Source organism: Nipponia nippon, unplaced genomic scaffold (genome assembly GCF_047370975.1).
Source record: "Nipponia nippon isolate SJK-2023a ecotype South Korea unplaced genomic scaffold, ASM4737097v1 scaffold_8, whole genome shotgun sequence".
NCBI lineage: Eukaryota > Metazoa > Chordata > Aves > Pelecaniformes > Threskiornithidae > Nipponia > Nipponia nippon.
The window spans coordinates 36,983,659-37,041,411 of NW_028262402.1; the positions used below are offsets into that span (position 1 = coordinate 36,983,659).

The 57,753-nt window shown below is 39.5% G+C and overlaps 2 protein-coding genes across 4 annotated transcripts; one reads left to right on the top strand and one right to left on the bottom strand.

Annotated features, from left to right (window-relative positions):
* Positions 1 to 12,044: 12,044 nt before the first annotated feature.
* On the bottom strand, positions 12,045 to 36,313 carry ABHD17B (abhydrolase domain containing 17B, depalmitoylase). Of its 3 annotated transcripts, XM_087742304.1 has the most exons (5): positions 36,029 to 36,313; positions 29,475 to 29,708; positions 29,234 to 29,387; positions 20,515 to 20,694; positions 12,046 to 19,638 (listed from the first exon to the last, which is right to left on the bottom strand). In XM_087742304.1, the coding sequence occupies exons 2-5, from the start codon at positions 29,698 to 29,700 to the stop codon at positions 19,419 to 19,421; spliced, it is 780 nt and encodes a 259-aa protein (XP_087598430.1). In that variant the 5' UTR covers positions 29,701 to 29,708; positions 36,029 to 36,313; the 3' UTR covers positions 12,046 to 19,418. The 3 variants fall into 3 exon arrangements, with proteins under 3 accessions (XP_087598429.1, XP_087598430.1, XP_087598428.1); XM_087742303.1 differs by lacking the exon at positions 36,029 to 36,313 and adding an exon at positions 32,087 to 32,709 and having other exon boundaries at positions 12,045 to 19,638; positions 29,234 to 29,708; XM_087742302.1 differs by having other exon boundaries at positions 29,234 to 29,708.
* A 219-nt stretch (positions 36,314 to 36,532) lies between these two features.
* CUNH9orf85 (chromosome unknown C9orf85 homolog) lies at positions 36,533 to 54,703 on the top strand. The gene is made up of 4 exons (XM_087741489.1): positions 36,533 to 36,679; positions 45,472 to 45,578; positions 48,689 to 48,802; positions 49,578 to 54,703. The coding sequence occupies exons 1-4, from the start codon at positions 36,578 to 36,580 to the stop codon at positions 49,753 to 49,755; spliced, it is 501 nt and encodes a 166-aa protein (XP_087597615.1). The 5' UTR covers positions 36,533 to 36,577; the 3' UTR covers positions 49,756 to 54,703.
* Positions 54,704 to 57,753: the final 3,050 nt, after the last annotated feature.

Genomic DNA, 57,753 nt, shown 5'->3' on the forward strand with positions numbered 1-57,753 from the left:
GTTGTAGTGAGCAATAAGGTCTCCCCTCAGCCTCCTCTTCTCCAGGCTAAACAACCCCAGCTCCCTCAGGCGCTCCTCATAAGACTTGTGCTCTAGACCCTTCACCAGCTTCATTGCCCTTCTTTGGACATGCTCCAGCACCTCAATGTCCTTCTTGTAGTGAGGGGCCCAAAACTGTACTTGAGGTGCGGCCTCACCAATGTGAGTACAGGGGGACAATCGCTTCCCTAGTCCTGGTGGCTGCACTATTTCTGATACAAGCCAGGACGCTTTTGGCTTTCTTGGCCAGCTGGGCACACTGCTGGCTCATATTCAGCTGGCCGTTAAACAGCAACGCCAGGTCCTTTTCCACCAGGCAGCTTTCCAGACACTTCCCCAAGTGTGTAGCATGACATGGGGTTGTTGTGAGCCAAGTGCAGGACCTGGCACTGAGCCTTGTTGAACCTCATAGAGTTGGCCTCAGCCCATTGATCCAGCCTGTCCAGGTCCCTCTGTAGAGCCTTCCTACCCTCCAGCAGATCAACACTCCCACCCAACAGGTGTCACCTGCAAACTTACTGAGGGTGCACTCAATCCCCTCATCCAGATCACTGATAAAGACATTAAACAGGACTGGCCCCAATACTGAGCCCTGGAGAACACCACTTGTGACCGGCCGCCAACTGGATTTAACTCCATTCACAACTTTTTGGGACCGGCCATCCAGCCCATTTTCTACCCAGTGAAGAGTACACCGTCCAAGCCATGAGCAGCCAGTTTCTCCAGGAGAATGCTGTGGGAAACGGTTTCAAAGGCTTTACTAAAGTTCAAGTGGACAACATCTACAACAACATCTAGCCTTTCCCTGATCCACTAATTGGGTCACCTTGTCATAGAAGGGGATCAGGTTAGTCAAGCAGGACCTGCCTTGCATAAACCCATGCTGACTGGGTCCAATCCCCTCGTTGTCCTGTGTGTGCCACGTGATGGCACTCAGGATGATCTGTTCTATAACCTTCCCTGGAACCAAGGTCAGACTGACAGGTCTGTAGCTCCCCGGATCCTCCTTCTGGCCCTTCTTGTAGATGGGCATCACATTTACTAACCTTCAGTCAACTGGGACCTCCCTGGTTAGCCAGGACTGCTGATAAATGATGGGAAGTGGTTTGCTGAACATTTCTGCCAGGTCCCTCAGAACCCTTGGGTGGGTCCCATCCAGCCCCATAGACCTGTCTACGTGGTGTAGCAGGTTGCTAGCCATCTCCCCTTGGATTATGAGGGCTTCATTGTGCTCCCCGTCCCTGTCTTCCAGCTCAGGGGGCTGGACAGCCTGAGAACAACTGGTCTGACTATTAAAGACTGAGGCAAAGAAGGCATTAAGTACCCCAGCCTTTTCCTTGTCCTTTGTCACTATGTTTCCCCCCGCAGCCAATAAAGGATGGAGATTCTCCTTAGCCCTCCTTTTGTTGCTAATATATTTATAGAAACATTTTTAATTGTCTTTTATGGCAGTAGCCAGATCAAGTTCCAGTTGGGCTTTGGCCCTTCTAATGTTCTCCCTGCATAACCTCACGACATCCTTGTAGTCCTCCAGAGCTGCCTGCCCCTTCTTCCAAAGGTCATAAACTCTCCTTTTGTTCCTGAGTTCCAGCCAAAGCTCTCTGTTCAGACAGGCCGGTCTTCTCCCCTGCCAGCTCTTCTTTCGGCCGATGGGGATGGCCCACTCCTGAGCCTTTAAGATTTCCTTCTTGAAGAATGTCCAGCCTTCCTGGACTCCTTTGCCCTTCAGGACTGCCTCCCAAGGGACTCTGTCGATCAGGCTCCTAAACAGGCCAAAGTCTGCACTCTGAAAATCCAAGGTAGCAGTTCTGCTGAGCCCCCACCTTACTTCTCCAAGAATCGAAAACTCTATCATTTCATGATCACTAGGCCCAAGACGGCCTCCAACCATCACATCACCCACCAGTCCTTCTCTGTTCATAGACAACAGGTCCAGCAGGGCGCCTTCCCTAGTTGGCTCCCTCACCAGCTGTGTCAGGCAGTTATCTTCCACACACTCCAGGAACCTCCTAGGCTGTTTCCTCTCTGCTGTATTGTATTTCCAGCAGACATCTGGTAAGTTGAAGTCCCTCACGAGAACAAGGACTAGAGATCGTGAGACTTCTCCCAGCTACTTACAGAATACTTCATCTGCCTCTTCATCCTGATTGGGTGGTCTGTAACATATAGACAGCTATCCCACCATGATATCTGCCTTGTTGGCCTTCCCCCTGAGTCTTACCCATAAACACTCAGATCTGTTGTCACCATCATTAAGCTCTAGACAATCAAAACATTCCCTAATGTACAGGGCTACCCCACTGTCTCTCCTTTCCTGCCTGTCCCTTCTGAAGAGCTTGTAGCCGTCCATTGCAGCACTCCAGTTGTGTGAGTGATCCCACCATGTTTCCATGATGGCAGCTATGTCATAGTTTTCCTGCTGCACAAATGCAGTAGGCTCCAGAATACGGGCACCTTGGATTAAAAAAATCTGCTTTCTTTTTATTCTTTTCTTTCCCCAAATCATCTCTAAAGTCTCTTTGCTTTGCTGGCCACCACTGAATATTAAGCTAATGTTTGCTTAGTAGTATTCATTGTATGCCAAGACCTTATTTCTGAACAGTAACTGCTTAGAGCCCATAATTGTGTACATAAACTTTATTTAAGATTTCCCAACAGCTTGTAAGTAAGTACCATATGCTATCACAATCAGATCAGTAAGGTTTTAAGAAGGAACTGCCCTTCAGATTAATTGCGTGTTCCTATTCTGTGTCAGTTACAAAATAAGAACAATGCAAAAATGATAACCTTTGCAACACACCAGCTCTTTTAAGAAAATAGAACATCACTTCCCTGTTGTCTCCTCAAACACTGCCATTTAATTTTAGATAAACAATGAGGGGAAAAAAACACCAGGAAAATTACCTAATGAAGCATATAACATGCTCAAGGTAAGACAGTGTTCTTAGTGCAAGCTTGCCATTCTTTATACACTTAAGGCCACTAGATCCAGAAAGTTCTTTTCTGCTGACCCCTTAATTTTCCTTCAAGTTCTTTTGCTACCAACCTATTGTTTCTCTTGCTTTTTGGTTCCACTCCCTTCCCCTATTGCCTATTTTATTGCAGTAGAAGCACATTTACTAAGCAAGCCAGATGTACATGTTGGACTGACACCAACATTTTATAGTTAAGTCCTACCTCCACAAAATTCCATGGAGCAAGCGGACAAAAGAAAAAAAAAAAAGACTACAGCTGGAAACATACTTCATGTTTGTACGTAGTGCGTCCAAAACTCAGAGAGCAAAGATTTCTTAGACAATGATTTCCCAGCTGAAACTTGAAGCTGAGCATACAGATAGCATAATATCTGTCAAAGCAATTTTCTCCATGTCTGAATTCAACAGAGCAGACTTCATGAAGATGAAAAACTTAGCTGTAATTTAAGCCAAGCCCTGGGAAAAACAATGCTACAGTTGGGGGTCTACAAAAAACCCCACACAATCAAGCCTTTAGAGAATCAAAAGTAATGACTGCACAGGAACAGACATTGAACAGCAAAAGTCCTGCTGGCTTTACATATCACACAGCTCATCTACAAGACTCATTTGGCCAACATTTTCCACTAAGCATGGTGTTTCCTACCATACATTTACATTGTTTACAAGCATAAGGAATCACCAATGGTGCTGAGCTAATACAATGTTTAGACCTTTCCGTGGGTTCAGACTAAAACTCAGGCAAGGCCTAAGCAACGCAGCAGCTTATCATTGGCCACTGCTGCTGGGATGAACTTCACACAGGCTTTGGATTAAACCTTTGCCTGTACATGAATGAGATTCATGCTCTAATCCTAAGGGATTAAGAACAAAGGAGTAAAGAGCTGAACTTGGTAAACAAATACTTAAATGCGTATGATGAGAGCTACTTATACTTTCAGAAAAGGAGCAGCAGGACTGGTCAGAACAAGAAGCTGTCTGAGACTGTGAAAATTTGTGTCCTTTCCTTGAAGTAGTCAGCAATTGGAACATAAGCAGTCAGCAACTGGAACATAAACCCTTAGACAGTCACAGTCCTGCTCACCAAAAAGACAAAGAGTGGGATACTGTTGTTTCCCAAAGCTATGGATGTTTTTAGGTCAAATCTCTTGCTATGCACAAAGGATCATTTATTACACAGTTATAGATTACCAGGATGTTTGTTATTTTACTTCATTTCAGTTATTTAATATCTAACAATTTTAACTCTTTCCACTCATATACCTTTCAGGAGATAAGAACCAAATCCTACCTGTAAATTATTGTATTGGGTTTGCATGGCAAGGTTTTGGTAGGGGGGGGGGCTAACAGAGTGGCTTCTGTGAGAATATTCCAGAAGCTTCCCCCATATCCAACAGAGCCAGTGCCAGCCGGCTCCAAGAGAGATGCGCCGCTGGCCAAGGCCGAGCCCATCAGTGATGGTGGCAGCGCCTCTATGACAGCATATTACAGAGGGGAAAAAACCTGCTGCACAACAGCAGCCAAAAGAGACGAGTGAGAATACGTGAGAAAAACAGCCCTGCAGACATCAAGGTCAGGGAGGAAGAGGTGCTCCAGGTGCCGGAGCAGAGATTCCCCTGCAGCCTGTGGTGAGGACCATGGTGAGGCAGGCTGTCCCCCGCAGCCCATGGAGGTCCACAGTGGAACAGATACCCACCTGCAGCCCGTGGAGGACCCCATGCTGGAGCAGGTGGATGCCCGAAGGAGGCTGTGACCCTGTGGAGAGCCCGTGCTGGAGCAGGCTCCTGGCAGGACCTGTAGACCTATGGAGAGAGGAGCCCACACTGGAGCAGGTTTGCTGGCAGGGCTTGTGACCCCATGGGGGACCCACACTGGAGCAGTCTGTTCCTGAAGGACTGCACCCCATGGAAGGGACCCACGCTGTGGCAGTTCATGAAGAACTGCAGCCCATGGGAAGAACCCACACTGGAGAAGTTCCTGGAGAACTGTCTCCCATAGGAGGGACCCCATGCTGGAGCAGGGGAAGAGTGTTAGGAGGAAGGAGTGGCAGAGACAACATGTGATCAACTCACTGCAACCCCCATTCCCCATCCCCTTGCACTGCTCGGGAGGAGATAGAGAAGCCAGGAGTGAAGTTGAGCCTGGGAAGAAGGGAGGGGTGAGGGGAAGGTTGTTTAAGATTTGGTTTTATTTCTCATTATCCTACTCTGATTTGATTGGTAATAAATCAAATTAATTTCCCCAAGTTGAGTCTATTTTGCCCATGACAGTATGTGATGAGTGATCTGCCTGTCCTTATCTCAACCCACGACACTTTCTTTATATTTTCTCCCCCTGTCCTGTTAAAGGGGGGGAGCGAGAGAATGGCTGGGTGGGCACCTGGTGTCCAGCCAACGTCAACCCACCACAATTATATAGTAGCTTCATCTTTGTGGCGTGTCATTTTAATTTAAAGAATTTTTAAAAGGTTTTTCCCTGTTTATTTCGCATTTTTGATAACAGCTTACCTCTAGCCAGCTCCACAATTTGTATTGTCTGTCACAAGTAGCCAGGGAAAGAAAACTCTTCTTCAGAATCAGAGAAATGTGACAATAAATCATAAATTGTCTGAAAGCCAAACAGTACAGAAATCACTTTCACTTTTGAAACATCCTCCTCAATGCAAAACATTGATTTGATGTAGAGATAATGAATTAAAATGAGATTATGGACACAAATGTCTTTGCATACTGTTATTTCAGATCTCATCTCATAGAATATCATTACATTTGAAGCAGTACTACCTGATCCATCTATCCTGTAGAGCATATACTCAGTGACATGTTGCTAGATACAAGTCTAAAGGCTTATTCACTAGTAATCACCTCTTTTTTTGAAATGTATGGCTTTATTTGGTCTCCAAAGTTTAAGCTTTGGTTTACCACTCATCTCTCATCCCCCAAAAAAGGGATCCTATTTTATTTGATGTATTTACAATTCAGTGTCTTTAAGTTTCTTGTGAGATACTATACAAATATATTCAGGCAGTCTTAATATCTGCCTTGGAAAGCCTGCAGCTCTACAATTAAGTTTCAAAATACGGACTGCATATCAGCTTAATGACAGAGATTGCTGACTGGTACAACAAAAGGCATGAGATGTGAATGGCTCCTGTATGTCTCATGGGTGCTAATCATGAAGCTCAGTAATTACATTTTAAAGGAAAATATTAGTAATTACTGTACTCGTGATTGGAAAAAAAAAAGTTAGTATGGCTGATAACTCCCCATCACTGTTGGTTAGTGCCATATGCCAACCAAACCCAGGGTAGAACAGTTACTTGCTATCTGGAATTGCTTGCCTGGAGAATGAGGTTTCTTCCTCCCTTTAAAAGAATTTCACTTCCACCCGGTATACACAATGTCCCTTTCACTAGCCAAATTTTTGAATGTTTCCTCAATGAGGCAGGCAGACAGCTACAAGCTTTCTCTTTCTTAGTCAATAACATGCTGACTTTTTCATGTACAGTCGACAACACCTGAAACTTCACAGGAGGCCTGTTCCTTTCTTTAGACTACTCCTGAGCTAGAACTTAAGTTAGAGAAGTATTTAATATCTGAACAGAACTGTCAGGTGAAGGTCATTTTTATTTTCCTTGGACTTGAACACGGCCAAGGAATAAGAGAGTCCTGGAAAAAAAAGATGATGATTCCTAGACTTTGCACAGGAACTGGAAGGAACTGAAGCTTAGGATAAAGTTCCTCATGGCTTAAGGCTCTTCTAAACATTCAGATAATGCTAGCAATGGAAAAGCTGCATCTTACTATGGACCAGGCTAATCTAAAGCATGAAACCACTGCATTCGCTGTCTGGCTGACACTTAGCAACATATTTAATCTTCCAGTTGCAGCACTCAAATCTCTGGATTACAAATGGCCTAAACTTGGAGAAGTCGTGGAATTACAGAGGCCAAAGCTGTGATACCCCCGTGACATACCCCAAGGTACCCATTGGTTATGACCTCAGGCATCTGTCCTTGACTTCTCAAGCCCCAGCATGCAGAATCTCAGAATTGGTCCTGCAAGTGGCAGCACATAAGGAAAAGAGCAAACTCAAGCATATGTGGTGTTGTCAGCTCCCATGCCTCTTTCATTAGCTTGAAGTTTAATTAAATGTTTGCCTTAGAGTCTCTAGACTCTCTATTCTCTCGAGAATGCTATGGTTGCATCAGAATCTAAGCTTTCTTTTAAAAATGAAGTATTTTTAGCTTCTGTTTTGAAGCTGGAGCTTGGCAATATAACTTGTGTGTCTGTTGCAGGTTCAAAACACAGGAGGTAAATCAAAAGGACCAGGCTTGGGTTAGTTTGTCTTGAGGGAGAGGGATAAACTCAGGACTTTTTGTAGTCCAACATATGTTTTTAATATAACGGATTGGGCTGGGCTTGAGTTCACTAGTTCTTCCTTGTTGAAAAGACTCATAAACATCCTCAGGGAAACAGATCTCTTATAAAACTTTACAGAAAGCATTCTATTTGGAACTAAATTCCAGATGCACTATCTACATGCAGCTCTATAGGAAACTTTTTTTTTTTATTATCTCATTGATAATACCATTTCTATTTCACAATGCAGTATTGTCTTCTTATCATTCCGCCAGAATTGTCTCACAAACAGTACAGTCATTAAATATTCCTTAAAGGGTAGTAGACAGCTAACAGGATACAGACCCTTTTATCTTTGAGTCAACTTGAACCAGTACTCCAGCAGATGAAAAGAATGATGGATTTGTGTTTATAAAGTGAGTTAAAAACAAAGCGCAGAGGAATTGCCTGATGCCACTGTAGGGAAGCATACTGAAGACAAACAATCTTGTCAGTTCAATTCTATGCAAACCAATGTCTGTTTTGTAACAATTACTGTCTTATTTGATATCCTCAGCAGAAAGGTCAAGCCCAGGAAGATTAAACACATCTTTTTGGGATCTACCCATTCAAGTCCTTAAGTCATTAACAAGGACAGTCAATATCATTGATGGACTCTTTCAAGAAAACATGTAAAATGACAAGGAAGTCAGAAAGAAACACTAAACTGCAAGTACATATTTAAAACTTAAGTATAAATTCATCTACAGAGGATAACATCATTTGCCAATCTTCGTGCTGGCATAAATTCCTACATTCCTACAGCACTCAGAGCCAGAGCCTTTCAACTCAACTGAAGACTGTATCAGGTAATCTGCCTGTAACAAAGAGTCTTCAGCCTAGCATGTTACATGTATTAATGTCTGGTAATTCAGGTATGTGTCAGCAGAGGGCATAGAGAAATTTAGAAAGCTTTCAGTTGTAATCTAATCTAAAAATACCTTTAAATAATCCATTGCTTTAGCATATTTTTGTTTCACTATCAACGTTTGCCTTTTGTTACTGCTTTAAATTGCTGCTTCTAGGCATAAGAAAATGAATTTTATAAACATTAAATGTAAATACTGTTAAACAGAAATAAAGAAATATTCTTTAAATAGAAGTCTATGCTTAGCTTCTTACAGCTGTTACCTTCCCATAACCTTTGTTATATGAACTTCCACAGGAAAGCACATGGGAAGATGACAAAATGAAGGCAGGTGTTTGCAGACTTCACCCTTCTCAAGAAAGCCCAGTATGATTTATTACAGAAGTTTTGAATGTCACATTAATGTGTTACATTAAATACACTAAAAAATTAAGAGTCAACACATATAAATAAAGTTATCCCTGAAGCAGTTAGTCTAATCTTACCTGCGCAACTGCAAGCATGAATGCAGGTCTAATTGAAAGGACTTAGAGAACTCACTTTAATTTACTGATCCTGCTTTGTGAAGAATCTTAGAAAAATATAAAAGACCTTAAATAGAATAAAATTCTCAATGTCTTTAGCAAACACTTTTAGGAATAATTTGGTTGTAGAAGGACTAGAAACTTCTAATGTCATGGCCACTGCCTCCAGTAAAACATGCATATTTTTTGAAAACTGTAATTTTCATCCTTGTAGCTGGTAAAAATGACAACAAGAACCTAGAAAATTCAGGTGTGGTCAGACTGAATGATCATATATTTGATTTTGACTGTCTTAGCTAGCTATATCAGGATCTGCTCCTGTGCAGTACTGGAAACACATCAATTCCACTGCCACGAAGAGCCGAGACAGCTCTGCACCTTGTGATATCACCAAGGCCATCAGAAATGTCAGCAATAGCTTTGGAGAGAGCTCATCACAAAACTTTAGACATTGCGTTAGGGTCTAGTCCAGTGGTCTCCAAAATGTGTGTGTGGCGGGAGGGAATACACGGCAGGGCGTGCGCAAGACAATCTACTGGGGTGCAGGAATACATGTTTTTTACTGTTAATAAATAAAATATATTTAAAATAGTGTTTGTTTCATCTTTATCTCATCCTTTTTTTAAAATTTCTATTTTTGTGTATGTTTTATAATGCATGTAATATATTAGTGCAATAGAACTTGTATATAATTTATAAATAAATATACATCTATTAGGGGTGCATGCTCAAAAATGTTTTACCGATAAAGGTGCATGATCAAAAATGTTTGGACACCAGTGGTCTAGCCCTACTACAGTAATGGTATCAATGAATTAGAGTTCTTTTATCAGAATAAACTGATTCCCCAAGGACATGCAACAAAACACAGGAACTGGAAAAAAGAAGTGAATTTGTAGGGTGTTTCCTCCCCTCCTCTCCTTCCCGCTTCCTTTTATTTTTCCATTTTCTTTCTTCTCCTCTGTTTTTCATTATATTTGGCACTTCTCCATCCATTAATTTCTCCACTGCCATTTGGATTAGTTTTATTTTATAGAGCTAACAGCTCTTAGCTCCTTTTGTCTTTTTCTTCTCATTTTTTGTTTTTCTCATTTTGCCTAGATCTGTCATAATCTCTCCATACTCCCAGCATCTCTCCTTTTTCTGTCTCATTCTACTTTTTTTGCCCTCCTCTACCTGACCACAAGTCCCTTTTATCTGATTTGCAGACCCATCCTTGGGGCTTCCCATTGCCTATTTCCTCCCATCGCCTCCCCCCCACCCCGCCCAGTCTTAACCTTTTTTCTTTTCCCCAGTGAGACATTCTATTTTCCACATCCTCTCTTTCCTGTTATTTTCTTTTCCCATAACAAGATGGAAGAGAAATACTTGGGAGTAGAGACATGCCTTTGTAGTGTTCTGTTTCCTCTAGCCTTCCGGCTACCCCCTCCCTTGGCAACACATCTCCCCTTATGAAAGCAGGAATAGCTAGCTGACCATTTGCTGCAACAAGTCCCTTCCTGCCCGAGGTCCTCTGCGCCACTAAAGTGCAGAATACGGCATGCAGCCAGTGGAGCCTCATCCACTTCTGGCAGCGGGCTGGAAGATCTCTGGGAGGATGTACTGGCTTGTGAAGCACTGAGGCTAGCCTAGGGACAGCTAGGCAGAGAGGAAGGGTGAAAAAAGGGAGCAGGTAAGAATCTGCAGCGAGAAATGGGCATCTGTGCATCTGAGAGCTGTAGCTAAAGATCAAGACAATCTAAACTCAAGGGAAGACTTCCAGTATGTGCAGGTGGCAATTACATGCCAGAGCACATAAATGCAAGTATTGTTACAGCAGCAATCAATGCAATAAGCAGTCTGGCAACGTGCAACTTTGTAGTCAAAAGCCTTCAAAGTCGGAGGTTATTTATTCAGTTGTTTCCCTGCTGTTGCAATTTTGAAGAAGTCATTACCCTAGGTGTTTCAACGTACACAATGGCGTAAGAAATTATCAGTTACAGCGAAATGTAAGCCAAAAAATATCAATGTAGATACTAAGGCACTTAATATTTTTTTTTCCTTAAAAAATATGGTCAAAAATATCACATCAAAGTATTATAGTACATATCAGATAACTTTACTAACAAGTTAAACATGAACATTTAAAGTAGTCCTCAAATTATATGCTGATAGATGGTTTTACTGCTTTAACTGTGTTAAAAAGATCTAAGTGCTTTGGAGAGAACGTTTTCCTTTTTTGACATACTTCCTTCTAACAATGTTTTTTCTGAATTATTCCATTGCAGAAACAGTATCAGCACCCACATTCCATAAATGTCATCTCCTTTTCTATGCTAATGGTCTCAAAAGTCAATAAAAACATGTCTATAGAAGTATTGATCCATAATGTATAACAAGTGCTAAATTCTATATTTATACACTTTGGGTCTTCTCTCTTTATCAGATTATTTGAAAGCGTGTGCACGTATTTTCAGTAATGCAGTTTCTTTGTGCATTCCAATTACTGTTTCTCAAACAGGACATAGCAGAGGACAACTAAAATGATTAAGGAGAAGGGTAAGATGATGGCAGAACTGTTCACCAAATCCTGCAAACACAAAAAGGAGGACAGTTATTTAGGAGTGAAATTTTTAGGAGATGGATTTAAAACAGGGAAAAGACAGTACTTCTTTTAGAGTGAGTAATGAAATTCTTGGATTTGTAGCCATGGAACAACAGTACCAAGAAGTTCAGAAAGGGGATAAACAAACTCGCATACAAAGATAAACAGATATTAAAGGGCATAGGTTTGGATGTACCCTTTAACATTTCTAGTTCTGTAATTTAGGATGCCAGTGGAGTATGAGAAGATCTGACAACAGAGAGTACCCAGGTCTGCAAGCTCTTCCTAAATAGCATCTCCGGCTATCACTGTTGCAGACCAAATAGTGGGACAGATGGACAACTTATCTGACACACCAGGGCACTTTTGAAGAGAATTTACTGCGAGGAAAGCATTTACTGTGCATTAGTTGCTAATCTGTTTGCATGTTCTGACCCATGTGTAAGTGTGATACAATTAAAGGAAAGAAGCATAAGTAATCCTGCATTTATTGTGGGTAAGGTCACAGGGTTATTGCAGAAAAACTGACATATAAGAAATTCATACGATTGCTTAAGTAAAAACTTTATTGTGCACCCATATCCTGTTGCTCTACATGCAGCTTACATAGTGCAGAAAGATGCAATAATATAAAATTTAGATGTGGAAACAGATGTCTGTATGTTTCATGGAAGCCTAACAGAGTGGATCAGCTATCATCATAACAAAATTGCTTCTTTAGTTAGACCTATGTAGCCGGAAAAAAACCCTATGCACCATAAAAGGGAAGAACAGAAAAGCACTGCAGCCAGTTGAATCATTTGCTATGAATAAGAATCAAATCCTTGGCTATTATAAAATATCACACGATTGACTCCAACGAAACTATACAACAGCTATATATCTAACAGAGTCTTCTGTGCACTGACAGTGATATATGGAAATGTGTATATTTTAAAATATTAATCAAATACTTAAACACACACACCTATATCTTAGTGATTCCTGGTTACTTATAAAATCCAATTGTTCACCAAAGACATACGGTACTAATTACAATTCAGAAAAAGTGATGAAGTTTAAATAAAAGAACAATATTACTATTAAAACACATACATTTTCATGGGTGGCTAAGTCCTCATATACCCCACACAGAAAAAGAGACAACATGGCCCAGAAGAGCTGTTGACCACTGACGAAGCAACAATCAGAAATGAGTCGTAATACTTTGTTCACACATGAACAGTCTTGTTCATATATGATGGTTTTTTAGAGTAGCTATTCCCCAAACATCCATGTAAACAAACCTGTTTATGCAAATTTCTGTAGAAAGCAAGCGTAAGTGTCACAGATCAGAGAGTCATGGGCAAATACAATGTGATTTTGTTACTCATGAACAATGACTTACGTAAAATGCATCTCCTTACCATTACTAAAAAATCTAGCATGACAGTAATGCATTGTAACAGCACGGTCTGAAATGATCATGGCTTAGACGTAACATTTACCTTATCTGCATTATTCTGGAGGTGCCTCTGGGACTGCATATTCAGATTTGCCAGTCCTCATGGTTTTACTACGCCTTATGATATCTCATGTCTCTGAAGACCTCTAGCTACTGACAAGTGAATCTCAACTTTTCCTTAAAACAGAACCCTCTAGCCTTTGTGACTACAGAGAAACACATAAAATACAGCCTGTGTATCATCCTAACTTTTAGAATGACTCCTTTTTGTTTAGGAATCATAAATGACAGAATGACAGGTTATCTATTACACACCTCCTATGATGGGCAGACTGAGAGGGCGCTGGGTTCTATGACTACAGAACGGGAACTCAAACACTTTTTCGAGACTGTATTCTTGTCTACCCTCCTGTTCTGGCTCCAAGCACACGGTCTGTTATACCACTTGAGTGGCCATAAAACCTCTGTCAGGTAGTGGCTTTTATTCAAGCTTGTTGCTAACTATAAATGATATTACAACATGAACAGAATTCTAGTAAGTAAACCATGCAATACTGTCCCTTCTCTGTACAGCATGCTACAAAAGAGCTGGCCAAATACTAAATAAAGAAGTAAACTATATGTTAGCACCATCACATGCCATGTTGGGCAGCAGAAAGGTCTGAAAACCACAATGCCTCTTGTCAGCACTTAGGTTTTATTACCCAAATCTTTTGTGAATGTGCTTCTAATGAATTAAAACATCGCCATTAACATAACAAAATAGCACCATCCTGGGAGGCCATTTCAAACCAGCGACCAGCACAGTTCTGTTCCTGTTCTGAACAGTATGCAGCATCTACCAAATGGACCTAGCAAACTTATTTTAATCGAGCTTTGGGGAAAAAAATCACAATGCATCGTATGTGCCTTCAAATCACTAATGCTCTGACAGAGCTGCTGGTGATTTTCAGTCCACATTCTCCTTGTTCTCCTTAGGATGGCTTACAACCCTGTTACATTTAAAGTGTACTTAGTCTGTATGATCTTTAAAAGCAGATGACCTGCTCAACCAAGGAGCTTTGCAATGCTTTGGATGTTTGAGAAAGACTTGCACTGCTGTTATAGGTCTTTGAGGTAATAGATGAGTTACTAATCAAATGACTTAAAATGCTGTTCTAGCGTAAGATTCATTTGGATCTTTGGTATAATTCTGTCTTAGAACAATATAGTAAATCCACTATTTACCTGACTCCAGAAGAAAACTTTGGGCAAAAACATTTGTGGCTTTGTGGTTTTGGAAGAAAAACATGTTCCAGTGTGACAGCCTGATTCCATTCATATGGATATACCCTATGCTCGAGGAGGTGACAGGGCACAGCTACCTACTTAGAGATGTGCATAGCTTCTAGCATAATAGGAAGGTAAATTGACTATCTCATCTTCAATAATCTCTCTTCCATGCCTTCTCTTCAGTGCTGAGGGTTAGAAAACTATTTGCCCTCTGTAAGCAAAAAAAATTTGAAAATTAAACATTAAAATTACAACCATTTGTATGATGCCTCATTTACCAACCACAAAACCTCTTCTAGGCAACAAAACCCCTTTGAGGTTTTCAGATTATTTTTAAATAGACTATTAGACTAAGATACCTTACTAACACCTCTAGGGAAAAGTTGATGCTGACTTTTTTTTTTTTAAGGTTGGCCCCTTCCTCGCTGGCAGAATAATCAGTTTTTAAGAACATTTCTTTTACACTATCCTCTTTCTTAAAGCATTTTCCTTGCCATTTTACCAGAAATATGCTAGAATTTTACTTCCTTTCACAGAAAGAAAGAGCAAGATGTCTTACTTAAGAAATAAAAAAAAAATTAAGAAAAAAAGGAAGAAGGTGGTATAGCGTAGAATTTATTATCATCATACAACAGAATTTCTTCACAAGGAAACATTTGTTTGTTTTTATGGTTATTTTACAATTAATATTCTCTTAATGCAAATTGGTTAAGAAGTTCCATATGCTAAGAGTTCTAAGGCTATTTCATGCTGAAATTTCAACCTGGTGCTATGCAAGCTCAATGGGTTTTCACACTAACTTTTAACGAGCAGAAAGAATCAAATGTTACCTGAACTGTTTAAGCAAGGGGAGCAAGCCTGATAACACAGTTAGTAGCTCATGAAAAACTTTTTCCCAATGAGAATATAAACAACTTTTTGGTTTTGTTTTACAAACACTATTCAAGTGAAGTAAAACAAGCTTTATTAATTAATTATTAATAATAAAATTATTTTATTAAAACAACCCCAAAACAACCATCTCTCTGTTCACTCTCCTCTGCTGCTTGCCAAGCACATAGGATAATAGTAGCTGTGAATGCAACATTTCCACCTTTGAGAATGTTTTAAGACATCTTTCAAGCACTTTTTCTCTTTCAGGATAGCACGCCTATACTTTACATCTAGCTTTTCAATCTTCCTTTTGCATTAGGGTAGCAATGTGATCTCTGATGACACTGTTATATACATTTTGGTATTAGAGTCAGTCTCAGTAACAGCACATCAAACGGTGATGGTCTCAGGACTAAGACATAAAGGGCTTTTTCCATAACAGTCTTTTTGTTGCTTTGTGTTGCTGACAAATAAATCATCAAAAGCAGGGAGCGCCAAATGAAGATAATTCTTTTATCTCAACAGTCTCCACTTCTGAGCTGGTGATGGCACATAAATATTTGTAGTGCCAACCATCCGAAGGATTGGCATGCCATGCTTCACAAAACCACAGAACAGCTGCAGTTGAAAGGGACCCCTTGAGAGCATCTAGTCCACCTTGTGCTCAGAGCAGGGTCGGTTACAGCAGGTTCCCCAGGGCGGTGCTCAGTTGGGTTCTGAATAGCTGTAAAGATGGGACCTTCACAGTCGGTTCCAGTGTTCGACCACCCTCCCAGAAAAAAGTTCTTTTCTGGTATTCAAATCAGGTTTCCCATCTTTCAGTGCGTGCTCATTGCCTCTTGTTGTCTCAGTGGGCAGTACTGGGGAAAGTCTAGCTCTCTCCACTCCCTCCCTCCCGGAGATATTCACACACACAGTTAAGATCCTGTCAAACCTTTTCTTCTCCAGGCTGAACAGGTCCAGTGCTCTCACCCTCTCTTCCTATGACAGATGCTCCAGTCCTTCAGCCATAGCTGTCGCCCTGCACTGGACTTACTCCAGTACATCCATATCTTCCTTACACTGGAGAGCCCAGAACTGGGCCCAGCGCTCCAGAGGCGTCTGTGCTCACAGTGCTGAGTGGAGAGGAAGGATCACCTCCCTTGGCCTGCTGGTGAGTCTCTGCCTAATGCAGTCCAGGATGCTGCTGGTCTTCTTTGCTGTAAGGGTGCATTGCTGGCTCACGGTCAGCTTGTCCACCAGGGTCCCCAACTCCTTTTCTGCACAGCTGCTTTCAAGTGATCGGCTTGCCTTTTCCCAGGATGCTTTTTCCTCTGGCTCTCAAACACTATTTTCCTTATTTTTATCTTTAAGATATTAACAATGCCTACTGTATAGTGAGAAAAATTTGTACTGGTAGGACCTGGAATATTCCATGGCAAGAGGTACCAAGTAGCTAGCCCTGCTGCACAATGTCATCCAATTAAAAGAGTAAACATGCAATTTTTTTTTTCACCTAAAAAATGCTTCAAAAGGAAAGCAAGTTTGAAATCAGTCAATAAGAGTAGCTAACTAAACATACACTAGAATTCTTTGCTGCCACAAGCAGACAGTAAAGAGAGGGGAGGTTTTTTATTTTTTTTAATGTGTAGCTGGGAATGTGAGACAGCAAAGCATGTCCCAAAGGACCCCACATTTAGAAAGTAATCTCATATTTTACATAAATGAAGTTGTTTTTAAAATTGATTTGCCAAGGTTTCTAGACCTGAACAAGATAGTTTACTGTCAAATATTTGTCTCAAAAAAAAAAAAAAAGGAATGAGACCACGTGGTTCACAAAATGCTCTTTTCTTTTTCCCTAAAATACAGCCATTGTCTTGCTAATGAATGCTGAATCAACTCTTATTTATCATGAGACAATTGCATTTAAAACAAAACAACAGCCCATTGTCAATTTCATCAAAACGATGGTTTAAGGACAAGACAACTACCATGTCAAATGTTTTCCTCCTAGCTGCAATAGCTCAGAGTTACTTTATGTCGGTAACAAGTTTGTTGCCGTGACACGATTCTCAATACGAGCTCGGCTGTGCCTAAAACCAATTTTACTTCTTTCAGTAAACAACTCGTCTGAAAAATCTAGGTGTAAAATACAAATCAGAACAAACTGGCAATAATTAACCATGCGTAAGTGGTCTCAAAGAGACCAGAACCTTTACTTACCAGTGTAATCAGAACAGCTGCATCTACTGAAGACAAAACACTGTTAGTCAAGCCTTTTGTTCTGCTTCAACAAAACACAGAAACAAAAGCAGCAAAACTGCTATGCCACCTTTTCTGTCTTTTCAGTTACAGGGTGCCATAATATTCCCTAGCACAATCAGATAGCTCTTGTGATGACACTTGATCATTTCCCTGCAATTTGCAGTACTATCAGCCACTCTGTATCACTTATCACTGCAGTTCTACATTCTTTATTTGTGGATTTCTGAAGAGGACTCTCAAAACAGACTTCATTCATCACAAAGAAAGCACTTAAATGCTTAATAGTAACGATTTCCATCTAAATCAGAGACAGTGGTTGGAAAGTAGTAAGAAAATGAAATCAAACTGTGAATATAGTATGATGTAATAAAGCTGAGTTACATATCTATTTAAGCACACTTCCAATCGCAAATCTTGGATTAGGATGAAAATCTTTAAGTCTAATATTATTGTGGCTGAATACTAATCTGAAGTTCAGAACACATTGAAGCATAATTGATCAAAAAGACAAACAAGAACCCAGTTGCTTGAGAACAACTTAAAATTTCCTTCTATTCAATTAACAAACTAAAGAGCACAAAACAAGAAGTCACTGATGATTTCAAAGAAAGCTAAATTTGAATTCATTACAGAAGAATGTTTGTAAGTAGTTCTTGAGCAGAAAATCTGCATGCTGAACAGCAGAAAGAAGATAGATGAGGCATGGGGGTGGGAGGCTGATCAGAAGAGTAGTTGCTGATAAAAATATGCGCTGACAATTTGTAACAATGGGTTTCTGCTTTAGTTCTCTGATTTCCTAGAGTAAATGGGGAGTTGCTTATTATTTTGATATCACAAGCAACTGTTGCTATTTCTTTAAAAAAAAAAGGAAAGGAAGAACAGCAAGTGTGTAGAATATTGTTTACTGTTAACACATCTTAATCAAAGTTTTCACAATACTTGAAGATACATTTAAGTATACAATAGTCTCAATCACAAAAAACAAGCAGAACAATTAAACTACATAAGGCCTTAAAATTAGAAGCACAGTGTGTATTGTTGGAATATTACTTTGTTTACAAATAGGCTACATATAATTAAGTTTATTTTTCATATTTTTTTTCCAAGCAAAATGCATTCAAGGGAAAGGCAACTTACGAAGTTTATTTTACTATGAGTTAATAGAAGAATGTCAACATTCTCTTCCTGCCCCTCCCCCCACCCCCTCCAGGCACAATTAGTAAAATTTCCATACAATACTCAAAACCCAATAAGCTTTTACACTAAACATCCAAAAGTAAGCCTGATCAGACAACTGCAAACTTGCAAATTGTTTATTACAAAGTTGGATAAACTTCCAGGTTCTTTTTAATGAAATATTGCATTTCTACGCAATCAATGTTTAAAACTATGTTGTCCACAAAGCCTTCTAGGTTCTAAGTGTCTTACTGGTTTCAATGAAGTACTTAATGGCCTCAGTAGCAATTATGTGAATGTTATTTATGTTACAACAATGATAACTTGTGGCATTATTTTGGCAAGACTAGGACTGCTGAGAAGATGACTGGGTAAATTTCTTTAACATGAAAGGTAAGGGAGAACACAGGAACAAAACAACTGAAGTAAAACTAGAGCACAGAAGATATGAAAAATATGGAAAGAGAGATCTATTTTGACCCCCTCCCCCTATAACAGGGAATGGGTCATTTCCAGTGACTGTCTATTCTTATTACATACATTAGTATTTGCTCAAGTTTCATGGCTATTACATTTTTACAGAACAACTGCTTAGAAGTCTGGTTTTTAATTTACACCTGTGCAATAGAGTAAGTCACAGTACATTTTGAGATGTTTAAAAAATATTTATAAACTTGTTTTTTATATGCTAAAGCATTTGGCAACACTTTTACAGCATTTGATTTTACATAATTAAGGTTTCATACAGTACTCCTTGGGAATTTTTTTGTTGTACATCTAAGAAGAAAACCTCACACAAAGTAGTATGAACTGCCAAGCTTGACCGCGTGATCATGTAATTCCAGTTTATAATACTGGCATTAAAACCTTCATTAATTATGTTGACAAATCATTACCTGTACATTTAACGAAGGCAACCAAGATGATTTGAAAACACAACCTTCAGGTTTTATGTTACGTTATATCAAGGTGTGCAGTTCTGCAGTGATATGAAAAAGCATGTAAATATACAGAGAAAATTACAAGTTCACCAGTTCCTGTGACACAAACTGTTTTAATCTTTCAAGATACTGTCCATAGAGCTCCACATCATTATGGCCTGCTCCTTCTACCCACAGTGGTTCTACAGGTCTCTGGCAACGCTCAAATAATGCTAGGCCATGTGAAAAGTCAATTACTTCATCTTCAGTCCCATGGATTATTAACACAGGAGAGGTTATTTTAGAAATTTTGTCAATGCTGTAAGAAAAAGATTATATCTATGAACACAGTAAGCTTTTTGAAGGACCAGACTGTCAATTTAACTTTTTAATTATACATTGTAGTTTAACCATTTAATTCTGAAGTTGTTTAAATCATTAGAAAATTAGATCTTATCAATACCCTGGAAGCCATTACAGTAGCACATATAAAACCACACAGAAAGGAAAAACACTACTGGAAACTATTAGCATCAAATAACAGAGTAATCTGTCTAAAAGTGGTATTCATTACCATGTTCACTTAAAAAAAAAAAAAGTACTAAAGAAAATACTACAGAGTTTTTCAGTAAAAAAGTGCTTCTCAGAAGTGAAAGAATTTTAGCACTTAAAGTTTGACCATCTATGGGGAAAAAAAACTCTTTGAAGTTAGATGCTCAAAATATAAATAATTCTTTGAGACAAGTGTAGCAGTTTGTAATGGCCAACTTGTGGCATATTTCTGAAACACATGACAGGAATTTTCTTCAGTTAAGGTCTACTTGGTTTTCCAGTCTTTGTTACTTACAGAAACATATGCAAAAGACTTTGTTCAGTTACCCAGATTAACAATTCACTGAACTAGAACTGCTTGTTAGAATTAGTGATATGAGCAGTTACATATAGGAAAACTAATCACTTCTGTAACAGATATCCACTGAAATGATTAGATATGTGAAAAATGTAGAAGATTTACAAGGTTCTGCAAACTCCTTCAAATCAACTGTTCCTTGTTATTCACTCTGATTTTTCTCCAACTGTTTTTTTAAATCTTTGAAAGAAATTTCAGAGGTTTTGCCGTATTACTTGTTTCCCTAGTCTAAAACTTCTGTAATAGAGAAAAATGCATGCAGAATAAAAAAATCTTACAACTTACTTTGGGAATGCATCAAAGCAATAGGTCTTCTTCGTATCAGGAAAAGCTACTCGCATTCCTGAGGTCAGTGGAGAATGAAGAATTACAGCAGCACTTTCATACCTAGCAGCAAGATCCACGGATGGTACTGTTCCTATACTCTGGCCATATATAATCACATTTTCAGGGCGGATTCCGTACCTAGAAAATTAAAAATATTAACAAAAGTGGCGTATAAAGAAAAACAGACAAAACTGCAACTACACAGCAAGGCAAAAAAGGCATTTCTGAAGATGAAAAGAGGATAAACGATGAAACAGGAGCTGGTAGAAGAATGAGCAAGTATATTCTATAACATTCCTAACCTAAAGGGGCAATTATTTACTCTGTATTTGCCTTTTTTTTTTTTTGCCTTATGCCTGAATGACACTGAAATATGGGTTTATTTTTTGGAATATGGATTTGTGAATGCGGTTGTGACTTGTATACTAGTTGAAAGCCTTTACTGGTAACTCCAGTGGACCTACAACAGAAAACTGATTAAAGCCTTACTAGCTCTACGGTTATCATCAAGCAGAGCATAGTCAAATCTGCAAAAATTTGGTCAGCTTTACTCTTCTGATACCTGACAAAAACTGCAAGCCGGTAACATTGCTCAGCAATTTAGTGGGACCTAAAGCATGCCCACACAGACAATGGACAGAATATTATGCATTCTATGTAATAGCAGAGATGCTTCTTTCTTATCACAGTTGATTTGACATGCAAGCTAGCAGGAGGAATACCCAACCTAACCTACAATTAAGACAGCCCAACAAGCACTACAAAATTAAAATCAAAGCCTCCCTCCTAGTAAGATGAAAACACTCATTTTTTCTGTAACTAACTGAAGTAAACAAAAGAGTCGTGAAACGTCTAGTTAACACTTAGACAAGTCAGATCTAATATATTTTTCTGCGTTACTGTGGAAACAAAGAGCAGCTGTTTCCTAAGTAACACTAGAAAAGCCTCTAAGCAGAACATTATGCTGGCAAGAACAGTGCCCAAAGCAGAAGCGAGCTGCTGATATATTGATCTATACTGACAAAGTACTCTTAGTACAGGTTCAGACTTCAAAAAGTATATCTATCTGGGTACTTTTGTTGTAACATATTTGGGGAATAGGAAGAGATACTGCACTGCATTACAAAAAAAAAAAAAATCATTGTCCTCACGTATTATCAGAAGCTTGTTCAGCTTTCTGAGTTAGAGCAGACTAGCCTAACACCACTGTGGAACACCATGGAGTAAGCTTGATGTTTGCCAACTGACTATAATCCCAAAAGGACTGACAATCTACTGTTTTCAGTTGAAGTGACAGAAAGTGCAACCATTACCTCTTCTACAATAAATGCATGCATCTTTTCTGTCAAAGCTAGATAACAACACTCATACTTACAAAGGAGTTCTCAAAGTAGTACATTTCACATACATCCAGTAAAGCCAGGGAAACAGAGGTAATGATAAATTCCTCAAGTACTTTTCAGTAAGTCAGAAAACATGTACTGTGTGTTACATCAGTATGCAATGAAGAGTTAATTAAAAAGAAAAATCTAGGAAGATTTCAAGAAAAACAAAATCACATTTAAGTATTACTAAAATGTAAGTTATCACTAGCAGAACTCATTAGGCACCCCAATAAGCATTCTAAATTGGGGCTGAAATCCACTGTTCACAGCTAACATTGTCTATTTAACTATTCATCTACTTATTTGTGTTCTGCTAGAATGAAACATAAAAGCTGTAAAAGTATTAGCACAGATAGATTCATCGTGACTACTTAATTACTATCAGTGTTTTCCTAGAAGGAGTTTCTAGGATCATAATCAAATTAAGAGTTCGAAAACACTAAGACTCAATCATCAGCCTGGAACTACAGGCAAGCTCTCCACCTCACAACAGTTCACAGAGAATAAAAAAAAATTGAAACATTCTGATTAACAAAGATTTTCTCAAAATTCCAACACACAAAAATACAATAAATAAAAGCTTTGAAACTGAAACAAATGTAAGGTCTTCACTATTTCTGTGTCTCTTCTGAAAAACCTGAGAACAGCCTAGCACCTATCTTTTTACAATTAATCTCCCAATTCAAAATAATTCAAATCACATTTGTCCATTCTGAAAGTACAGTATGGCCTTCTATCCCTTTCACATAACCTGAACAAAACTTGCATTAATACCTGACACTTTGCATCATTAGTATAGCATGGAGTTTGCACAGTACATTATGACATAACATAGTTCAAAAAAGCCTTGCAAATTATCACACTCGCATTTCCTCAGGTATTGAGTTTTACAAGATGCAGGCCATTGCACAGAAATTTAAAGCAAAACTTAGAAGTATATATTCTCCTCTTTCTCATTATTCTTCCTCCTATTTTTGGATCCAAATCCTTCAGCCTAAAGATAGCTAAATATCAGCTACAAAAAGTAATCCAAGAAAAGCATTTACTATATTTGGATTACAGTAATCCTTTCTCCATCACAGCCAAACAGATTGCCTTCACAGCACCCAATAGAAACTATTTGTTTTGCAGTCTGGAAACTAAAATAGTGAGGCCAATCAACAGAAGTGGTGGTTCAAAGTAGTCAGACTTTTGAATATTCTGGCTTAGGGAAAAAAACAAAACAAAACAAGAAGCTTTGAAACCAGGGAGCAACATTTGCTGTGTCTGTCTCCAGTCTTCCCTCTTCTCTTGAACACGCTTCTGAAAAGTTCAGGGAAAAAGGAATAGCCCAACTGTTCCTCAGTCCCTCTCTCCCAAAAGTATCGCTTTCCAATCTAAAATGGAAGAATTCTTGAAAAAGATAACTGTTGATAAGTTCCCGAGTCATAAAATTTGTCTGCTCCTTCTTTTGACAAGTCCTGTAAACTCCAGGTAAACTCTAAGAAGTTTAGTAGAAAATTATTAGTTGACTACACACCTGGTCTCCCAAATGAGGAAGTGTCAGATCAAGAGAAAAAGTGGCAGTAATATTGTTCTCTTAATCAGTGCCTTAGAATTACAGGCCATCCTGAGGAAGGGGAACGTGACAGTTACAGAGTCACATGCTGCAAGTAGCTGTTCTGGTGACATGAGCTCAAAGACACGATGTAAAAACTGTTGGTATCTTTGAAACCTCATTACATTGCTCATAGGAGTAATGTAAACACTATTGTCTATTCAATTGATCTTAGATAACTTGTGTCAGAATAGACAGGCCTTCAGTTTGCTGGTGGTGGTAATGGTGGGGTTTTTTTTTGGTTTTGTTTTGTTTTTTTTTTAAGCCATAATCACCACAAAGGACCTTGGAACAAAATCTTGAGAGTAGCTGTGCACAGATGCTCAGAAAAAGCATTCTTCCTCATGGACAAGTTTTTCTGGACTGAATCTGACATAAAATCTAGATAGATATTTTCTGCAGTTTAAAGGCTGCCCACAAATTTTTCTCTTTCCCACAGCAACTGAGATTTCAATTCCTTTCAACACCTGACTCATCCTTTATGTTCATGTACCTAAGGGCTACCTGCCTGGAAAGCACATGGAAGTTTTTACAGAGCAGTTTTTACACAGAATTGAATGTACCTCTGTTGACATAAGCTTGCTAGCATCCACACAGTGTCTGAGCACTCACAAACTTCTGCCCTATCATCACACTAAAGGTACAGGTTAATGTCACTATGAAGATAACCTGCTGCCAAACAGAAGAGAACCACTTTCCTATTTGCATCTTCAGCCACATCTTGCCCCTCAATGTGCTTCAACTAGTTTAAGAAACTAAACGAATCACTTCTCAGAGTAGGGGAGCAACTACTTTTCTGCTCCTTTGTGCTGGCTGTCTTCAGGGCCAGGCAAGAAATGACATGCCACTGGTGGGCTAAAGGAAGGAGCAAGCCAATAAATCATTGTAACTGTACCATCAGACCACTCCCTAGATCCAGAGCCCAAGAACAGAATCACAGAACAGTTTGGGTTGGAAGACGATCTAGTCCAGCCCCCCGCCATAAGCAGGGATATCCTTTGTCATCAATCAGGTTGCTCAAAGCCCCATCTGTCCTTACCTTGAACACATTAATTGGATATACATCATACATCACTTACACTGGATATTCATTATATTAAATGCTTTCGTTGTATATACATCACGTTACCGTGATGTGCAATATGCAAACTACAAAATGCATGTCTGGCTGTAAGGAATGTGGGCTTTTTGTTTGTTTGATTTTTAACTTCAGTTACCTTTAACAACAAAATACCAGCTGAAATTACCATGCTATACTTGCAGGCTCTTAGAGTACCTGCCATTTTGCCCTTGATATACCCAAGGGAGACAGAAGGCAATTTATCTTTTTACTTCTGAACTACTGCTGTTAATCTAGAAGACTTGCTTGCTTTACAATAATAAAATATCAGTAAAATCAACCTTAGAAGGGTACATTTTCAATAGTACCTCTTGGGTTCACACTAACGAAGAGGTGCAATGGATGCTCTAGAGAGGCTACTGTTTGTGAAGGTATTGCAACACACACATTTAACCAACTGACAGAGGTGCTTGGGGCAAAAGGAACAAGGGAGAACATCCTGAGGGAATTTTCAATGCATATTTTGGAACCTTTTGTCATCACGCACATAACACACGAAATCACAGGTACAAATTCCAGAACATGAAGGGCATGAACATCCTCCATACCTCTAACTATCAACATTCCAGGTCATGCATAAAATTCATGAGCGTACAGCTCTTCTTCAACTCAGATCCACATTCCCCTTCTTGTGTATACAACATGTAACATTGCTAGAAGAAAAAGGGAACTATGTTTTACGAGAGGCAAGCCCATTGACCATGCATGTAGTAATCAACAAACTGCACCTCCTCTGCCTCTCTCATGATGGTTCGGCCTTTTCTAAACCTTATAATGCTACTGGTACATTTGTTTTATTGGCAAGATTTCACTTCACAATAAATTAAGCTACTTTACCATATCAACTTAAATAAAAGCTCAATTTCTCTCCAAATATTCAAAGTTAAGGCACCTCATCTTCTAGCAAAAAACCCTCCTACTTTTGAATGAAAAAAAAAAAACCCAAACCCAAAACCATAATTTGTCAATTCTCAAAAGAACACTTTCAGCCAACACCCAAATAGATTTGATATTATTCCTATATTTGGCTGTTCAAATTATGGACATTCTGCCCACTTTGACACAGTCTGATGGTGAGATTTACCCTTCAATTTTTCAATTATTATACAGTCCATGATAAGCAACAATGAAAAGGCTGTTTGGCTTCTTAAAGGTAAATCTGGTCATGGAGCAACTCTGGCAAGGTTTCTCTTCAGGTTTCTGAATGAGTGCCACTTGCCCTGCATTTGCCTGGTGCTGGTTAAACCTTTCCACCCTTGCTAGGGTGTCATCAAAGGCCTTCAGAGACCAGGACAGCAGAAAATAGGCGTATCCCAAAATGACTCCTGGCATTTCAACACTTCGTAGCTATGACTGTCAGAAAAAGAATGTCCTCAGTTGCAGCTTTTATATAGTCCCATGCACATGAATATGCAACAACGTGCAACTTTCCCAAACACGATGGCAGTGAATCACCTTGCCTTCTTCCACAGTCAGCATCCATGTGGATAGCTACTGCTTCCTATTAAAATACTAGAAGCAGGTGAAGAGTAGGGACACAATTCAGGATCTGCATCTGCTGTTTACCTCTCCTGATCTGCTGCCAAACTAGCTTCCTATATTCATTTACATGAATGACAATATTCACATACCCTTACAGCAACCACTTAAGAAAGTGGTGTTGGAGCAACCTCACCATCACCCGCAATACTAGCTCCAGACTATTGCACTTCTGGTGTCCAGCTGTCCCCACTCGACAGCTGTGCCAATTTACAGATGACCATCTGGACTGTCCTTCCAAGATATAAAACTTAACACACTAACACATCTCCACCACAAGCAGCTGTGTTGACTGCAGAACGAAGTCCACATCAGCATTTCTATTACCCTACAAACACCTTTCAATGCTAGGTTCTATGATCCCATTTCTCAGAACAGGGAATGCAGGGAGCTGCAGGTGGCCATGATCAACCTCCAACAAAGGTAATTTCTCCATTCTTTTCTTTGGCCCATCGCAATCTATGGGGCACAGTTTAAAAGTCTAGGATCCCTTTCTTCTCTCATCCCATCAACATGAATTTCAAAGGAGTTACAGCTGTACTTACACCTATCCTGCAAACAATTCACGGAATTAATTTGTTTTTGCAGAACACTTACATTATAAAATGTTAAAGGTGGTGCCAGCGTAATACTGACAGAACAGGCTATGCTAGAAGAGTGAATCAATGCTACAGCAAATGCTCAAAGGCTCCATTCTGGTCCAGATATTCATCAAGTATTTAAACACAGGTGAGCCCTATCTCAGGGCTCAAGAGAATACCACGGACTGGTAACCAAACTGTGTGTGCCAGTATATCCAGAGTCACATGCTGAACTTATCCCTGCTACATTCAGCATTCAGATACAAGGACAAGACCAGGTCGGCCAACTGGAAAGTTGTTTAAAGTATCACAGTGGAAACTAGTAATACCAACAAATTTTTAAGCAATGGAAAAAATTCAGTTCACATTTGTGAAATACGCAAGTTGGGCAGACCAATCCAAGCTCTATACAGTCTACAGAATTATGTATTTCTAAAGGAAGTTTTGACAGAAAAAATAAATGTAGACAGCAAATGGGATTGAGGTGAGGTCACTCCTGCATGGAAGAGGGAAAAGCAGATAGATGGAGTATGTATTTAGAGTTGCCCTGACAATGTCCGTTCAGCAAAAGTCATGTTCAGATGGGATATTATAATGAACAATCTTATTTGAGTGGGGAAGGTACACTATGCATTGTTGAAGAATGGAGGCGAGAATTCAAGTTGCAATCACATTTCCTTTTAGGTTTTCAATCAGAAATTCATCAGGGGGAGGAAGAGACAATAATTACAAATTAGTTCATAAAACAGAACCTGTAAACTGATATAAACAAACAATTAAGTTGCACCATCTAGTTCTCTTCTATTTTCTGGTACATTTAAATAAGTCAAACTGTCTTCCACATTGACCAAAACCATAATATGGTTTGTGAACAATGTTCCTGGGTATTTCACCAAGTGGCTATCTTCCAGATCACGTATTAACTACAAAACAGTCACCAGTGCACCTGTTGCAGCTCTTGGCTTACAGAATGGATGTCTAGTTATATCTCAACTTTCTACTGTAATCAAAAGAAATGCCCAAACCTAATCTAACAACACAGTACGCACATCTTCAAATACATGAGGCTGTATACCTGTCCCCCGTGGTTGTATGAGGTTTATGATAATAAGCATTCCTCCTACTTTAATATATGAATAAAATATGCTTCTTTTTAAGAAAGTATAACACCTTTGTCATAATATAAGAAATGCAAGACAATATGTGTATTTAAAATGCTGAAAAAGAATAATCTGCTCCAAAGTAATAGGAAAATACTTAATATTACATTGATCAAGTTCTAAATCCACTGCAACAATTACCAGGCTCCAGGATTTAAAGAGTCTTTACACATGCCCTTACACTAAGTCACATCTCTGATGTTGTATTATTCAATGGTATGCTCAGGTTGCAATGATCAAACTATAACATGCTGCTCTACATTAAATTCAGGTTTTCACAGCTTTTTTGGTGCTAAATACACAATATGATGGGAGGTTTTTTGGTGAACATCTATTCTTATGATTGCATAGTATTTAAAAAATAATCTTTTTGTAGTTTGCGTACTTGTAACACAAGAAGAATATTGCTCTAAATGGAACAAACCATGGTGAAAAATGCTCTCAAATTTAAGAAGAGGGTATTCCGTGCTGCGTTTATTTGGTGCCTGGGATTCTTACCTGTATCAGAAAATGCCTCCAGAGCCTTTCATCTTACTATCTCCCTAAAACCAGAGCCTTAGGCCATAGAAAATGCTGAAACAACATCCTTCCAATTCGCATTTTTTATCTTGTCCAGTTTTAATCTATTTGAGCTAACATCACTGATTCAAATTCCTGGTTTTTTGTTGCCACCATAATGTATTTACACAGATCAATTACAACCTCTCCTGCACATCATATTTTGCTAAGATAAAAACATCTTTTGGTTTTATATAGAAAGCTATCTTTGGAAATACTGTAGCTGCTAGTCTGAATTTTGAAACAAAGGTGGTCTGAACACCATACAGAAATCCAGAGTCTCACCAGGTTCTCTTATAACAGCTTTTACCACTGCCTTTCCCTACAAAAAAAAGTAGGTGATACAATTATCTGAAAAACCAACCTGCATTTTCTCTCAGCTGCATCACACCAGTGGCTCACTTATTGGGGAATCAATTACTATAGTTTTTTCCTATCTTCTGCAATTTCCAACTGAGAAGATCCCAAACTGTGACAATAAGGGTTATCTTCTAACCATTCAAGACTGAAACATACTTTATTAAGTTTCATCCCATTTCAATTTTTCTAGTATATAGGTACTATTTACTGATCCTGCTCAATGCTGACATTGCCTTCAACATAAGGCACCACCAATCAGCTTGGATACAAATCCGTTAATCCTAAAATACAGCATTTCTGTTTAAACTACCAATGCAGATAAAGTACAACTATTTGAAAAGCACACTGTAAAAGAGAAATGGCAACTAATGTCTTACCTTGTCCTAAGAGCCACCCAAGCAGCTTCAATGTCAGCATACAGATTCTTCTCTGTTGGCTTCCCAGAACTTGCACCATATCCAGAATAATCATATGAGAATATGTTGCAATTAATCCGTGAACCCAGTCCTATGTAAAAGCTGCTCATCTGACCTAGGTCAACAGCATTTCCATGTGAGAAGAGCAAAGTATACTTGGCGTGAGGTGAGCAACGCACAAACATACAGGCAATCCTGTTACCTTTACTTGTTCTAGTCATGAAGCACTCAATGGCATCTTTTTCTCTAGAAGAATATTGCCAGTCTGCTCGCTCTGAGAGATGTAAAGTCCAGCGACTACCACTCTCATCACACATCAGTGTGTACGTGGGATCAGGAGGTAAGAATGCCAGTTTGGAGGCAATTTTCCCTGGGCATGGCGGACAACAGAACAGGCAACACAGTTCACTAAAGGAAAGATTATTCATCTTCTAGTCTGAAACAGGAAGAGAGAATGATATCAGTTTCTAGTTACAATCCTATATAAAAAGAAGAAAAAAAGAAAAACTCATGGAAAATGTAAACTTAACCCCTCTAGAAAATAATACATAATTTTAGTGGAAACATTTAAGAAAATATAGATTTAAATATATATGCAAATTTCTATGTAATAGCTTATTTGATATTATTAGCTACTTTAGGATGAGCATATTATTAAAGAAGAGTGACAACTCTAAAGCCCTGCCAGATATTAAAACTAAAATATGATTACCCAGGGAAAGAACAAGCATGAATTTTGGATTTTCTTTGGAGGAAGCCCCTCATCTTAAGCCATTAAGAGAACTGTTCATCCTGTTCACAAATACATATGTTATAAAGAATAATTAAAATACTTTGCAGTGTTTGCAGGATACTAAGGCTAGGCAGATCTCTGGAGAGAAAAATCACTACAGTGTTTCCTAAATACAGAGAATATGTATTGCAATTGTGAGTTAGAGGCTCCTTGCAAGCAGTATCAACAGTACGAAAGGTTCATGAAGGTCAAAACTTAGAAGGCAAAACAAGATGCTTCTGCTGGCTTAGCAAACACCGTAGGCCTTGTGCACACTAAAAACGCTGCCATAAACTCTTCCTTGCTCCACATACAGGGTGACATAAACATTTCCAAATTCAAAGAAATTATTAGCTAAGGTTTCCTGTATTGCACATAGGAATTATATTAATGATAACTATTTTTATGCCATGCTTTAACAAAAATATCCCAAACCAAATGCTCTATGAGAGATATTTGGAAAATCAATATAATCTATACTATCAATTCAAAGCATTGGTTAACAGAGTAGGGGGAGGGAAAAAAGTAAACACACATACACCTAAAGCAAGATAGGTAAAGATACTGTTCCCCTGAAAAGCAGGCATTGTGTCCTCTTAATTTACAGCAGGGAGAAGCGAGGGGGGGAAAAACCTTTTGTTGTGACAATACTTTTTCTCAGAGGTAGGAAGAGCGATGAAATCTGCCAAAAGCCAACATGGGAACCAGCACACCTAAGATAAGCATTTATGCTACTTTCCTTGTGTTAAGGCATCTGCCATTTCACCTCAACTTAAACAACTTTTCCATCCCAAATCTATCTACAGGTGTCAAGCTCAGTTCCTGCCAAGTCACTGCGAACAGAAACACTCTTACAGTTTCACGTACCAGATCCGACTGCTAGATCCAAGTTTACAAATGAGAACAAAACAAGATGATTTCTAATGTCCTCAGTCCCATGTCGTTTCAGAAATACTTGGGTAATCCAACAATAAAATCTTACTGCTAACTATAATGCTTGACGATATTTAGATCATATTTCAAAGTGTGTCTTCTAACTTGCATACAAGCATAGTTTTCATGCCCCTACAAATTTCTCTTCAGAAAAGCTTCAAGGATGCTACTGTAAGAACTGTTGAATACAGACCACAGAACAACTATCTCTACTTTGGATGTGTAAATGGTCTCTTCCCTGTGGTAGAGTATGAATGCATACTTCATACAATGTTACATAGAGTATACTTGTGGAGTAGTAAACACAGGCACAGCAAGACAGTCTGATAAAACAGCATGAGCATTCTTGGAATACTACTCCTCTTTGTAGGGCACAAAACCCCAGTTTTTTGCCAAGGCTGCTACAGCCAAGTGCGTGCACCCCAAGACTCTCTTCTTCTGCAAAATAGAGGGAAATCACAGATTCTTAGTTACGGGTGACCAACACTACCAATTTAGAGGAGATGCCAGGAAGGGTGCACTGATCACCTCCCATAAAAAGGTAGATTGTCTCTTAAAGGCAGATCCTGAATAAGTGACCATATTTCTGCCAGCTAAAGAAACAATAACCTCATGCATTTATGTAATCAGCACAAGTAGTCATTCAAATTTGAAATAGCTCATCTGTTCCCTGTCAGGTGAGATTATCGGGACATTAAGTTTAATTTTAACCTGCAAGTCAGGACAATAAGTGGAAGAGGTCTAGGGATTGGCAAAAGGCTTGGGCTGTCTTATGTACAGGAAAAACTCAATACTTTTTTAATCTTCTTTACTTCTTTTATGGCTGTGAGCACCAAAGGAGCCACTTCTTTCACTGCTACTTCAAAAGTTCATGTTCACAGCCCAGAGAAACTGCTGTGATGCCTCAACAGGCTTTTTTTGCAAGAAGTGCTTCTGACCCAGTATTCAACCACACTTCTATTTCTATCAGAAACTATTAAACCGATCTGTTCCGATGAAGTTTTCCCACCTTTTCAAAAAAGCTGAAGGCCAAAGCTACAACTTATTCGGGGGGGGGGGAGGGGGGGGCGGGAATTTATTTTATATGAAAAACTTAGAAGAATACATACCTCCAAAACTAAGGTATAAATAGTCTGTTCTCCCCAGGAACAGCAGATTGCGCTCTATTCCAGCATACAACAATAGCTACAGAATTTCTTACTTGCTTCCCAATCCACTTGTCAGAAAGAATTAAAAAAGGAGTTTATATTATTTATAACTATAAACAGCCCAGCAATACTACAAATATGATCTCACTCAGAAAATATTTGCTATTTGTCAAAGGCATTTCAGAAGACTAGTAGCTAGCCTGTGGAATTTACACACAGGGCAGTACTGTAGTAACTACAGTTAACCAGCTGAGGTGGTACTGTGCCCCAGCATAGCTTAATTGTGCTAAAAATGGGCTGTTGCCACATACGGCAAATGACTTATGCTGAAGACCATGGCTAAAGTATTATTTCTTCCTTATACTAGACTGTAGTGTAGACTTTATATAATGTCCCTTTAATCCAATGGAAACTGTCTACTGAAACTAAAGATTCTGATTCCAGTTGTTCTCCATCTAAATCAAGGATAGTAACAACTATTTTCTTTAAAACAAATACTTGCTACTTTCTTCACTCAGAAGACCCAAGAAAAACAGCAGATCCCTATCATCACTAACTGAACAAATCTGACACAAAACACCTACTGAACTTCCTCAGGAGGATACCTTCAACTAAATGCAAACAATGTTTCCATTATACTGGAACTGGTTTGTCATTCATTGTATTCACATGAGTGTGTTCTTAACCTCCGGATCTGGAATGGAACCAGGATGTGAGAGAGTCCCCAGGGTGTATAGAGTAATTCTGATAGCACTGTTTAAAGTTCAACTGAATCAGTATTTCAGACTAGTAGTTAGCCACCAGATGTCATAATTGAACTTCAACTAAACAGGCATTATCTTTCCTCAAAAGGTATACTGCTCAGATACTTCAGTGAGGGATTAAAATTAATGTTACCCCCCAATAGTGTTGCACTTTTTTTTTTTTTAATGTTCTTAATGTTAGAAAACATGTAACATGATTTCCTAATGATTCATCCAGCCAGAAATTATTATGGTAAAAATGAAAAGAAAAGTCACAAAACCCCCTTCAATTAGCATCACCCAGCCTTGCTAAAAGCTTTGGAGATCAACTGTCTTAAGAGACTGATTATTTTATTAAGTCTAAAGTATCATTTATGAAAAGTGAACAAGGTATCACAAGTGAAGTTGCATTAAAAATCACTCCAATAACAAACGGATTTGATGTATGCTTTATCTGGAGTCTTACCGAAACTGGGGCAAAAACAACACTGACCACAACCTACCTTAAGCATATAGTTCCACAAGTACAGATGAATAACCTTAACAGGACTTGTTTGCCTAAGATATGTTGTGAATACCTAAGTTATGGTCTAACACCTTCTGAGCACGTATGATATAAATCTCCGTGCTCATTACAGCAGCATCATCAGACACAAGATCAATACATCCGAACAATATAACTATTTTGCCTTCTGTTTGTCATTTCAGTACTAATAAAGAAGCCAGCAGTTTTCTGCAAACAAAGTTCCTAATGCTGGTAAAATTACTAACAACAAAGAATACAATAAGAGAAATATATATATCTTTTAAAATTATATTGCATTTTTCATATAAATTAAGTAGGACAATTCTGTGGCAGAAACTGTGGAAAAATGATACTTCCAATATTGCACCAAGAAAGGCTAAGAAATAAAACAGACCCAAGTGGCATCACCCACCCCTTCTGGGATAGCTTTTAAAAGCAAGGCGAGATCATTTTATCAAATTTATCTCTTTAACTCTCTTATGAATAAAAAAGTAACCCGGAAAATGACAAACGTAAAACTGCCCACAGGCAGTAATTTCAATCCATTCTTCGGCAATTAACCTTTATTCATTAAGGCTGACAGAAAAGGGGGGAAAAAGTCTATCTAACCTGAAAGAACACCTCAAATATTTATCTTGTGATTCCTAGGATAACACAAATGTAGTTCTTTCATATAAGCAATTATTCCTGTCCTCCTCCCTCTGCAAACCATAACTAGAGAGTGGCTCCTATTATTCACATCTTTTGAGTACTTCACTACATATTAGCCTCAAAAGCCCAACCCTTGCAAACACTTATCTAGAAATCTTATATTTACATTAAATATAAATTATTCTAATTGTGTATTTAAATTAAATTACCTATTTCACAAGAACTATTCACAAGAACAAAGTCAAACTCTTAAATACAGCTGCTAGTTTGTAAATTTTCATGGTGCTCTAACTGTAACAGGCAAGATATTAAAATTGTTGGGGTTTTTGTCTACTGTTTTTTTTTTAAATCATCATTTTTCATTGTATACTGCTGAAATAAGAAGCTCTAACGTAGTTTCCCTCACCCTTTCATTGAGCACAACGCAATGAAAACTTGAGTTCAAGCCACTACTGAAGCACTCATGCTTATTTCAACATCTGCATTACATTAAAAATGGAACAGAAGGATATGAACACCCTCCAACTACTTCAACAGTTAAAGCAACAAAATATTTAGTGGAAAAAAAAAAGAAAATCACTGTCTGGTTAAGTATTATATAAAGGATTGAACTAACAGAATTGTTAAGAAAGAATACACGGTAGGTCCGGAAAAGCACACAGAGGAAGTCTATTCAATAATGAAAAAGCCATACCGAGAAATACTGCGAAGTAACTCTTTAAGGTAGTGTTCTAAGAGCAAAACAACGCACAGAAAAACAGAGAGGCCTGGTAGGACCACAACTTCCTTTTGGTTAGTTTGATTTCAAACAATTAAACAGCTTTACCATCCTCACAAATCCTAGCAATATTACAAAGCTTAACTTGTATACAGGGAGACGTTACGCTTCTTCCGCTGGTTGCTGTTGTATACCTCAAAAACCTAAAGGCACGGCGGGAAAAAAAAAAAAAAAAGACAGGGAATACAGGAAACACGAGATGAAAAACCTAGCCCTTCCTTCTCACCTAGAGAGCAACCCCAGCCTGCAGAGACCGCCGGCCGGGCAGCGCGGGTTGCGGCGGGTCAGGTAGCGCTCGACGCAAGGCCCCGCCGCCGCCCGGCCGAAGCCGCCAGCGCCCCGTCCGCCGCCGGCTGCGGCCCCTCCTGCCCCTCGGCCACGTCCGCCCGCCGACCAGAAGCTACGCTTCTAAAACCGATCCACGTTCAGATGGTTTCTGCAGTCAGGTATTTTCCTAGCTACCTGCTGGCCAAATACTTTAAACTTTTAAACTAATAATACCCGAGAGCAATTTTGAGGCCAGCGTCACTCCCACCGGCAACAGCAGAAGCTGAACAAACACATTAAATCGGGCCCGCGAGAATTAAACGAACTCTTCAGGTGCCTGTATCTAAACAGGACTTCGCAGAAGGCAACAGCGCTGACGCCGAGGCACCAGTCAGACCCGCCAAAAGCCGGAATTTAACCAGCGTTTAAAAACTCGGCGCGCCCGTTTCCCGAACAAAGGCGTCCACGGCCGGACCAGGGAGAGGGGAGCCCCGGGACAGACCGCCCGCGGCACCCCGGGCGCTCCGAGGCGAGGGACGCCCCTCCCGCGGCAGGGCAGAGGCCCCCGAGCCCGCAGCCGGGACGCGGGGAGGGGGGGGGGGAGGGTCGCCGGGGCCGCCACCCCCTTGCCCGGCTCATGTCGGAGAGCCGAACCGCCGCCTCCCTCGCTGAGGAAAAGCCGGTGCCTGCCGCGGCCCCTTCCCACTGCCCCGGGAGGGGGGCCGCCACACGCCCGCCCCGGCCGGAGGAGAAGGGCTGCGGATCGTGAGGAGGGAAGCGAGGCGGCCGGACCCGCCGAGGGGCCGACCCTCACCCCGCCGCCAGCGCCGAGCCGGCTGCTCCCCGCCACCCCCTCGCCGCAACTCGCCCGTCCCGCACCCCCCCCCCCCCCCGTCCCGTCCCAGCCCCGCCGCCGCCGGGGGGAGGAGAGCCCCTACCTGCGCCTGGCGCTCCGCTCGGCGGCGGCCCCGCGCTTTCCCAACCGCCGCCGCTCGAACGCCGGGCCGGAGGGGGGAGGGGTGCCGGCTGTGCTGAGTAACGGCGCGGCGGCGGCGGGCGGCTGTCGGCGCCCCGGCCCCGGCCCCGGCCGGCGCCCGCAGCTCCGCAGCCGCGCTCCGCGGCAGAGAACGCGCGGCCCCTGGAGAGCTGCCCTCGGCGCGGCCTAGGGGAGCGGCGCGGGCCTCGCCTCGCCAAGAGACTGCATCGGATCGAGCGGCTGCCGGGGCGGCCAAGGGGGCGGTGGGGCGGGGCGGGACCGGCCGCCGCGCACCAATGGGGGCGCAGTCCGCAGCGCCGCTCCGGCCACTGAGGCTCCGCCTGAAGGCGGGTGGGCGGGAAGCAGCCAAGAGGCAGCGAACTGTGGTGGGCGGAGGGATTCTACGGGCGCCGGCTCCGGACCAATGGCGAGGCGGCGGGGCCGGGGGCGGGGCCGGGGGCGCGGAGCGGTTCCGGGGCAGGTGTCGCCGGCGGTGTCGGTTGCCCGGGGGATGAGCTCGGAGAGGGGAAACGTGTCGCGCACGCGGCCCCAGCGCTACCAGAACGCGCGCGCCTTCAGGAACGACAAGTACGACACCAGCGCCCGGCGCAAGGTAAGCGGCGGGGCCGCCCCGCCACCGGCCCCTCCTCTCCCCTCCCGGCAGGGCGCTGGGCTGGCTGCGTCGCCAGCGGGCGGGGAGGCGCGGCGGCAGGGCGTTTGGTGCCGACAGCGCCAACAGGAGCCTCTGCGGCCTGCTGTTCGCACGGGAGCCTTTGGAGCGACGGCCCGTCCCTGAGCGGCATTCTGGCGGGAGGTCTTGAAGAGCTTCAGGATCGCAGGCGAAGGCATAGGGCAGCGGGAGCCGAAAATCCCTTCGATTTAGCGGTGGAGAAACCTTTGGCCCGGGCCTGGCCGAAGGGTTCGCTGCGGTGTCAAGGGAGTAATCCCTAACGAGCCATTTCGGTGAGCTGTCGCCTGGCCCCCCGTCTTAGGCCGTTGCAATGCATGGTGTAGCAAATACATTGTGTGGTACTTGAATCATACTCATGACATGAAAGGCCCTTGTTAAGCCAAGAATTAATAAGAGGAAGACTGAAATAGAGCATTTCCTTTTGTGCAGTGAGTGCAGTAGGTAACGTTCCCTGCAGTGTTACCCATGTGACTTCTTGAAAGGTGTTTGCTCTTCTCAGAGTTTGTGACTATGTGGTCTTAACTTCAGACACCTTAGCATTTTGAGAATTTATTTTGAACTCCCCCCATCGTCCATATAAATGTCGTTTCACTGTGCGTACTTAAAAATGACTCGTGTTTGCTTTAAGGCTTTAAAAAAAACTTAAGGGGCTTTTCCAAGTAGTTACATAGAAAGGTGTCTTTAGCTGCTTTATCAGTGCTTCTGCTACAGACATTATCATGGTTTGATATTTTCACGCTATTGTTGCAAAACACCATTGTTGTCTTTTTTTGTTTCTAAGCAAGGAGAAGGTAATGGTTTACCATATATTCTTGGAACATGCTCTATGGATGTAGTTGCGGTGACATAATAGCAGTGTTGGAGAGGATGAAGACCAAGCAGTGTGCCTGAGCCATAAGAGCACAAAAATGGGGTGTTTTGTCTTACAAGCTAAACTGCAAGAGATTAATAAAACAAAAAACAAGATGAGCATTCTCGAAGAGGCTTATCTGGTGCTATTGCTGTTAGGTCAATATCCCTTTAACTGAACCTGACTGGGTTGTCAAAGAGAACTGAGAGGAGGGGAAGAAAATAGTACGTTAAAGAAATGGCACCAAAGAGGGAGGTTTGGCGGGGGGGGGGTGTTGTAGTTTTGGTGGGTTTTTTTTCAGGTGTTGTAGGACTGGTTATGCAAGTTGAACAGGCTGCTTTCCTGGGACTCTAAGCAGTGCTAGTGTTATTTGTTGTGTGAGTCACTGCATGATCCCTGATAGGAGCGTATTTTCCTGTCTGGCCTCTACACACATACACACACAAAAATATCCTAGAGAGTTGGTCTATCAGAAAAGTTGTCAAAGAGAAACTGAGTTCTGACATCATTTTTGTAGCTGAAGTAATCATTCTAATACACACATGGCTGTTTTTCTTCCCTTTTTTCATATTTTATATTGTGTAGAACTGGCTGCACAGTACCATGCATTCAAATAAATAAAATATTTTTTAAAAGCTTATGAATGTAGCCAAGATTCACTGTGGGCATTAACTGTGATATGGGACTGTATCTTCTTCCTTTCTGTTTCAAGCGAATGATTTCTTTTCTCTCTGTGCCTGCCAGTTCATGGAGGTGGCTGAACACAGGGAACAAGCTTCTTGAAGAAGGTGCTCCCTCTTACGGGGTTAGATAGTGTGTGGTAAAGGGAAAGGATGCATTTTTCTTTTGGTGCGCTGTCACGTACAAATTCTAGTGCTAAGGGATACACAGGGGTCTTTATAATGATGACTAGGCCTGATTCTGCTATTTGAGAAATTTGAAAAGAAGTTAGACTAACAAAGACTAAGTGGTGATTGATGTCATAGTTTAGATACAGACTATGCTGAATGATGACAGTCTTGCATCTCTGTTGTACGTAGTCCTGAATGATCAGACGTGCCACAGACGTTCAAGGTGTGATGAGGGAAGGGAAGAAAAAGTAGCAATTGGATCACAGGGGCTAATCCAGGAATGGGGCATTCTTCCTTTCCACCTCTCGCTAGCTCAGTAGATCAGAAGAGTGCTCAGAGCTGCTGAAGGGAGGGTAGATGTCCTGTAAAACACTGCTAATTTTTTTTTTTTTTTTAGGTGTTTGGCCTGTCTTTGACTACTGTTACACACTGTCTGATGCAATAGTATCGTGAAAGGCTGCAGAATGCTTTTTAGCTTAAAAAGTTTTATCCTGCTGCATTTGTGCACTGCATGAACAATATTGAATATTAATTACAGTAGCTTCAGGTTATACTGTGGGTGGAGTTGAGGTAGTTATTTGCTGCTTCTCTCATTGAAGGAGAATCTGCAGAGGAAATTGATCTAATAGTCTTTTGACTTTTCCCTGCTGGCAGTCATTATCCAGTTGTTTTGTAGTTTTTTGAAAGGTTTTGTGCTCTCTGTCTGACACTGACCTTGGCATCCGTTTTCTAATCTTAAAGACCACAGCTCTGATTGCTTGCAGAACATGCTGAAAGATCCATCTGTCTTTCTTCTAATGATCAGTCTTTACTACAGCATTACTCTGGGATAGGCTAGTTGAGATGAAACGCCCTTGCAGCAAAGTACACTGCCTCTCTACTGTATTTGGGTAACTGCCTGCAACAGTGCTGGGAAGGCTTTCATCCTAGGATGAACTGAAGAAGGAAGAGCCAGGACAGGGTAAGACACACTGTGCTGTTAGTTATTGAATCTTGGAATTTGTTTATGGGTGCTTGCTTTACATAGTATATTCCAGAACAGCTGTTTGTGGCACTGAGCTAAGGAATATACATTATGTTATATGAATATACATTTTATGTAAAGTATATTACATAAGTCAACATGGAAGCTGGAGTAGTTCTAGAGATGAAAGCAAATAGCATTCAATGAGAACATTTAGAACTCCATTGTAATAAGATGGTAAACCACAAAGTGATTCATATTTACACCCAAATGACTGATCTGTTTCTCCATTTCTTTCGTCTCATTAAGTACACCCCAGACGGTAATCCATGTTTACCTGAATTTCAGAGATTATTAACTCTGAACCTCAGCTTTACCATAGTGTTTATGTCAGCTGCTTCTTCTGCTGGCTGTGTGGATAAATAACTTGTTTTGGTGGAGACACTGGTCAAGACTGTGGGAAGGCAGTAGGAACAGAACAGGTGAATACAGAGCTTAAATGCGGAGTCAGTGATCGTGACTTGAAGCTCAGAGGGGAGATACAGATACACCAGTAGCCAGTTGGAATTGTCAGATAACAGTATTGGAGTTTGTTTAGTTTGTGTTCTTGCTGCAACACAGAGTAGCTTGGTAGGCTAAAGTCTACTCTGTAGCCACCCCTGTTATTCTGGGTTCAGAAGTGCATTCAGGCCTGGGTTATAGCCTTTCATGTAGGAAGAAGAGGAGCAAGCATAACATCTATTCTGGACTCTAACCTGATTCGGGGAGGGGGGGGAGAGAGCGAGCGAACGTGTGTGTGTGTGTGTGTGTGTGTGTGTGTATGTGTTCAGTTCATTGTCGGGATGAGGATGGGGGTTGATTGTTGGTCCTTCCAAGTGTGTACATTCTCTTGCTGGTTACTTGCATGTTTTCAGATCCATGGTCACTGATCTGAAAAAAGCAGAACATCTTGATCTCCAAGATGGCCATTTGGAATTGGGCTTAGAAAAAGCTTTTGATTTCATTTGTTTTAAAGTCCATAGCAAGAAAATACGAAAGGGCCTTCAGTGCTAGCTTTATAGCCATCCATATGTAACCAGTGTGGATGTAAGGAAGACTTTAGGGCTTTGCTTAAAATGTTAAATATACTTTTCTTTAGAAAGAGATGAGAAATTATCTGTGTAGAAAATGGAATTTAAAGTAATACTGATACAATATATGAGCAAGTGAAGCTCTTTGAGGGACTTGATTTCAGCCTGTGAAATATGTATTAGAACCCTGAAAAGCTGGTGTCTCCTATTGCAGTTTCACATTTGTTAGCCTGCACTGATCTACTCTTAACTGCTTTGTACTCACGAGCTGGAGATCCTGTGAAGTTTTGTTTTTCTGAGAAGTGTAGTTATCCAGAAATGCTGCATTCAGCCTTGTTGACTGAAGCAGTATAACCTGTGCTTCTGACAAGGGAGTTTATGGGTGGCATTGACATTGCATTCATTTACAGCAGAATAGACCACTGATGTGTGCTCAGTAGCAGGAGTTTGCTTTCAATAGAGTAAATCAAAATACCCATAAGTTCACACATAATTAGAAACTTCCAAATAGACAGCGAGGCTTCTTTGCAACCCCATCATTACTTCTTGCTTGTGAGGGCTTTAATGCTAGCTTAACCTACGGATTATTTTGTGTGCCAAGTTAGTAGGTGTAGGTGCGTGTGTTTACTTAAATACATTCTGAACTGCTTTTGGCAGGTTGCTAAATGATTTAATATTGGGTTACGTGAACATACAGAGGATGCTGTTTCATTAATGCAGTTGACCTGACAGTGTGTATATAATATGCACATGGAATATTTTGTGACTGTATACTTTAAGACTGTTTATGTATGTCTGTATTGCATAACAATAATTTCTTTGGAGAATATATAGACATACTATAAACACTGAATGAGTTGCACTTGTCCTTGGAGGGAAGTGTGGCAAAAGAAAAGAGAAAAGAGCTATTGACTAAAGCAAGGAAATGAGCATAAAAAAAAGAACAGAGAAACTTCTGTGACAGAAACAGAATCTAACCTGTCAAAGTAGTTCTCACACCAAGAAATCCATTTCAAACCATAAGCACTACCACCTCTTTGTGCATGACAGCCAGCTACCTGCGTAAAAGCTGAGTAGAAAAGTTGGAAGAGAATAATGAAGTTGACAAACCTTGTTCAGGTCTTCGTGGGGTTGTTGTTTTTTTGTACCCTCTAAGGAAAGTAAGCTATTAAATGGGCAAAAGGAGGAAAATACAAATATATGAAAGTTTAAACAATATATAAAGTATATTAAAAAGTGAATATTAATAGGAAAAGTAAGCAGCAGAGGGATTTCTTGATTTAAGTAATAACTTCCCCATTCTGACTGGGAACCGAGATACCAGGAAAATTTCCCTTCCAGTTTGTTGGGAGAGCTTATTCTCACATGTTCTTTGGTGATTTCAAAAATCTGAAAAAACAGCTTGTCCAAATCTTTAATTAGAGACAGCTTGCTTTGCTTCTTCAAGTTTTCATTGCTTTTGAAACTGATATGACACTTTTTTTTGGTCAAAGGAAATACTGAATTTAAAGTAGAAAACCACAGTAAATTATCAACTTGTTTTAGTAATAGTAACATTTAAATATCAGGCATTTTTTTTCTGAGCAAAATAAACTTAGAAGGCAAACACAAGTCAAGGTTAAACTCTGTAAACCTCCCTGCTTGCTTGTTTTACATCAATCCATCACTCTCTATTGACTTTCTAAATCAACAGCCTGGTAGAAGAATTGTGGAGTCATAGTTTCTCTCATATTCAGATGTGGTAAGCCAATGATTAACTACCCCACCCCATACTTGAGGTGCCAACATTGAGTAAAAAAATACAGGAAATTGCTGAAGGGGAAGAAGAGACTGTGCTGTATGTGTGCCTGTTCGAAGGAGGAAATTAGAACTTAAAAGCTGTTGTCTTTTTTCCGATTGTTGCCTTCTGAGCACATGCTATGCGGTTTCTTTGAGTTGCTGTGTAAGATTTGTGGTCCTACAGGTGACTATGTTGAAAAGTCTAGGCATCTTTATGCCTGGATCAGGATCTTAAGTTACACATAAATGTGATCTTCATAGCTACTGTCTAATTTTGTGTTGTAAGACTCTTAGGCAGCATTTTGGTTGATGTTCTTTATCTTTGCACTGGATATTTGAAGTGTCACTGATTATACCAAGAAAACGGAACAGTTCAAATGTGACTGTGTAGACATAATCTAAATACACAGACCAGCTCTGGTAGAGATTCATTGCCTTTATATGGATAGTTGATTGTGATTGTTGCTGTGCAATTGAATTACATTAACTTTATTTTACTTTACTTTAGAGCTTCTTGTGTGTTACTTACCTTCTAAAGACCTTTTTCAGTGGTGAAACAATGTGTTAGGATAGAGGGAGGACATATTTTGGGATCAGGGCATCAGATAAGATGCAGGGCTTTGTTGTTCAAAGCAAAGGTGAGGAAGTCCCAATAATACAGTCTTTATGCCACATGACTAGTCTCTTGGCCTTGCTATGAGGTGGTATTTTCATGAAAAGATCTGTATTATAAGTAGCATGAAAAAGCATCTTTGGAATTTGGGATGATCTGCATTTTAGTTTGTCTGATAAAAAGTAAAAAAAGAAATTAATCACCGTATGATTGTTGTGTATTCTGGAGCCAGATGATGAGCATATTGGGAGGGGGAAGAGTTTTATAAAGCTCCATTAGTAATAATTATGCATATTTCCTTGTTCCATAGCAAATGTTTAGCAGAATTTGTAATAGGCTTCCTGTTTGACAGACTTTGGATTTCTTTCAGATGAGAGGTGAAAGTAGTTCCTATTTTGTTCTTCTGCACTGTTTACACCACATGCAGTCCTGAGTGTGGCCTCTTGCATTCCAAGTGTGTTACGCATTGCTGAGCCTGTCCCTGCGTCACTTAGTAACAGGGCTCCTGTCCCCAGCCATGATGTCAGGATGTATTATTGGAAACGAGGCAGTTTTCAGTAAGGAAGCTGACTCCCTTTGGAAAGACGACCAGCTGTCTTCAGCTTAAACTATTGCTGTCTTTTGATGTTTATTGGGTACTGCCTTAGCAATACTAAAAATAGTTGATCAGAATAAAGAACACCTGGGAATACAAACTACAGTGTTTGTGTCTTTCTCCCCTCCTGCATTACTAATCAGGAGAGTGAAGGGAAGAACTGGAAAGTTTAGGCTAATTTTCAGCTTATTAGAAGCTTATTCAGGCTATACTACTTGGAGCCTTACTTTGTGCTAGTCAAGCACTGAAAAGAAGGCTTATCTTCAAATTGCATGAATTTTGAAAGAATGGACACAGTCAGCGCTGACAGCAGTTTGAATTGCCAGCCTTTTAACAGATATCTGCTGAGAACTTACCAATGATTTTCTTCTCTTAGAAAGTTTCCACATTAGCCAAATGTTTGTGTTTCTTGGAGGATTTAATTAATAATGCATGGCTGACATCAGAACCACAGCTTTCTGTATTCAGTATTCGAGCATTCTGCAAAACCTTGTTTCTTTCTTCCTTTTTTTTTTTTTAACATGCCAAGTCTGTATTTGATCATTTGGAAAAAAGTTTCCTATCTTTTAACTGAACCAGCTAAAAAGCACCACACCTTCTGTTAACTGCGCCATGGGAAAACTCATACTGAATGGTTGAAGTTTAGTAAAAATGGAAACAATGGAAAACAAGTCTCATAGTATAGTCTCACTCGTAAGTAGCATTTCCTCTGCCACATACATTTTGTGGAATAGAATAAGGTACTGTATTTTTAAAACCTGGCCTTTTCTTTTGTCTAGTGTATTGAGGTAGAACTTTGTGGAGTAGCAAGAAGCTCTTGCGGATCATAAAAACAGGAAATTACTTCAGAAGCTACTGTATGCATAGAATAACTCTTCAGTTTATTTGTAGAAGAATAATATAAACTCTATTCCCGATTAATGCAGAATCTGTTCCAATGAACTTTTAGGTATTCTAAGAAATAGATGTGTTTTAGACCATGTTAATAATGTAATTTTGCTACACTAGCCATTTTCAAGCTGTCTTTAAAAAAGGCACAATAGAATTTTTTTGGCTATATGCATTTTTTTTTAATTCTGAAATTTCTACTTTTAAAGTTCTGAGTGAATACACACAACCGCATGATAGATAAAGTTACTGCTGACGTTTTCAGAGAGAGAAGAAATAAAAGTACGTTGCACATGCAAGTGTATGTTGCTTGTTATTTAAGGTAACAATGTGGTTTGGTACTACTTCCCATCTCTGAATAACTTCTCTTGTGCAAACAGTATTGGCCAGTTGACATTTTGTATTCCTGAGGAAACTAAACATAAAATATTGTAGAAGAACTTAAGGTAAACTTTGCATTGTCTTGAAAATACACCATAGTCTAAATGACCATTTTAAGGATTTTGTCTTAGATACTTGAGAGCAAAAATATACTGCTTTTTCATAAAGGAAGTTTATGATGAAAGAGACATTGAATGATTTGACTGCAAATAATGTGTGGATTCCACTTTATTGTGATCTGAGAAAAAATCCTGAGACTACTTACTTAAAGTATGTAGTATAATGGTAGCTTCAGCAATAAGTTAAATGCTAAGCCTTGCGAGTTGTCGTCTTTGTATAAAAAATGCATATTTCAGGGCTAATTTCTACTTAAATCTGTTTTGTAAAATCTCTATAGATGAAAAAATAATAATAAAATATCTATAGTAATCTATTATCAACAATATAATAACATAAATAAGTACTACTATTAACAATATTAAAATTATTATAATAATAATGAAGACTACCTTGAAGTAAAAGACTATCTCAGCACTCTTTCCACTGATGAAAGTTACTAGCAGTAAATGTATATGAAATGCTTTTACGTTAATATCAAACAAACATCTTTCTAAATACTGTATTAATCACTGATGAGTGGAAATGCTTTCTAAGGAAGATTATATTCATAAAAGTAGAAAATTTTCAATGTATTCTTATTCTAATTTTTATTTTCTTATTCAGAAAATAAATGCTAAGCTTCATGATGGAGTGTGTCAGCATTGCAAAGGTATCTTGGAGTGGCGGGTAAAATTCAGCAAGTACAAACTACTATCAAAACCTAAAAAATGGTGAGTTAAGATACTTTGTGTTAATCACTGATAGTGTAGTTTGTGAATTTTTTTTTAAATATTCTAGTTTTGGAAACTCACAAGTAGTAGCTGCTACTATATGACATTCTTCAGATTTGGAGTCTGCAGTGACAACATATATATGCAATGTTGATTTTCTAATTTGTTAGTCTTTTATCTTAAACTTTTGAAAAGAAAATACAGTCGAAAAGCAACTGCTTCCCTCTTCACTGTTAAAATGCTTGAACTGTGGACCTGTAAGCTTCCAAAACTGTCAGTGTGGCCTCCTGAACAAAAAGTCAAACCTGAACCAGTTGTAACACGGTTTTCTAAGGCCTCATTGCAAGTCAATACTAGAGGAATCTGCTCATCTCTTAACTTTTGTTGTTCACAAAGATTAGTAGAGAAATGAGGAGAGGAAGGCTTTAATTTTGTGTCATATCAAAACTCATCAGGAACACTGTTCTCAGCATTACTGAGGCCTCAATGCCTACAAAATGTTTGCAATACATACATTTCATTACCTCTTAGCATGTTCTCTCTTTTTGTATATGAAACTATAATCCTAAATATTGAATGTTTAGCATTGTTTGCATACAGTTCTGTATTAGGTGGTTTTCGATAAGTACATAATAAAGGTGATAAATACCTTAAAATAATTTATAGGTTCATGATATGTTAATTTTCTGAAATGGATACTCTCTGCTTCCTTCTTACTTGCTCAGCTGCAGAAGTCCTTACCTCTGTGGCTGCAGATACAGCCAGTGTTTCAACAATGAAACGTTGAACTCAAAGAAACTACATCTGGACTGTGGTGTATGATATAGCCAGCTTTGTCACAATAGTTTGTTCTGTGTTTGTGTGTTGTTCTCAGTTACATACTTCTGAAATACTTACAAACTGCTTGGAGAGGTTCTGTATGTGTGCAGTTCCCTGAACGATGGTGTATTTTATTTTGATTTTCAGTAGGTTAAAAGGGAAGGAATGTTTGTTCATACTATATCCCCCTCTTGTAAGAAGTTTTACTTTTTAATGTGAAACCATAGGCAACAAATATTTTGGTTTTAGTAAACAATTTCACCCTTTCATGTAAAAAAAAAAAAATTATTAGGTAGAAGTCTCTCTGCTTCTCAAAGTAAACATTCTGGGTTCTATTCACCATGGACAAAGTTGGAATTTGTCTTTTTTTAACTCTTTCTCAAATGACTATGTGCATCCTGTTTAAAAGTAATGAGCTGTAACAAATAACACCTGCAGGTATTTAAAAGATGGGTACATGTGGTGCTTAGGGACATGGTTTAGTGGTGGACTTGGCAGTGCTAGGTTAACAGTTGGACTCCATGATGTCCTTTCCAACCTAAACAATTCTGTGATTCTATGATTCTAAATCATGTGGTAGTGGATCTGGTTCTTTTGCCTCTTCTCTGCCTAACCCCAAACAAAAAAAAGCAGGCAAAAAAGCATGTAAATCTGAGAAGCGTTGGAAATCGAAAAAAGTGGCATTGTGGGACAGCTGCTTATGACAGAATATGTGATGTTTTCCGTCATATTTTTGAAGAAGTCAATTGGGCTGCAGAGTGTTCTGGCTCTACAGGTAACGGTTTCTAGCCCAGCCTGCAGCTGTACAATGGCTGAGTGGGCCGCTGTTCTGAAAGGACAAGACTATGAAGATTTTCAATGGGTGAAGCTTCTAGGTGAAGTAAACACATTATAGACACTAAAAATGTGACTATATGGAAAAAAAAGGAGTTCTTCATGTCACAGACGATGGGAATGGAGGAATTCTCTGTGCTTCAACTTATTTTTTGTTTTTTAACATCTTCAAAATTACGATTGTTAGTACAACCCAAATTATCCCTACTTTACTTTTATTTTGAATATTTAATTCTTACAAATTAAACTATTTAAAAAAAAGTCTATCCACCTTGCATTGATAGTGCCTCTGTTTTGTGTGACATGGCTGGGAAGAACTGTAGACATTTTTTTAATGCTAATGCAATTGAACATAGAAGAAAGAAAAAAAAAAACCCTCAGGCTAAGTAGGTATTCCCAGTGACATCTAACTGTAGGTTTTTCCTGGGGGAGAGAGAAGACCAGAAACACTAGGCAGTTCAGACTTTGCTTTTTTCAAATGTATCCTACAGCAATTCTTGTGATTTTACAGCTTCTTAATGAATTGGATACATGCATCTTAATAATGAAAGCTCAGCAGAGCCTAGATGAAGATAGTAGGGAGAAGGCGATAGTGCTTAAGAATGGGATGTGAAAAAGTAAAAACTTCTGTTTCACTAGATGCTAGTTAGTGCATCGCTCCTTATAAGGCATGCAAAAACACTTGATATTTTTCTTCAGCCTGTTTTAGCCAAGTCTGTAAATCCACTATTCAGAACTGTATGATGAATCTTTCCTGAGAACTTTTTGAGTGCCTGAGGAACCAAGAAAGAGTGACTTTTAGGACAGCTGCATTGCATGGGCTATATAGTTCTCGGTTCTGTTCTCCAAAAATACAAGGCTTTAAAAATGTCAGCTAAATGTTAAGCCATAGCATTTTAGAAATGACTTAATCTACAGAGTTTTATCATATCTTGAAAAAGAAAGCCAAAAACCTCTACATAATTAGGTTGGGTTTGTTCAGAATACAGTTCCCTGCAGGCTTGTGTTCATAGAAATACTCTTCAGAATTTCAAGAGCAAGACATTGTAGTGTCTGAATTGAAAGCTTTTCATTTGTAAAATGCATGCACCTTTTTATGACATATTTTTATTTTCTTTTATCGTTAAACCAGAAGAAGTTATGTAGCTTTTAAAGTAAAGCTACCTACTGAAATTAATGGAAAGGTTTCTTTTGTCAATGTAAATATAAAAATTCTTGATTTTATGTTTATCCTTCAGTTCTTGTTTTAGTAATTCTTCCTGAAAAAGTTAAAGGAGAGGGAAGACAGGCAATAATTTTGATAGTGCTGCTTGTTAAAACACCAGTTGTTTCATATGAAACTGGCCTATAACATGTTGTTCCTCTTTTGAAGAGTATGTCTATGTTGTCTTTGACCACAGAACGGTTAATAAGTGTCCACAAATATTTTTTGAATCATGTTTTCTTTCTTCTCACAGTGTGAAGTGCCTCCAGAAGACTGTAAAAGATCCTTACCATATTATTTGTCGACCGTGTGCTGGTAAGCTAGAAGTTTGTGCTAAATGTGGAAAAGAAGAAGAAATAGTAATTCCGTAAGTAGCTCATAGGTTACATAGTTTCAGTACTGCACTGTTTCTTCCCCTTTTAATAAAGCTTGTTTGGAAACTGTTGTACTTTATGCCATATTCTGAATAATCCTGACAGGAATCAGTAGAAGTCATTACCCTTACTTTCTTCTGCTGAAACTAGGGGTGAAATGCCTATTGACATTAGTGGGGCTGGGCCAAGAAAAGTCTTACTTGGCTAAGACACTTTATTTTAATACCAAAGGATAAATTGCATACCTTCCTTAGGAACAAAGCACTTCAAAATGGATTTCGGTATAGAACACCATAAAATATGCATAAGCCAATTTACTGTTTGCATTTTGTCTGTCATTTGATGATTCAGTTACTAGTGAACAGAAAAGCTAAACAAGGGCTGATACTGAGAACAGTTACAGGAATATATTTAGCAAGCTTTTGTGTTTTTTTATTCTTTTATTAGAGTTTTCTCTTTATTGAGCATCTTCAAATTAATATTGAGTATTAATTTACTAGTTTGTGACAACTGGCCAAGAGTTGCTTAGTTGGTCAAACTGTTCATATACATATATGTTTTCTTCACAGACTCTTTTTCCTTCACTGTTTTTTATATCTTTCCTATTCAATGTGAAAATAACTCTACATTATTGTCCCTCTCTTCCTCCTCCCCACCTCCCGCTCCCTTCCATCCCCAGTAGAATATTCTACCCTCCACCCCATTCTTGTTTAAAAGAAAAATAAATTCCAAAAGTGGGTGGTGATAACATCCTCTTGCTTTCTGCAGGATTGATAAAGGACAAGACAGAACTGAGACTGTAACTGCTAAAAATAGCCAAGAGAGCAGTGGATTGGAAGATGAGCTGGCTTTTCATACAAACTTCAGTAGTACAGACAGTGATGAAGATTCTGATGTGCTTGAAGAACGATTTAAAAGTATGAATTTTGAACGGGCAGACATCTAAAAGGCTGAGTTTATATGAGAGACTATATGCAATCAGAAGTGGTAAACCAATGTTTGCCTGAAACTGCTCTGAAAACCCGATTTGACACCTAAGGTCCTTGCATATAAATGTTGGCACTGTGTATTATGATGCTTTTTGGGGGTTTTGTATAAATAAATATTTTTTTGTATTAAGAGCAGAATTTCTTGTGAAAAGATTCAGAAATTGAATCTTTAAGCATAGTTATTTCTTGTATACATATAACAACTTCCTGTTTCTCTGGAATAAAGCCTCTTTGTGTAATTGTTCTAAATTCAGTATTACGCAACTGTTGTATTGCTACTTGGAAAGCTACATGAAAGTCTAGAATAAATACAGAGTCTTGTCATAAAAAGGAAGAGCTAAACCAGCTGTAATAGTTTGCTAAAGGAAGAACTTGCAACTTTGTCAATGAGTTTGCAAAGAGGGTCAAAATGCCAAGCAGTCATTACTCTTACGACTGTTGTTTCTTTTCTGGGCAAAAAAGAGGGCCTAAATGCCATCACTGATGCTGTTCATGAGCAGTTAATGCTTTCTTACCATATATAAGCATGCATTACAAATTTGTGACCTTGTTACTACCAATGTTTTGAAAAGAAAAAAACTGAAGACTTTTTAGAATTTCTCATAACAGGTCTCACAGTTTCTTTTCCTTTGACTGCAGATCTTGCTCTGATACGAAAACACTTGTGTAGTGTAGCAATGCTTATGTAGTTTCTCTCTTCCTGATTTTCAGTTCTTTCTAAGGATTATTCAATGTAGATTAAGCTCTACAAAGAACATAACTGAATTTGCAGTAACTATCTTTTACAGTATTCAGGATGGTTTGATTTCTTCTGTATTGTCTGTTACCTCTATAAATAAAGCTGAAGAAGTACTTCATACTAATTAAATGGTTTAACCTGTGACAAGATACCATGCCGTTTATACTACCACATTAACAGCTACACATCTGTTTTGGTGTTCTGCCTGATTTGCAGTAGTGGGCACGGAAAAGTTTGATTCCCAAACTACCTTCTTCAAATGAATTGTGAGGGACTTCAGCTCTGGGATTATTTCCTGCTGCCTCAGTGGGAAAAATACTGAAACTTTATCCTTTGGGTAGAGATAGCCACCCTGTGGCTGCTGTAGTTGACCTAAGCCTTAACGAAAATCTAGTTACCAAGATGTAGAGTACTAAGACATTCAGCAGTCCATAGCCTAGAAACTGTTATGATTTAAAAGACAACTTTATTATTTAGTAATGACAGTAACGGGCAACAGCAAAATTCTTGTAATCAGTCATGAAACAGTGAGCTCTTAGTGTGTTTTCTTAACTGTGTAGGTGCTTGTCACTACACATAAGGCCTTAAGAATAAGCTTTTTCTTTTATTATGTTTTATTTATTTAGATTTGTCTTTCACTTTTGTATTGTACTTTAAAACACCTTTTTACCTTTTCTAAACTATTTGTAAGTTTGTATCTTAATATCTACAACATGCTTTTGTACTAATCTCTAAGGATTAGTAATCTGCTTGGTTGGTTGTTTTTTGTTTTTTGGTTTTTTTTTCTGTGTTTTTCCTTTTCCGTGCCGCCTTTCTGCTGTTGAATAATCTGATTCCCTAAGATTATTTCTTCTGTCCCATGTAGATCTTTTGCACAGATAGATTTTTGCTAAGTGTTTTGTGATAACCACTAGTGGTAAACTATTGGAAAACATTCTACTGGTCTTCTCTGTTCCCATGATGCATTGTGACTTTTGTGGCTTTTCAGTGAGACAAAGTCTAAAGTTTACGAAGTGTTTGGGTGGTATTCTGTTTCCTTCTGGGGTTGCTTATTACATAGTTGTTTGCAGTCATAAAGGACTAGGATTGATGACCCAAACAACCCATCTCCTTTCTCCACCCACTCTATAAACATGTTGTTTATAAGCTAAACCACTAGTTTTGTGATTGTACATACTGGTTCTTTCACTTAACTGCAACTAATAAAAACCAAGAAGTTCAGAAGTTTAAAATTTGTAGAAGGGCAATGGTTTGTCTTGGAAGAGTCAATGAAGCTGCAGAACACCAGGAGGTGCTTAGTGGCTGAAAAGGAGGTTGTCTGGTGTGTTTAGAAATGACTGGAAATTGGTCTGAAGGTCATGTTGCATTGACAGGTAAGTCCTCCCAACAGGACAGCAGTGACGTCTGACTTAGTGTGACATCGCCCGTTTTCCTGTCAGTTGACGTTGGTGAAGACAGAGTGAACAACACACTGCAGATAGATACCGGGCAGGGGGGTAGAGGGGAGTTAATAAGTGATCTGGAGTTAGCTTCAGAAAGGGTCTCTCTGGAGGGGAAACCATGACTGTCATCAAAAGTGAACTTGGCTTTTTGAAAGTGACATACGTATGGGAAATGTTCTTCCACTTGGAAAAATTAGGTAATAGCCTAGCCCTTTGCCCAAAGGTGAGAGGAAATCCTGAAGTGACAGGAAAATGTGTCATGGAACTGGCAGGAGCTATATAATGAGAAAATAAGGGGAACGGCTCTCTTCTCAAAGTGGTGACACAACCTGTCTGTACTGGGGAAGAGCAGTGTCACGCAGATCGGCAACGTGTAACCACGAAACACAAGTGTTAGGGAAAGTCCTCTGAAGTTAGCATCTTCATGTCACACAACTAATGCTCTGTTTGGAGTTGAGGTGATACTACAGTTGATGAAACTTTGCTGTGAGTGAGCACAGCTGCAGTGGTGGCTACTTGGTATTAGTCCAACCTCTCTGAAGACAGCCTTTGATTCTGGCAAGCGTTCCATCTTTGGTTGCAACTGCTGTTAAAACGTATACTGCTGGAAATGACTGCTGCAAGTAAAACTGTGTACGATGGTGGTTGTGAGTCAGCTTGCAAAATTGCTAACTTGGAGTTGGGGCACATTTGCTATTATAGGGAAAAGGAGTTTGTGTTTTACTGAAGACACCTCTAACCGCGAATACAAGGAACAATTTTAGTTTTCTTGTTTAATTTCAAGTGAAGTTAGAACATATGTGGAATTACAGTAAGATATTTTTCTAAGACTTTTAAGTAATAGTTCTGAATTTCAAGGGAGTTTTTTGTGAAGAACTTTTTGAACAGAGGATTATGCAGGGACAGAATGCCTTTAAACCCTGATTTTCAGTAAAATCCTATATAGATGAGAAAATAAAAAAAAAAGGAAGGAGATGAAAAATAATCAAAGAGATTTCTAAGATGATCTTTAGGGTAGTTGCATATTTAGAGTTTTTAATTGAGATTTTGAAAGGTTTCTACCTCTTCTTTCACAAAGAATAACGAATTTGTGTTCGTAAACTTCAAAAAGGGGAAATAATAATACCACCATGCCTGCAGGGTATTGGGATGGAGTTTAAATGATCTACCTAGGATGACTGATTGGGAGTTTCAGGAATTTAACTGAACCTTGTGAGTCCTTACTGGATACATTACTGAAGAAGAAAATGATAGATGTTAATAATTAGTCATCTGAAGAATAAAAGAGATGCAGTGATGCTGCTGACACAGTTGGATTCCTGTTAACTGATTGTCCTTAGGAATGTTACTAATTCTCATTTAGCGTGACTGAACCCTGACAGTAATTAGATAATGGACTGTCAGCAGGCATGCAAGATGATTCTAACTTCACAAGGGGAAATGCTTATCATAGGCTTGAGCTGTCAGAACTTGTCATTGCTGACTTGTACATGTTTCCGGAAAACCAAATTCCCATATATAAGGATTTCTTAGGACAATCTGGATTCACTGCAGTATGAGGAGAGTTCAGTATGGACACAGTGCTGCCTCCTAGCATAACTCCTCAACAATCTTCTCTGCCAAAGTTCGCAGGCATCTCTGAGACATCCTATCATCAAATGTTTTGAAGTATCAGGCAATACAAAAAGCATTGCCCAATGATTTACTTCTAGTTTTGCATGGGCTAGGCTCTTCTATTCTTGGCTTGGCTACTGATGAATCTGTATTCCTCTAAAGTACTAAAATAATACCAGCCTCTGAAAGTTCATAACCTAGTGGTTAATTAGGAAAAGGATGGCTTGTTTTCTCCCTATAATGGGCATGTACTTGGATACTGAGATGCAAAGCATAGCATTAGCAAGGAAAATAGAGGAAAATATAGCAGGTAATCAAATGTGATCCACCTTGTAACCCTCTTGCCCTACAATTATATGTGTTTTCTTTGTTCAGGAGTTCTTACAAGTAAACGAATGTTGGCAGAAAATGCAATATTACCTCTGCTTATAGGAAGCATCAGGCTGACTTACAGAGTTCATGAGGAAAGGTTTGCGAGTAGCATGGAGACACATTCTTAATAATCAGATGTTTAGGGAGCTGGCCATGCACACTGTCGGCATCTGTTTCACTTCATTCTTCTGCCTACATTTTATCTGAAAGCTGTTAAAAGACAAAACTGTACACGAAAAAGAAAGTATGTGCTCTGCATACATGCTGTCATCACATACTGTGAGAACGTAAGGTAGGATTCCTAAACCTCAAAACAGTTGAAAGCACACTATTATTTGAAGTGAGGTAGATCTGTCTAGGAACTGATAAAACGTTCTCAGACAAATCACCTGTAACAGACTAGAAATGAAATACTTTCCTGCTGAAGTCAGTGAGGAAACAACTATTTGTAATAATAGGCATAGGACTTATAATTCAGTCATCAATAAGAAGCTTGAATTTGAGGGTCTGAAAACAGGCTGAAGACCAACCACGTCCAGCACATTAAGATTTGACCTGAGTTTCAGCTGTGTGTAGCATCTGTACTTTTATTTGCCTTTGATATATCTTTAGAAACCCAAGTTACAAGGGTCTAGTGTAGTCTCATAACAAAAAGTGCTTTGAAAGCAGTACCAAATATTTTAATATTTTTCCTAAAACTGCAACACAGAAGACCATGTTTTTGTACAAAAAATATATGGATTATGCATGTTCCTGAATGGCAGCATTCACCTGAAATCTCTCTTTTTAGGACAGCTTGCATTTCTGAGTCTCAAGTTTGTCACAGCTATGGTCCTTGCACTTGACATAACTGTAAAAAGAATCTGTAAAGAGTATCCATAGTTTACATATTATTATATGTAGCAGCAGTGAAACTTGTAGCATTTATTAAATAAGTAATTGCAAACTACATGTGTAACTTTTTTTTTTTTTTTTTTTAAATCTTAGACTTCATCTCCTGACTATTCGGTTCCTTTTAGGGTTATTTTCTATATCTTTGTCCCACAGTGTGGTTCTGCACTGTAGACCTGTAGAAGTTGCTAGCTTGAATGAGAGCTGATACAGCCTCTGACTGACAGCAGCAATAGACTGAGTTATCCCCAGTAACAGCAACAGAGTTGGTGCCAGAACCGTGAAACAGACTGCTTGTTGCGATGTAGTGTTGTTTGTGAGATGTATATGAAATGAAATGAAGCCACAGGTCTTGGGGAAAAGGATAAAAAGGCCCTACAATATTTTTTGTTACAGTAGAGAAATGCAGAATAACCCCAAACCATCCATTTCCAAGGAAAAATAAACCCCATAAACCCAGACTACCTCTATTCTTTCAGCAACAGCAGATTTACTATTGTTTACATGACAAAGATCTAAAAAGTTTTTCTCTGGGAATGGCTAATATCTCATGGTCAAAGTATAATAACTCTTCAGTAATGGCTCAGTCTCTCTTATAATAAATTAGTGATGGAACCTCCCAGAATGGAACAATCTTGTACCTGCATTATTAGGAGAAAACATATAATGTGTTCTTTATGTTATAAAACTGTAATCCTATGCTCTGCAAAGACCATAAAGAATTCTGCATAAATGTCTAGCAAGACTGATGCTGTTGTGCCAAAATCTTCCTATTTTAGGAAAGTGTTACATGAAAGATTAAGCCATCTCAAAACTATGCAGTGACTGGAACTTCAGAGCTATTGTTTTTACTGTGTTTCAACAGAAAGTTTTCTGCTCTTTCCAGTTTTTGTATTAGCTTGGGTATAAGTAGTACTGACATTATGATCTCTCCACATCAAGAAAGAATTACATTTTGGATCACCATAATCAACTAGTTGCTCCTTTCACATCCCCATGGCTGAACTTCTCTCTGAGGTCTGTGGAGACCAAACAAAGATGATGGCTGTCTACATTACTTCAAAAAATCACATTAGCAGCTGACTGGTTGTGACAAGAAAAGGACTGTGGCGCTCACCCAGTGCACTTCAGAAATGTGTCCTGTTGGGTATTCTTGGCCCCCACCACTCCAAGCATGTGGCAGTCCAGACCGCTCTCTACTATAGAGGCTGGAATTAAAAGTGAGCATTGTTCCCCTACCGAGCAGAGACCTTTTGCTTGCCATTAATGAGAACACAGTGTGTGGCTCAAAAGGAAGGGTAATGTATATGCTGCTAGTCTTTAAATGGAGAGAAGGATCTCTGCCAAATATCTGAGGGTGTCAGGCAGGGTGCCCAAGCCAGGTCTGTCCAAAATGCCATTTAGAGGGGGGAAAAAAAAAAAAAAAGAAGAAAAAGCTTCTAACTGAAATAAACACAGCACCGAATATGTGTGGATGGAAATACAGAGGTTCACACAGCCTGCAACTGCCTCTCTTCATCTTCACCATCTCCAGCTGTCACTGTAAAGTGCATGGAAATTAATCCAAATAATAAACCTACAACTTTACCATAATTAGCCTGACAACAAGTTAGCGTTTATTGCCCTCTAGCACGTTAAATGAGATTGCAAGCAGGCTCCAAGGAATGAAATACCTTGTTGCTGTTTGACTTCTCTTAATTTTAGGTGAAAATGACAGCAACTTAAATAAAACTTTGTAATAGACAGTAACTATTCTGTAATGTACTTGTTCTCCTGGAGCCTAAATGGAAATTACCTAACACGAATAATTCAGATAAAGAGTCCCTGTTCCTGGAAATGAAACTAGACCTTCACAGTGACAAAATACAGAGTTATCACTACTTTACCTCTGTAATTTTATGAGTTTTTTCATGCTCTTTTTTTAATATTAAAGCTATATTTACCATTAGTTACACTACTGAGCATAGCTCTGTTCTGCACAAAGCTACTGTTTTAACACCACCACCACCGCTGAGTCGTGTTATTCTGCAGCTGGAACTGCTTTGCTCCTTCCTAAAGGTAAGTAGTGTTACAAGGGAGCTTGATTTACTGATCTTGAGTAAACTATATTGGTGGTTAAATATATCTTCCCTAACTGATTTAGCATCAAGATGGACTTCATGTTTCACTCGTTTTGACTGAGGGCTGGGTCTATTTTATATGTGTGTTTTTATTTACAGGAGTGCTTTGCTAGTCCATTATAGATAAGGGTCCCAAATCTGTGTGGCAGTTGCTGTTCCGGACTGTACTGCATAAATCAATTAGGATAGATGCAGGAGGTCACAGGAGCTACAAGGTCAGCAAGAGACTAGCAGCAGAACCCAAAACATTTACTTCCTACCCCTATGCCTTACCCATTTGATTTTGCTGCCCACCACGTGACTTCTGCCCACAACGTACAAATGAGAGGTATGATCTCATGTAGACTAAGAATCTAAAAAAAGAGAAAATAAGTTAGCTCTTTTTTTTTTTCATTTAATAAATGTGGAACAAAGAAAACAGTGCTGAAAAAACCCTTGTGCTCAAAAATCAGCACATTTGCTTGCCAGTGATGTATGGAGAATGGGTGAGGAAAGATGCAAAGCCTTTCTGGTGCTGCTTATACCGACGTTCTCACGTTTCTCTCTCGATAAAGCTCCCTTACAACACCAGGTGTCACTACAACAAAGTGAAAAAGTTGGCTTGGAAGTTGCCCTCACACTGCGTGCTGACAATGGCTTTAAAAACCACCAGCGATCTCAGGGCTCCAGGCTGGGTATCTCGAAAGTGCTTTGCTTTCATACCCCGGAGCTGGCTGGCCAGCTTTTATCTCACAGGGATGCAACTGCCCCTGATCTGTGCAGCTAGCTGCAACCCAG

What these genes read in the sequence shown, in the direction of transcription:
- CUNH9orf85 (XM_087741489.1), top strand. Translation starts at nt 36,578, where the DNA reads ATGAGCTCGGAGAGGGGAAACGTGTCGCGCACGCGGCCCCAGCGCTAC. An exon ending in CTATCAAAACCTAAAAAATG is followed by an intron (nt 45,579 to 48,688) that starts GTGAGTTAAGAT and finishes TTCTTCTCACAG; the next exon opens with TGTGAAGTGCCTCCAGAAGA. An exon ending in GAAGAAGAAATAGTAATTCC is followed by an intron (nt 48,803 to 49,577) that starts GTAAGTAGCTCA and finishes TGCTTTCTGCAG; the next exon opens with GATTGATAAAGGACAAGACA.
- ABHD17B (XM_087742303.1), bottom strand. Translation starts at nt 29,700, where the DNA reads ATGAATAATCTTTCCTTTAGTGAACTGTGTTGCCTGTTCTGTTGTCCG. An exon ending in TGGGTGGCTCTTAGGACAAG is followed by an intron (nt 20,695 to 29,233) that starts GTAAGACATTAG and finishes TTAATTTTCTAG; the next exon opens with GTACGGAATCCGCCCTGAAA. An exon ending in TGCTTTGATGCATTCCCAAA is followed by an intron (nt 19,639 to 20,514) that starts GTAAGTTGTAAG and finishes TTTTTCTTACAG; the next exon opens with CATTGACAAAATTTCTAAAA.